The sequence below is a fragment of the Phascolarctos cinereus genome, unplaced genomic scaffold, assembly GCF_003287225.1.
Source record: "Phascolarctos cinereus isolate Bilbo 61053 unplaced genomic scaffold, phaCin_HiC Scaffold_1;HRSCAF=81, whole genome shotgun sequence".
Taxonomy (NCBI): Eukaryota; Metazoa; Chordata; class Mammalia; order Diprotodontia; family Phascolarctidae; genus Phascolarctos; species Phascolarctos cinereus.
In genome coordinates, this window is record NW_027555514.1 from 214,190,511 (window position 1) to 214,262,430 (window position 71,920).

General features: G+C 44.0%; 2 protein-coding genes across 2 annotated transcripts in view; both read left to right on the forward strand.

Annotated features, from left to right (window-relative positions):
- Positions 1 to 6,545: 6,545 nt before the first annotated feature.
- LOC110194017 (uncharacterized) lies at positions 6,546 to 56,738 on the forward strand. The gene is made up of 5 exons (XM_020966131.2): positions 6,546 to 6,594; positions 46,322 to 46,402; positions 46,529 to 46,983; positions 51,017 to 51,139; positions 55,337 to 56,738. Exons 1-4 carry the CDS (start codon positions 6,546 to 6,548, stop codon positions 51,110 to 51,112), a joined length of 681 nt encoding a protein of 226 aa, XP_020821790.1. The 3' UTR covers positions 51,113 to 51,139; positions 55,337 to 56,738.
- Positions 56,739 to 67,764: 11,026 nt separating this feature from the next.
- The window catches only part of NR4A1 (nuclear receptor subfamily 4 group A member 1), a 9,635-nt gene continuing 5,479 nt past the window's right edge, over positions 67,765 to 71,920 (forward strand). The window contains 2 exon segments of the mRNA XM_020966114.2: positions 67,765 to 67,920; positions 71,384 to 71,920. The exon segment at positions 71,384 to 71,920 is cut by the window's right edge and continues 185 nt beyond it. Coding sequence (XP_020821773.1) covers positions 71,386 to 71,920 — 535 coding nt within the window. The 5' untranslated portion in view covers positions 67,765 to 67,920; positions 71,384 to 71,385.

Consider the following 71,920-nt stretch of genomic DNA (forward strand, 5'->3'; position numbering starts at 1 on the left):
TCCCAGGCACTGAAATGAGACCCTGATGTCATCCTCTACCCCTCCCCCCAAATCCTGGTATTGTACCTCTCATAAGACACTCCATATCAGCCCATCCATATCTGTACTCTCTGGGATAGAGATCCAGAGAAGGAGACTCAGGGCTTTGTTCCTGGGAGAACTTTAAGGCAGTGTGAATGATGATAATTAATAATAATAATAATAATAATAATAATAATAAGCAGCATTTGTATAGCATTTTAAGGCACAAAAGGTTTTACAAATATAACCTTATTTAATCCTTACAACTCCAGAATTTAGGTGATATTCTTATTGCTGCTCCTATCTACATTTTACAGATGAGGAAACTGAGGTAGATAAGAGTCTTGCCCAGGGTTACAAAGCTAGTAAGTATCTGAATCTGGATTTGAACTCAGGTCTTCCCAACTTCAGGTCCAGCACTCTATCTACTGCAGTACTTATAGAGGAAATGAAAAAAGCCCTAGATTTAGAGTCAAGATTCCAAAATAGCAGACCTGGCACTCAGAGGTTTCCTTACTCAGAACACTGAGTTCTTTTTGCACTGCCATGGATAATATTGTTTGTTGTTGTTGTGGGCAGGGTAGACTCACCGTTCCCTATGTCCCCCAAGGAGATGGACTTAAACCATAGCAATGGCAGAGGTTAGGCTTCAAGAAGAATTTCTGGACCATCATGCTAGGCTAGGGAAATGAGGGAAGCAGGGGGTGACTCCCCAAGCTCAGAAGAAATAGTTCTGTCTGTTTGGTTTGGGGCAAGGGCTGACCTACAAATTCAGCACCACCAGGACTGATTCAGTGACCTTAGGAGAAGACCTCGTAGTGACTATGAACAGTGCCCACGATCAGGTCAGGGTGCAAGGGAGACCAAAAGGCAGGAGGAGAGCATCTGAGCACCTTGGAATGAGAGTTCAGTATTCTTATAAAGTGGATTAAGGAGAGGGGGCCATGAACTGAATTGTCTCCCGAGATGTTCATTGAGAGCAGGTGTCATCTGCCCCCTGGTGGTGTACATTGGATACTGCTCCTCACAATTCAATCTTGCATGCAGAAAAGTTTGTACTTCCAAACTCATCAAAATTCATAATATTTAGAGCTGGAATGGCCCTTAGAGATGATCTAGTCGGGGGGTGGGGAACCTGTGGCCTCGAGGCCGCATGTGATCCTCTAGGTCCTCAAATGCGGCCCTTTGAATCCAAACTTCCCGGAACAAACACCCTTAATAAAAGGATTCAGTAAGGGCTGTACTTGAGGACCTAGAGGGCCACATGTGGACTCGAGGCTGCAGGTTCCTCACCCCCAATTTAGCAAACCTTCTTATTTTAGGATGAGTAAATTATGACAAAAGAAGGGAAGGTCCTTGCCTAGATTAATACAGGAGAGGGGCTCTTGATAGAAAATGTTATCCACATCCAAAGAAAGAACTATGGAGTTTGAATGCAAATCAAAGCGTACTGTTTGCTATTTTTTTCTTCTATTTTGTTTTCCCTTTCTTGTGGTTCTTCCCATTGGTTCTAATTTTTACTTACAACGTCACTAATGTGAAACTATGTTTAATAGGAATGCATAAAAAAAAATAAACAGAAGAGGGGCATCATAGCATTAGTGACCCTATTCCTTCTTCTCTGTCAGACAGACCCATCTCAGCGCTACCTTCTAATTCTCTTGCCCACACGATCTTCACACCCACAAAGACATTCTCATATGTGATCGTGGGGTTCATATCTGGGTTCAGTCCAGTTTCTGACACATGCTGGCTGTGTAACCTCTCAGTATCCAAGCCAACTGTCCAAGGCTAGGAGAATAATTTGTTGAATCTGTATTGCAAGAGCTTCCTCCCCAAGAGTTACTTATAGCAATGAAATTTCAGGCCTAGACAAAAATAAAAAGGAGTTGGGAAACATAATCCTAAGGAAAATTCAAACTCACCCAGAAAAACATTATAAATGCTATGGCAAGCTGCCTGTGCTTTTGGTGAGAGTTCTGGGTGACACTGGACGTGCCTGAATAGCAGCCCATACCAAGCTTGTTTCTTACTTTATGTAAAAATAAAAGCAGGTTGTCAATTAAGTAATCAATTAAAACCAGCGAGGGAGTGCTGGAAGGTGGTTTTTGGAGCAGAAAGTGGGTCTACGTTCCTAAGTATTTTTTCTCCTTGCGCCTGTTTGCTCTTGGCTTAATTCTTTCTCCAATAGATCCTCTCCTCTTAGCTTGGAGAAATTATCCCCTCCAACTACGTTGCAGCCTGACACATCAGGAAAACGTGCTGATTTGGGAAATTAGCAACTGCCTCTGTGTTAGGACCTGAACCCTTAACACTGTAAGAAGATTCTATTATGGCTTCAATCTGGGATGGAATCAGCGAAGGGTAAGCCTTAAGCTGGTCAACTGGATGTGCCAGCCTTGATCATCAACCGAGGATTTCTCCTCAAAGTAACCGGAGACCATCCATCCGCTAGCTTTCCTTGAGGTGTCCCTACTGCTCACCGTAGAGACACCGACTATTCTTAACCTCTTAATCTATTCCCCACTCCAACTATCCAGGACTCCCATGGCTCTTGGCACGTGAGCACATTGATCTTGATTCAGTTTTGACATAGGGGTCTGGAAAAATAGAATGGAATATCACTCCAAAATATCAAAATTATGGAAATCTTTGTGAGGCTCTTTCCCCATCCCTATTCTCTGGGAGACCTGCTCCATGCTGATAAGCTCTCTTGTATATTCCACAGGCAATCCACACCATGGCCACACATGATCTCTTGTATAGTGTTGCACTCCAAGATCTGGCCCACATAGATGTGCAATGTTAGCAGCAGGAAACTGAGAGCTTTCCCCCACTCCGTTTCTAAGTCTCTGCTTCTCTGCTCCTGGCTGCATGGAAGGAAAGGGAATGGCATAGATTTCTGGCACTACAAAAGGGAAGACTCTTGGGCCAGATAGGTTTTCTGTCTGGCCAGTCACTGGCATTGCCCGGAGGAAGGGTCAACTTGTACATCCACATCCAAAATCAGGCTCCCATGTTATGTGATTTCATCTATTCAACAAGCCCTCCTCGGGTCATTCCCCACTTTCAATGTCAGTTTCCCTTGGGCAACCCTCAAGGTCCCTCAGACTTCCACAGAGATGAAATATGTTGCTGATCCTGCTTTGTCAGGATTAGGTGGGCTTAGTATAACCTAAACCCTAGGGGTTTGTTTAGGGGATAGGGTTAAGAGTGGACAAGTCCTTAAACATTTATTAGCCTTTACACTGTACTAAGAACTGGGGAATACAAAGAAAGGCAAAAACCCAATCTCTGCCCTCAAAGAGCTCACATTCTAATAAATGGTGGAGATAACACATGAAGAGCTAGATATACAGAAAATCTATTATAGGGTGGATGGAAGGTAATCTGAGATGGGTAGATTCTGGAAGGGGAAGTGGGGACCAGGAGGGGAGAATTTGAACTGAGTCCAGAGAAAGGAAGCCAGAGAAACTTAGAAGTGGAGGTGAAGGGTCAGAGCATTCCAGCCATCGGTGGCAGCCAGTACAAAGAATTAAAACAACAAGGACAGTGTATCTGGATTATAGAGTTTGTGGAGGGGAGTAGTATAAGAAAATTGGAAAAGCCAATTGGAAAGGGGCCAAGTTAGGAAAGCTTTAAATGCCAAAGCAAAGACTTTATATTTGACCTGGAGGTAAAGGGAAGTTCACGGAGCAGGGCAGTGACATGGGCAGACCTACAGTTTGAGGGGGAAAAATCATCTTTGCTGCTGTCCAAAGGTTGGGTCAGAGAGGGGAGAGTTTAGTTAGGAAGCTATTGCAATAGTCCCATTGAGAGGGAATAAGGACTTGAAGTAGGGTCGTGGCTGGGTGAGCAATATGTGGAGAGATGTTATGAAGTTAGAAAAGTTAAGGGACCTCTTCCTCCTTCCGTTCTCATAGAAAGGTTAATCCTCCCCTCACCCCCTCCACCCTGCCACACTCCAGGGACACCCTCCCATCCTCCCCTACTTCACTCACACCCACATGGGACATTCTCATATTCTCATACATAGCCACCTACAGTATCGTGCTCCCTACTTTTGTGCTACACCCCCCCCCCGGCACGCAATAAATAGACACTTGCTGCCATCACCATCCCCACATGCATCATTAAAGCCACTCCTCCACAGCAAACTTCTCTGTACCCTTAATCATGCTCCCCCTCACCAACCCTCAGCTTCCATCTCAAGCCTCCTACTAAAGAACTAACTCTTAAGTCTCACTCAATATCCCCTCCCCATTCCCAAATTCCACAGGGATTGGGGAGTAGAGGGGAGCGGGAAACCCAGGAAAGGGGGAAGTTGAGAGTCTTGAGATGAGGGTAAGTACAGAACCGCGAAGTAGCACTGCCCCCTGCTGGAGAGAGCCGTAAATGATCCGCATGCTCCCTTCCCTTCCCAGCTCCTCTCCATTCTGTTCCTCTTGCCCATTCCTGTACTCTGCTCCAGTACAGTCTTGCTCTCCAATCCTCTGCTTTTGCCTTTCTTCTATAGACCCACCATCACTCTTCTGCTTCAAAATCCCAACCCAGGGGCCTAGATGTCTACTCAGGTCTCTCCCAATTCCAAAATTCCACGACCTTTTTAAGTTTTCTTTCAGGATATTCTCTTAAACAGCTCCAAGTCAAGAGTTCTTAACATTGGGGCCATGGATAGATTTGCAAGAGTCTGTGAACTTAGATGGGAAAAAAATTAAACCTTTATTTTCACCAATCTTTTGTTTCCTTTGTAATCTTATATATTTTATTTTATGTATTTAAAAACATTGTTAGGAAAAGGACTCCATAGGCTTCACCAGCCCGCCAAAGGGACACATAACACACAGAAAAGGTTAAGAACCTCCACCCTATGCATTTTCCCCTGGGGACTCACATCTCATAGTCACATTGACTGCTGAGGTAAGAAGTGACCTCAGGGATCTTCTACAGATAAAGTAACTGAAGTCCAAAGATGGGAAGTGATTTGGGCATAATCACAGATTGTATATGGTACAGAAGCTGTACTATAACCCAGAACCTGAGGCACCTAGACATCAGAGTGGATAGAACTAGTACCAGCCCTGGAGTTCAAATACAGCCTCAGATATTTACTAGCTGTCTGACCCTGGGCAAGTCACTTAACCCCAATTGCTTCAAAAAAAAAAAGAATTTAGAACTTACTCTCAGATCATTGATTTTTACAATCCACTATACAAGAATGGGCATTGTAGAGCACACCTGCAGTCCCTGGGGAGGCTGAGGCTGGTGGATTCATTGAGTTGGTGAGTTCTAAGCTGTAGTAGGGCTAAAACCAACTCAGTATCCCCACAAAATATCTCCCCAACATGGGCCTCCAGGAACAGGGGCCTATAAGCCTTAGAACTGCCTTTTTTTTAATATAATGTTGATGAGTTTTGCTGATTTTTTTTCTTTCTCTTTTTCGTTCTTTATTATAATGGCTTTTAAAAATATAAATATTAAGTGGCTATCTGGTAGAGACTGGAAAAGATACAGTGGGGGAAAAGATACAGATGATATAAAATAAAAGACATTAATATAAACTGATGTCTGGACTAGGTAAATACTTCATAGTGATGCTAAAACTATACCCATCTACACCTGACCCATTTGCCTGCCTTCTGTGGTCTACAGAGAAGCAAGCTGTCATGTAATCAATCATTTAGTTAACCAGTTAGAGAAAATAATATTATTTTGGCCACCATGTGGCACTGCTCATGGACTACCATCTCAGTGTCTTAGAGCTGTCCCAGATCAAAAAAATGGAACAAGATAAAGCTTCTACGTCTATCAGTATTGGGATCAGACCCATAAGTGGCTGCAGTCCTTCTAGCCTGGGCAAGACCTAACTCTCCCTCTTCAAAAAAAAAAAAAGAAACTACCTTGCTCCAATCCTGGTTTGGAGGGTTTTAGGATAAATCTAACAGGATTAAAAGATGAAATTCCAAGATAGACAAAGGAGAGATGATGATGAGAATGAAGAAAAGTCAGTACAAAAAGAATGGATAATAACAGAGAGTACACATTCCAGGTGAGGAGGCAGAGTTATTTTTTTAGGAGCCCAGATTCTGTTTGGCGTCCATCTCATCCATATCACTCAAACTTCAGTGTGACCCTTGGTTTGGGGAAAACCCCACAATTTGAAGAATACTTTGAAATAAGCAGCTGGATTTTACAATAGAAAGATCTGGGAGAGACCCACAGTTTTGTCTCCAACCAGCCTCTTATCTAGTCTGTTCTGTGTAAAAATGGTGAAATGAAAAGCATAACTTTCATCTTATTTTATCGTAGAGGGGGATTACCAGGAGTGAGTTCAAGACTGGGATCAGCAGTTTCATGAACACTGATGGCCCTGCCCCAGGACTTTTATTTCATACTTTTACTTAGTGTTTATTCAGTTTCCTGGAGAAGAATGCCCCAGTCCTCCATTCCAGGTGAGTTCCTTTGATGCACCTGGGATCAGAGAGTTTAAATAACACTGGTTTGTTTTTAAAGATTTTGAAAGAATGGGAGCCCTGCAGCTGAAATTCCAAGGCAAGGACAGTACTGGCCAAGGTGAGGACCCAATCAAAGGAGAGAGGCAAGATTAGAACTATTGTGAAGCTCCCAACCTGGTGAGATACCTGGGAGGTATTGCCAACCTCTTGCACTTCCCTGTTTCTCCCAGTGTTTACCAAACCAATCTTGCAAGTTTAGAAACAGCAATCTCTTCTTTGATTCTGTTCCCTATTGGCTGGACATAGTATGGAGGGCAGAAGACTCAAACAAATCTACAGCTTGTTTGCAGTTACTGTCTGGGATTTCCATTAAGAAACATATTATCTAAGTCCCATGAATGAAGTTCATGAATGAAAAAGGGACCATTTAAATACAAGGAAGGAGACTCAGCTTCCTATCTTGGGCAATTTTTAAGCTTGTCTCAGACCATACTCCTGGATCTATTTAGAACCTGGGACCAGCTGTGCTGGCCACAAGCTCCTGAAAATCTCAGGCTGTTTGGAGAGGAGAGTAATCTACTTGTATGTAGTTGGAGAACCCACTGATGAGCAGTAGGAAATATTAAAGGTGTTGAAAAAGCCTACATGAGCACAATGACTATACTCTGATGTGGCCACTGGGATAGTAGCACAAGAGTAGTGCCACATGGTGGCCAAAATAATATTCTAACTGGTTAACTAATTGATTACATGACGGCCTGCTTCTCTGTAGACCACAGAAGGGTCAGGTGTAAATGGGGTGTGGGATACGAAGACCCTTACCAATAAATTGGAGACTCAGAGATATTAGCAAAAAGAATAGTTTGTTAATTGGCTTTCTTGAGAAAGGGCTCCCTCAGAGCATCCAAAAGATGGCGCTGACCAAAGAGAGCAGGGGTGTGTTCAGCCCAGCAGATTATATAGATCCTAACCTCAATCCCCTCCTCCCTAGCCCCCTTCCTCAGGGCTCATTGATGCAAGCTGTGAGAGTACAATCTTATTCTTGGCAAACTACCCCAGCAACAGAGAGCAAAGTTCTCTGTTCACAAACTTGCCTGGAGACAAGAACAGGCGGGAAGTTTTTGCAAGAGTAAGCAGTTCAGGTTGGGGGTAGGGCTATTCTTTCTGCTAAGTACTTAAAAACAGGGTCTGAACTGGAGAGGGTTTTGAAAGCAACAATCAAGAACTATTAACCAGAACTATTGACTCTTTGAGGAGGCTTCACTTCTGAGAGATCATCTCTCACAACGGGTATAGTTTCAGCATCACTATGAAGTATTTACCTAGTCCGTGATACCAGTCACATTTAAAATTATTAAAAATTAAATTTATATTATTATTAATATCAAATTATTGTTAAAATATTAAATTAAAAATTAATTTATATTAATGTCTTTTGTTTTATATCACCTGTATCTTTTTCCCCACTGTATCTTTTCCAGTCTCTACCAGATAGCCATTTAATAATTATATATTTTAATAGCCATCATAATAAAGAATAAAAAGAGAAAGAAAAAAGTCAGCAAAACTCATCAACATTATTTTAAAAACTGACTTTATGTGCAATGTTCCATATTCACAATGTTTCACATGGTCCCCTACCTCTACAAAGAATTGAGGTAGGGGAAGGTGCCTAGTTTCTTTGGTGCCTAGTTTTGTCATTATAGTTTTGTAGCATTCAATTATAATTCTCCCCCCCCCCCATTTACATTGCTGTAGTCAGCATTTATATTGTTTTCCTGGTGCTTTGTCCTTTACTTTGCATTTGTTCGTGTGTCATTCCATGCTTCTCTGTATTTACCACATTCATTGTTTCTTACAGCTCAGTAATATTCAATTACATCCATGTACCACCATTTGATTAACCATTTCTCATTCGATGGGCACGTACTTTGCATTGGGTTCTTTAACACCACAAAAAGTGCTGCAATTTTGATGTATGTAAGACCTTTCTTTTTGTTATTAACCTCCATGGGATAAAATGCCTGGCAGTGGAATCTCTGGATCAAAGGGTATGGACATAGTAGGCAGTCTCTTGGCATGATTCCAAATTGTTTTCAGTAATGGTTGTTCCAATTCATGTCATATCCTTTCCAAAACCTATTTCATAATGATGATTCACATCTTACGACAACTTTGCCATTTTGTTAAGTGTGAGATAGAATTTCAGAGTTGCTTGGATTTGCATTTCTCTTATTATTCATAATTTGTTGAATTCTTTCATGTGGTTGTCAATAGTTTGTAATTTCTTTATCAATTTTTTGTTATAACCTTTGACCATTTACCTAGGAGAGAATGGCTTTGGGATCACATATATTTCTGTTAGATGTCTATATATCTTAGATATTAGATATTTATCAGAGATATGTGATACAAAGACTTTTTCTCTAGCCGATTGCTTCCCTTCTTATTGTAGCTGCATTAATTTTATTCATGGAAAAGCTTTTTAATTTAATGTCATTGAAGTTATTTAATCTTTTGTAATCATCTCGACCCCTTGTTTGGATAAGAATTCACCTCTCTTCATAGATTTGAAAGGTGTGTGATCTGCCTCTTATTTTTAAATGGTATGATCTTTAATATTCAAGTCATATATCCATTTTGAAATTATCAGATATGGCATAAAGATGCCTAATATCTGCCAGACTATTTTCCAGTTTTCCCAGTAATTATTGTCAAATAGGGAGTTCTTTTCTAGTTAGTTTATGTTTTTGGATTTATCTAACACTGGGTTACTAAATTCAACAAAATTTTTTTTTCTCATCTAGTCTATTCCATTGACCTACTTTTCTCCTTTTTAATCCATTATCAAATAGTTGAGGTGATTACCACTTTGTAATATGATTTGTGGTGTAGAAGTGGTATTTCTCTTCATTTCTATCATTTTTCATTATTTATCTTGATATTCTTGATATTTTGTTCCTCCAAATCTATATTCTTACTATAATAATTATTATTTTTGTCTATCCTACTGGTAATTTGGCTAGTGTAACATTAAATCTGTAACTTTGATAGTAGCATCATTTTTATTGTGTTGACATGGCCCAGCCTTGAGTACTCCAGTTATTTAAGTTGTTACTTAACCTCTTCTTTATTTCTTTAAAAAATATTTTGTAATTGTATCCATACAGGTGTTGGATATTCTTTGGTAGATTGATTCCCAGATATTTTATGCATTGTGTAATTATTTTGAATGGGACTTCCCTTTTTCTTATGGCTGCTTAGGTTTTGTTATCACTATATAGAAATGTTATGGATTTTTGTGGACCTAGTCTATAACCTACAACTTTACTGAAACTGTTGTTGATTAGTTTCTTTGCTGATTCCCAATGATTTTTCCAAGTAAAACATCACGTCATCATCCAACAGGGATGGCTCTGTGTGCTCTTTTCCTATTTCTGTGCTCTTAACTACATCTTGTCATATTGCCATTGAGAGCATTTGTAGACCTACATCAAAGAGCAACAGAGTAAAGGGCTTCCTCTTCTAGTATATCTCCATTTTTTGTTTTGTCTTTTAGATAGCTTCTTTTTGTTATATTAAAAAAAAATCCCTCCATGCCAAGTTTTTAAATCTCTTTTCATGCCATGGATCCCGTGTATTTTTGGTACACATTAATTCTCTTTTATCCTCATCACTGCTTCTCCTGTTCTCTCCCTATTTTGTTCCAACCTTCTTCCTCACCCCCACCCCCACTCAAATATAAAAACCCTCCCTTGTAACAAATAAGCAAAGAAATCCGAATACGTTGGCCAGGCTGCTGTACTAAGTTCTGAGGAGATAAAAAAGATTACAAAGAGGATAGTCCCAGACTTTAAAGAGCTTATATTCTGATAGGGGAAGAGCCCCAAAGGTTTTTTCCTTTTCACATTAATAGCTGTTAAGTCAGGTCTCCTTTATTCTGCATTTCTGAGGAAGTTGTAGTTCTTTCTTGACTAAGAGGCAGAACTACACACACATATGCATATATGTATATATGTATATATGTAATATATGTGTATATATAATACATAATACATACACATACATACACATACACATATACATGTATGTACATATATACATATACATACATACATGTGTGTATACAGGTGCATGTGAGTGTGTGTGTGTGTGTGTGTGCATATATATATATATATATATATATATATATATATAATATATATATATATATATATATATATATATATATATATATATCCCTGTTAAATTTCATCCCATTTTTTCCAGCCCATCTCTCTGTATTGTGGATACTTTTGGTTTTGGTCCAAACCTGTGGTTTCATTACTATAGGGAGGGAATTATACTATGGGGATTACTTACCTCATAAGGCTGTTGTGAGGATCAAATGAAATAACATAGGTTCAGCATTTTGCAAACCTTAGAGCAATTTACAAATAGAGGTTATTACTATTGTATTTGTTGTGGTTATTTAATCATGTGGTTGTGTCTGTGATTTAGTTGTCTCTTTGTGACCCCATTTTGGAGTTTTCTTGGCAAAGATACTAGAGTAATTTGCTGTTTCCTTCTCCAGCTCATTTTACAGATGGGGAAACTGAGGCAAACAAGTTAAGTGACTTGCTCCCAAAACTAAATTCACAATGGCTAATAAGTGAAAGTCAGGATTAAGACCCAGGTGTTCTTACTCCTTTGTCCCTTCCACCATATCACACTGCCCCAACCAGCCTCAAATCCACATAGATGGATTATTGTTTTCTGTCTTGAGTATAACAACCCTGCCAAGAGGTTTTGGTAAACGACTGTCCACTAGGTGCCCTGGTTTATTGGTCTAGTGAGCCTGGTAGCTATGTCAGTAATGGCCACAAGAGGGCAGTGCTTCACAAGAGTGTGGGCTGCTATCGGCTTTAAGGATGGGAAGGAGAGGCGTTAATCGTTGGACCAGACCTACTGCTCCTCTCCTTTCATTTCCCTGATCAGCTGAAAGGGATCCCAATTCATCATGGGTAGGTAGCTCAGGTGCCCTTTGAACTTATCTTCTCTTGCATCATCCAACCCTAACAGGACAGAACTAAGACGTGTGGTTCCTCATGCTCAGCCTGGTCCTCTTTTTGGGCCCGTGTTGGGTAGTAGGAGGAGGGGTGTAGGGATGGTGATGACATCCCCTAAAATGAGGAAGTAAACTAATCAATCTGTATTGACTGAGCCCTGTTTATATGCCCAGCATGTACATAGCTAAGTAACATGGAGGACACAAGAGAAGTTGAACCAGCCCTTACCCTCAAGGAGCTTACTATCTAGTTGAGGACACAAGACTCATTCCTGAAACAGAGAAGCCAAGCTGAGTATCACAGAGTACTGAGTGCTCTGGGCTCACAAGGCTTAGAGCTGGAAGGGACCTCAAAGGTCATCTGGTTCATTAAAAACAGGTCCAGAAATAGGAAGGGACTTGTCCAAGGTCACGAAACTAATGGAGCCAGACTTTGAACCCCAATGCTCTTCATCTACATGGAGAAAGGAAACCTCATTGGGAGTCCAAGAAATCCAGGAAGGCAGGAGTTGTGGGGTTTTTTTGGGGGGGGGGTGTTACTGGGAGAATTTTACCTAGGTTGAATTTAGAGAAAGCAAGGGCATTTGAGATTAGGGCTACAGGATGAGAAAAGCTTGGAGATCGTAGAAGTGTGGTATTTGGTGGGCATGATGAAGTGCTAGTCTCAAACTGTAGGTCCCATAGACATCTTAAACTCAACGTGCCCCAAACTGAGCTCATAATCCCACCTGCAACCCGTCCTCACTCCCTAACCTCTCTGTTATTGTTGAAAGCACCACCATCCTCCAAGTCACCCAGGCTCAAAACCTAGGTGTCATTCTCTCCCTTATCCCTCATATCCAATCTGTTGGCAAGTCCTTTCAATTTGACCTTTGGATTCTCTCCTCTGACACTGCCACCACCCTGGTGCAGGTTCCCATCACCTCACACCTGGACCACTGCAACAGCCTGCTGGTTGGTTTCTCTGCCTCCAGTCTCTCCACACTACAGTCTACCCTCCACTCCAATGTTAAGTTTATCTTTTTACAGCACAGATTTGATCACGTCAATCCACCCTACCACCATTCTATAAACTCCAATGCCTTCTCTCTGTTAATTATTTCCTCTTTATCTTGTATATAGCTTGATATATAGATATAGATATAGATATAGATATGTATGTATGTATGTATACATATACACATATATATTTGTTTAATTCTCTCCTCCGTTAGATTCACCTCCTTGAGGACAAGAACTGTGTTCTGTCGATTTCTGTGTCTCTAGTGCTTAGCCTAATTCTTTACACATAGTAGGAGCTTAATAAATGTTTATTGATTGATTGATTGGAGGTACTGATGCTCTAGTCTAGATCTTCAGGAAGGTCAGGAGCCTTTCCTAACTGCAGAAGCACCATGGACAGTGTAATACTCTTAACCTGATGTAGAGTTTTAAACATAAATATCATTTACACATATTATATCAGAAATTGTTGACAAAGTTGGCCCATTATGCCCCCACACCAGAAACTCCAAGAAAATCTCCAAGAAAATCCAGCTTGTATCTTATTTCCGTTATGATTCTTATCTCCTCCCCTACTTAGTATAGCCCAAAAAGAAACCTCACTCACACTACAGTTTAGAATACCTTTACTATAATAATAGTAGCTAATATTTACATAGAACTTTAAGGTTGACAAATATCTCATTGTATCCTTACAACAACCCTGGAAGGTAGGTATTATTATTATCACCCTCATTTTACAGGTGAGGAAACTGAGGCAGACAGCAGTTAAGTGACTTGCCCAGAATCACACAGCTAATAAAGTGTCTGAGGGCAGTTTTGAACTCAGGTCTTCCTGACCTTAGGCACAGTGCTCTATCCACTGAACTACTGAGATACCTATTATGAGAAATCAGAATTAACAGAGCCAGTAACAAAACTCTAAGCAGAGGTGTACCCCTCAGGGAAAGGGCTAGCCATCCATTACTTGCTTTAGAGTTCAGAGTCTAATTTTACCAAGGGAATGAACTATCTCAGAAGGCATTGAAGAGTTATCATTCATTTAGCCTCCCAGCCCCAGAGTAGAAAAATCCACTGTCTCACCACACCCCAAGTGGCTTGTTAAATAGTTCATCATAGGATTCAGGGTCAGGAAATGTCTTATGCTGCTGGTCATCCCTTACCCTAGCTTCTCCACTGGGCACCTTGGTGTCTGGTTTCCACCTTCTCCTCTGGTTGGGCTCACTCTCTGATGTCTTGAGCTTCTGACCACAGAAGCTGAGGGAGCAGAATGAGATGGATGAGACACAAGGAGGGAGCAGAAGAAGGAGAGGAAGGAGAAGGGATCCTCCTCAGCATAGCAATGAATGAAAGAACCATCATTTTATATTTTCTCTCAACCCCCTGTTTCTGGGCTCTGAAGCATATAGTTCCAGATACAAATCAGGGGAATGCAAAGGACAGACATGGTCATATAAGCAAGATCTACACATAGGAGAAAACTGAGACTCAGGAAGGTTAAATCATACAGTTATTAAGAGGTAGAGATAAGAATCCTACTGACTACAGAGTCTTCTGATTCTGGGTTGAATATGCTTCTGAAATAAACTGTCTTACTCCAGCGAGCAAGGGAGTAGAGACAGTGATAGGCACTTAAAATTTTTTATTGTCATTTTTCATTTTTACAATTGCCTAAATTTCTCCCTATACCTCTTCTCTTCTCCCCATCCAGAGAACCATCCTTTATAACAAAGAATTTTTTTAAGTCAAAAAAAGAAAAAATTTTAAAAATCAGCAAAATTGATCAATACACAAAACCCAAATCTGACAATATACACGATATTTCACATCCACAGACCTTGCCCCCTCCTTCCCCCCTCCCCATAATCTCTGCAAAGGAGTGAGGAGAGAAGGACAATTTTTAATATCGCCCTTCGATAGAAACATCTCACTCTCCACACCATGGTGATTTGTTGTTGTTATTGTTGCTAAGTCACACATGACAACTCAGAGTCCCCATTGGATATAACAGGGTAGGGGTGGTGATGACAGAAAGGGATGTAATTTTTAGATGTGTCATCAGGTGCAGCAGTCTTATCTAGGCTCTGGGTCAGAGCATAATCTGGGGTCTTAAAGGCCAGCAAAGAAGTTTAAATGGAGGGGAACAGGGAGTGATACTAGTTCCTGAGAAATGGTTGTGAGCCACAGAATTCCTAGGATAAGAGAATAAATGTGAGCTCCAGAAGGGAGACCTTAGTGGTGACTTGGTCTAATCCCATCACTTTACAGATGCAGAAAAAGAAGCCAGGAGAAGGGACACATCTAGAATCATATGATTGATTTAGTGGTACAACCAAGTTGGCCAGCCACCCCTGGCTGCCCGTTCCTACATGTTAGACCCAGAATGCACTCTGCTGATTTCTTACCCCATGGTTCGTTAGATAGCAATGTGTGGGACAGATGGGAAAGGGGGAAGGAGGTAAATAAACCAGTTAGGAGATTGTTGCAGTGATGATCTAGTGAGGTAATTAGATAAGGGTAACACAAGAGATATTGCAAAAGAAGAATCAACAAAAATTGATGCCATATTGGATATGGTCATTCATTCATTCATTAAACAAAAATAGATTAAATAGCTGTTTTCGTTGGTCCTTCCTTTTCGAAGGGGACCAATGGGGTGAATTGGCTTTAAGTGAGGCAGAACTGCACAGTCATCAGCTTCACCCTCTCTTCCATAGTCATCAGAGGCCAATGGCAAGACAAAGATCTGGCCTTGGCAGCTTCGATGTCTGACCAAGCTCTAAGCACTCCACAGAGCCTGCTTCAGCCACCTTCATGGCCATTGGAACAAATTTGTTCTCATCTGCCCATTCTGCAAGGAGAAATCTTCACATGTTTGGGGCAGACACCTCACTAACTCACAGACAGGTCTGAGGCTCATTGGTTACCCTTAAACTGGTTTAGCCCATCTGCCAAAGTGATTTTCCCAGGTGTGGCCACCGCACATTCTATAGCTTCTTGGAGCCACAGGTAACGGTTGTGGTAGACACCAAAAGTGGGTGAGCAGTCCTGAAAAGGGCACAGCAAGCCCTCGTACCAGATGTGTTAGTTCTTCCTGAATACCCAATAAGTGGCTACTCTAGAAAAACAAGGCATAGTCCTTGTTCTAGGGTAGCTAGGCTGCCCAATGGATAGAGCACTGGCCCTGGTTTTAGGAAGACCTGAGTTCAACTCTTTCCTCAGACACTTATTATCTGTGTGACCTTGGGCAAATCACTTAACCTCCACTATCTCAGTCCCCTCAACTGTAAAATAAAGATAATAATATCACCTACCTCCCAGAGTTGTTGTGAAAATCCAATGAGATAATATTTGTAAAGTGCTTAGCACAGTGCCTGGCACATAGTAGGCATTTAATACCTATTTGTCCCCTCTTCCCCCCTCATCTCCCACTTAGGGAGCTCAGAATCAAGTATGGGAGAAAACTACAAGGCAAGATATAGTCTGAAAGTACAGTTAGAGAGTCTGTGTAGTGATAGACAAAAGAGAGTCAAACATGAGTCATTTCCATCAATTTCTTGGAAGGACAATTAATGCAGCATCATATGACTGAGCTAGGATCCAGGAGATCTCTTCTGGCTACAATGACGGGCCAAATATACTAAGATGAAACAGGATTAGGAATTAATTTGAAGTCATACACCTGGACTTTAAAAATCCTATGACATCAAAAAGTCAAAAATTTCCCTCAAACCCCTATGCTTCTTCCAAACTTTCAGTCACTCAAGTTCAAACCTTGGAGTTACCTTTTATTCCACCCTCCCCCTCAACAACCATATCCAATCGGTTGCCTCTGTGAACACGACCTCTACCTGAGCTTAGGCCCTCATCACAACTCACCAATAGTCTTTGATTGATCTTCTTGTCTCCAGCCTTTTCCTTCTCCAATCCACTTCCCACACAGATGCCAAGTTGATATTCCTGAAGCACATATATGACCATGACATCTCCCTACTAAAAGATCTCCAATGGTTCCCTATTGCCTCTGGGGTAAAATACAACCTCGTCTGCCTGGCACTTAAAATATTGCTCCCCCTTGCCTCCCAAATCTGGTCCTACCCCTCTTTCTAATCTTATTTTATACTGTTCACCTTTATATACTCTACATGCTACTCAAACTTGCATACTACCTATTCCCCATCCATGACATTCTATCTTCCACCTTCATACTTTTATACAATTGTGCACAAAAACCTCTCCCTTCTCACCTCTGCCTTCTAAACTTCTGAAGCATAGGTCAGACGCTACCCCCTGCAGAAGGTCTTTTGTCATCTCCTCCCTCCACCTGACCAGTCATTAGCACTCTCTTCCTCTTGGAATTATTTTGTATATGTAATGAGTGCTCTGGACTTACTTTCTCAACCACCATTTGAAGTCATAGGGCAGGTCCCCAGAGTCTGGCTAGTAGGTCTCCTCAAGGTTCTAAGGTCACCCCTGAGGAGTTAAGATATATCTTTCTATTGCTACAGCTCACAAGCCCTCATAAGTGTGCTTTTCTCCATGATTACCAGTTGATATCAATGAGTCAGCCCGATTTAAATAGCTCTTACAAATGGTTACATTCTGTGGTGGCACAGTGAGTATAAATTTCTCCCCCAAAGCATGTGGCATCCTTTCCAACCAGCACATACAGAGTCCAGAGGAAAATGAGCAGACATTCAGCTGCTGTTGTCCTGAGTACACTGCTAGGATGCTCATGAAAAAGCCCAGATCCTCTGATCCTGCTTTGGTCCTCCTTTGGTCGAAGGAAGGAAGAAACTGAGGCAGTTTTCAGTACTCTTCTCCCCCCCTCCAAATGATTCCTTCCCCAGGGTTTGGCTTTCACCATGAAGCTGCCACACACTCCTCTGGATTCCAAAGTCACTAGCTCATTTTATGTAGCTCTGTGAAGTGTAATCAAGTCTGTCAACCAATCTAAAAAGATTTTCTATTGCACATCTTTGATATATACTGTAGGCACTCACATTACTAAACTGAATGGAATCATCAGCTATACAAGTCTAGGATAAGGAAACCATAATTAAACAACACTTTCTATGAAGAACACCTGATGGCTTACGGAGAGTCAAACTGAATGTGAAGGCATCCAAAAAGCTAGCTTGGTCTTAAGGCATATAATACAAAGCAAGGGAAGTGGCAGCCCTGTTCTATTCTGCACTACCATGGGGGTATTGTGGTAAATGTTTAACAATCAGCTCTTGGGAATTTTTTTTTTCACAACACTTTTGGCTTCCTCTCGATTATTAACATATTCTCCATCATGTTCCTAAATCTAGACAATTAATCAATAAGTTGAGCCCTGATTTGTAGTGCTTGGTGATTTTGGAGGTGGAAATGGTCATTATGGAAATTTAACAATTAGCTCTCAAAAGCTTGTTTGAGCTGGCACCAAGGTACCCTGATATTGTGGTCAGTTCTTTTTTTTTTTATTTAAATTTTTTCATTTTTTCCATATGCTTTTGAATTGAAAATTTTTCTCCCCCTTCTTCCCCCTCCCCCACCCCAAGACGGCACACAATCTGATATAGGCTTTACATTTACATACCCATGAAACATATTTTCACATTAGTGAAGTTGTAAGTAAAAATTAAAACCAATACAAGGAACCATCAGAAAGATGAAACAAAACTCAACAGAAGGTAAAAATAAGTGATAGTGATTCGACTTCCATAGTTCTTTCTTTGGATGTGGACAGCATTATCCATCCCGAGGCCTCTGGAAATGTCTTAGATTCTCATAATGCTGAGAAAGGTTCAGTTTAACAATCTTAGTCATTGCATAACATGGCTGTTATTGTGTACAACAATCTCTTGGTTCTGCTCACTTCACTCAGCATCAGACCATATAAGTCTTTCCAGGTTTTTCTGAAGTCAACCTGTTCATCATTTCTTATAGCACAATAGTTAGTATTCCATTACATTCATATACCACAATTTGCTCAGCCATTCCCCAATTGATGGGCATCCTGTCAATTTCCAGTTCTTTGCCATGTGGTCAGTTCTTGTTGAAGGAATGGGAGATATTTAATCTAAAGATAAGAAAACTTGGAAAGGGGAAGATATCATGAATTTGAAAGGCTGTTGCATGGAAGGAATAGATTTGTCCTGCTTTTCCCCAGAAGGCAAAATTCTGCCAATGGAAGAAATTATAGAGAAATAGATTTTGGTTTCCCAACAAGTAGACCAGGAGTGGGGAACCTTCCACTTCGAGGCCATACGTGGCCCTCTAGGTCCTCAAGTGTGGCCCTTTGACTGAAATCAAACTTCATAGAATAAATCCCCTTAATAATAGGATTTGTTCCAATAAAACTTGGACTCAGTCAAAAGGCTGCGCACAAGGACCTAAAAGGCCACATGGGCCTCGAGGCCGCAGGTTCCCCACCCCTGAAGTAGACCATCCAGGACTGATGACCTTCTCCTCTCCCAATTTCAGTTTGGTCCTTTGTAAGATAAGGAGTTTGGATTGGATGACCTCTAAGGTCCTTTCCAGCCCTCAAGGCTAGGATTTGGCAAGAGGAAAACCATTGGTGACTTTTAAGGGAGGGAGTTTCATCAGATAAGGGAGCTAAATCAGGAAGGGATGAAGGACTGGTGGAGGAAGGCTCTACTGACCCTTCCCAATAATTGGGCAGCAAAAGCAATGAAAGATGAGCTAGGACCTAAACGGGTCAGAGGTTTTTGGTTTCGTTTATGTTTTGTTTTGTTTATTTGTTTGTTTGTTTAGGGTGGCTGAGCCTGGAGTCAGGAAGACCCAAATTCAAATCATGCCTCAGATACTTACTGGCTGCATCACTCTGGGCAAGTCAGTTAGCGGCCATCTGCTTCCAGTTTCTCAATTGTAGAATGGGGATAATAATAACGACTACCTCCCAGAGTTGTTTCGAGAAACAAATGAGATAGTATTTATAAAGCATTTAGCAAAATATCTGGCACATCCCCCCCTCCCCCCAGGTAGAGGAATAAGAAATAATACAATAGGGTAAGAAAGAAGAGGAAGAGATTGAAAGTGCTTGGTATCTCTTGCATATGCAACATCATTGTATTGGGAGCCAGGAGGCCTAGGTTCTAGTCCTGGTTTTTCTTCTAATTTACTGTGTAATCAAATTAGTTCCCTTCTTTGGGTCTCACTTTCCTTATTCTTTTTTTTTTTAATTGGAGGCAGTTGGGATTAAGTGACTTGCCCAGGGTCAAACAGCCAGTGCCTGAGGCTGAATTTGAACTCAAGTCCTTCTGACTCCAGGGCTGATGTTTTATCCACTGTGCCACCTAGCTGCCCCCCTCCTTATTCTTTAAAATGAGGGAATTGAATTATATGCCCTCTAAGGTGACCTCAAGCTCTAAAGTTTCATGACTCGGTGGAGAAAGAAGGGGTAGTTATGGAAGCACATCCCCTAAGGAATTAGGCTCAGAGTTGGGTCTTAGGTAGAAGGTTAACCTTAGAGAAGGGGAGGGTCACTAACTTCTCTTTCTGAAACTGTTTCTAAAGATCAGCCAGCAGATGAGGAAAAAGAGCCAATGGGATGAACACTAGCATTGGGGTTGGGTGGCAGGTTCAAATCCTGTCTGCCATATACTGGCAAACACATCTACCTGGCTGGAGCTCAATTTCCTTATCTGTAAAATGGAGATGATATTTATACCGTCTACTTCACAGTGGTGTCAAAAAAGTTTTTAAACTTAAAACGCTAAGGACATGTGAGTTACTGTTCTAACTCACGTCCCTATATCTATTAAGGATCCTTTCAGTCAGTTAAGTTCAGCACCTTGGCAAGCTCAATCTCCGCTTCTTCCCTATCCTTCACCCTGTATGTCCAACAGTCACCGAATCTCGTTCGTTCTACTTCCACATATTTCTAACACTTTCCCCTCTTCTCACTACTCACCCAGCCGCCACCCTGGTTCCCATCCTCCTTTCCTATCCCCTAGACTATTGTAGAAGCCTCCCAGTTGGTCTCCACAGCTCTCCAAAGTCTCTCCAAGTCTCTTTTCTCTCCAAACTATCCCCCCCACCAGCCAAAGGGAAATCCAAAAAGCAAAGCTTTGATCATTTGAGTACTTGCTCAAGAAGCTTTAATAGCTCCTCGGTGCCTCTAGGGTAAAGGACAATGCCTCTGGGTGGCCCCTCACTGCCTTCTTCTCACTTGTCTTTCTAGATTGATTTCCCCCTTGTCTCCTTCATGTTCTTTGTGTTGCAGCCAAAAAGTCTTCTTTCTGTGCCCTGGCTATGACATTCCGTCTCTTACCTCTAGGCTCATTTGCATAGGCTGTCTGTCCCCCATGCCTGGTACATACTCTCTCCTCACCTTGGCTGCCTTCAAGGCTTCAGGGCCGCATTCTGCACAATATCTTACCTGATCCTTTTCATCTTTAGTGATCTTCCTTTCCCCTCAAAAATTACTTGTATATGTTTTGCAGTGACTTAGATGAGCAAACTTTTTTCCTTCCTAGTAGAATGTAAACTCCCTGAGGGCAGGGACTCTTGCATGTTTCTCTTTGTATCCATAGCATCTAGCAAGCAAGCAGTAGGGACTTAATAAAGGCTTAGTAAATGTTTGAGAGACAAAGCTATATGTACTCTAACGTATAGATGGCAGGGAATGAAGGAGTGCATCTTTAGGGGCTTTAGTTTTCCCCCTATAAAATCAGAGGTGAAGTCTTTGGTTGACTAGGGGACAGAGAGGAAGGATCTGATCAGAAACAGCCCCTAAGCTGACCCAGGGGAGAACACTCTTGACATCTCCCTCTCCTCCCTCTCCTCCCTCTCATCTCTCTCCTCAGGAGAAGCACAGAACTGATAATTGGAAGAGACCTTAGAAACCATCTCCAGGAGCAATTTGGAACTATTCCCAAAGGGCTATAAAAAAGTGCATACCCTTTGACCTAGCAATAGCACTTCTAGGGCTATATCCCAAAGAAATCATACAAATGGGAAAAGGACCCACGTGTACAAAAATATTCATAGCAGCTCTTTTTGTGGTGGCAAAGAATTGGAAATTGAGAGGATGCCCATCAACTGGGGAATGGCTGAACAAGTTGCAGTACATGAATGTAATGGAATACTACTGTGCTATAAGAAATGATGAACAGGCTGACTTCAGAAAAACCTGGAAAGACTTGTATGGACTGATGCTGAGTGAAGTGAGCAGAACCAAGAGAATGTTGTACACAATAACAGCCACGTTGTGTGATGACTAATATTGATAAACTTAACCCTTCCCAGCAATACAAGGATCTAAGACATCTCCAAAGGCCTCATGATGGAAAATGCTATCCATATCCAAAGAAAGAACTATGGAAGTTGAATTGCTATTTTTTTTTCTCTTCTGTTGAGTTTTGTTTCTTCTTTCTGGCAGTTCCTCCTATTGGTTCTTATTTTTATTTACAACATGACTAATGTGAAAATATGTTTAATAGGAATGTATATGTATAGCCTATATCAGATTGTGCAGTCTTGGGAAGGGTGGTGGGAAGGAAGGGGGAGAAAATTTTTAAACTCAAAAGCATATGGAAGTGATTGTTGACAAATCAAAATAAATTAATAAAAAACTTTTTGAAAAAAGAGACCATCTCCAGGAATTCTTAGCCTATGAACTTTAAACAAAAAGTTGTTTTTTCTAAAAACTATTTCAATATAGTTTCATTTACAGTGTTACATATTATATATTTATTTGTGAAATATAATATATATTTAATTTTATGCATTTAAAACATTAGTCTGGGAAGGGGTCTACTGGCTTTCACTTGACTGCCAAAGAGGTCCATGACACATAAAAAGCTAAGAGCTCAGGATCTTGTCCAACTCCATTTTACAAATGAGGAAACTGAGACCCAAAGAGAGGAAGAAATTTATCTAAGGTCACACAGCTAGTAAATAGCTGAGTCAGCAATGGGAGATGAGTTGTCTTACTCCATATTTACTATTCTTTTTATTGCTTCAAATGTTTTCCAGACCAAGAAGCCCAGGGGAGCAGGCTCCCAGAGCCCTTGGCTGGTCTAGGGTAACCAAGGAAAGTTGAAGGGAACCTGGCCTCTCCTAGAAGGGTCCTAACTCTCCACTCCACCCCTCACTCCCCTCCAGGGACCACACCTAGTGCCCTGGGAAGTCAGCCTGTTACATAAGCTGTCCTGTACCCAGGACTTAAAATAGCTCCAGCTGGGATGGGGGCAGGGCACATGATGAATGGTCTCTGGGCAGTATCAGCTGATTGACCAGCCGTTCCCAAGGTGAGGTTGCCCAGCTCAGGTTTCCCTACTCCCCTGGGAGGTGGCATTGCCCAGGCAGTTGGGGGGAGGTAGGAGGGTGTGAGCCTCCTCACTCTCATGTGTTCCAGGAGGGTTCCAAAATGACTTTTCGTCTGGACATTTATGGTCTGAGTTCTCTGCAGCTACTTGTACTCACAAGGACAAGACTAAATGCAGCTGCCTCCTCTTCCCCCCCCCCACCCCACTTCTTCAGGCTCCTCCTGCTTCTCCAAAGGCTTCCCTAGAGGCAGAGAATCAGGGGGAGAGATTAAGGCCATCTCTCATGTTTGGGGATGTATTCAGGTTGAGAGCTAGGAGCCCTGATCTCCTGGGTCTTAGCATCCTAGGACTTAGAGCTTGAAGAGACTTTAGGAACCACTTAGTCCAAGCTCTCCATTTTACTGATATACAGCCAGTGATGTGCAAAGGCACCCCAGCAATGGCCAGGGAGTCAAACAACCCCAGGTCAAATCCCAGACCCACAAGTCAGGATCTGTGTTCAAGCCCTTGGACAAGGCACTTAAACTCTGACCCTCATATAGGACTTATAGCCAATCCTGAAGGATTTTGCATGAAACTATTCCGATTGGTCAAGAGAATGCAAAATGAGGGAGTAGGACCAGATATGTTCTAAGGTCATGTCCTGCTTTAGATCTATAGTTTTGTGTAATAATAATAATAATAATAGCTAGCATTTCTATAATGCTTTAAGGTTCACAAAACATGTTATCTCAGCTACATGTTGTCTCCCCAACAACCCTGTGAGGTAAGTACTATTATTATCCCCATTTTACAGATGGGGAAACTGAAGCAAACAAAGGTTAAGTGATTTAGTCAGGGTGATAAACCCAAGAAGCATCTAAGGCAAGATTTGAAGTTGTCTTTCTGACTCCAAGTTGGACAGGCCCTCGACTGCATCCCCAGACTGCCTCCTAAATGACTTACCCAAGGTCAGGAAGTTGGTAGGGAACAGAGTCAGGACTCAGAACCGAGGTTCCTGACTCCTATTCCTTTAGAATACCTTCTAGTGACAATCAAAGGGTATGTGCACATATATGTATGTGTGTGTATGTGTGTGCAATCTGGGAATAGGAGGCAGGCAGGACTCTGAGGTCCTATCCCTATTTTAGCAGCAGGCACAGTGGGAAGTCCTCTTTGGCTTCTTTCCCCAGCCTTCTGCTGACACCCAGGGCCATAGGAGCCAAAAGGAACACAAGGCATCTGTCTACAAGGACACACACACACACACACACACACACACACACACACACACACACCCCCAAGCCGATTATGAGTGAACACTCATTTCACAGACATTCACTGGCTCACAGACTCACAAAAACGCATGCAGACAGACACATTCAGAGACACCTGTGTACAACACATAACTACTCAAGCCAGGTGGGGGTGCCTGGGGATCTCAAAGAACAGACGATTACCAACCCAGGCAGTCCTGTTTCCACAGATACAGCAGCTAAGGAAGGAGGTCAGAATGCATTTTCAGAAGAAAGAGGAGAGTCCTCAGTGTGGACATGATGGGATAAGGGAAAGAGGAAAATCCTTCCTGCCACATTCCCTTTTTGTAGATGGGTAGGCTGCTCACACAGTGTCTGCTGCTCCCTTCTTGTGATCCCTGCCTCCTTGGGTGTCCACGGGCTGAGGCCCCCATCTGGGTATTGCAGGGTAGCTACCAGTTTGCTAGTCTGTATGGTTGACTGAGCAGACTGGTGAATTGGAGGCTAAACAGGTACTCTGGCCTCAGGCAGCCCAGCTTTGTGTCCATCTTCCATAGGAATCCATTAATTAAAATAAGAACTCACATTCTACAATGCTTTGACATTCTTCACAATAACCAGGTGAAGGTAAAGTATGTAACAGGAGTATTATTACCCACATTTTATAGATTATGAAATTGAGGCTTAAAGGTTAGGTCACTTACTTGGGATTACACAACTAATAAATGTCACATGTGGGACTTGAACCCAGGTCCCCTGACTCTCAATGAATGCAGAGAGGTATCCTCAGGGTTTCCATATTTACAAGGATGAGGAGGATGGTTCTTACAGTTATGCTAGGGGTAGTTCAGAAGAACAGCTGGGGTTGGGGAGGGAGAAGAATCAGATCCCCTAGGATTGGTGCCTGGCAAGGTGCCAAGCTATCTTTGTACCATGCATAATGGCAGTGGAAAGAGGGTTGGATCTGGAATCAGGTGACAAGAGTTTGAATCCTGACTCTGCTCTATACTTACTGCCTATGTGACCTTGGGCAAGTAAGTTCACTTCTTGCTTGTCTGTAAGATAAAGTAGGTTGGACTAGAAGATCTCTAGGGTTCCTTTCAACTCTAAATCTATGCTCCTATGATCTGCTCTAATCAGGTCTGAGTTGAGGGGAGGGGGGCCATGGGTGTGGAACCACTCCCTCCACTGTTCTTTCTCGCCAGGGATCTGGGTCTGGGAACTCCCCTACCCTTGCTCCCTGAAAAAGCATGGGCTCCTTTAGGGCAGGTGGTGCTTTGTAATCGGTAACCAGAACTGGCACCTTCATCAAGAGCATTAGCAGAAGCAACGTTGCCTGGCAACAGCAGTAGGAACACAAGATCCAGTTAATCTGGGCTGCCCCTGTCGACCACGAGAGTTTTTGGAGAAAGAACCCTGCCAGAGGGCATAGGGAGAGAGAAGATGGTCCCCTCACACCAGGACAGCCTGATCTCACAGATAAGACCTACGTAAGACAGGGCCACAGACTTACACGCTCTTCCCCAAACCCCTGCCCGTTTTACACAAGTTGTTGTGAATATCAAGTGAGATATTTGCAAATCACTCAGCACAGTGATTGGCATATAGCAGTCAATTAACAAATGCTGGATTCCTCCTGTTCCCTTCCCCCTCTCTTATTCCCTTTCAGTCCCAAGGTTAGGTGACCTCTCTTCACTCTAATCAGGTGCTTTGCTTGGTTGGCTCAACCTTTCACAAAGGTAGAGAGAACCAAGGGGAAAGAAAGACCTAGTCCGAATTCTAGCCCAGCTGCTTTGTTCTAGCTTCTCTCTGACACTGAAGTTGTTCCTTCTACCTTCTCCCTGACTCCTTCTGTTCACTCTACCTTTCCTCCCCCATCCTCTCTTCTGACCTTCAGTCTGGAATATCCATCTGCCTTTTAGACATCTCCAACTGGATGTCCCACCAACATTTAAATTCAATATGTCGGAAACTGAATTCATTATCTTTCCCCTCCCCCCCATCTCTCTTCTTTGCCTAACTTCCTTATTACTGTGGAGACTCCCAGACTCAAAACCTAAGTGTCATCCTAGACTCCTCACTCACTCTCATTCTCTATATTCAATCAGTGATCGGGTCCTGATGTATCTACCTTTTCTTCTCTGACACAGCCACCATCCTGGTACACGCTCTCCTCACCTCATTCCTGGATGATTGCAATAGACTGCTCATTGATCTCACTACCACAAGCATCTTCCCACTTCTCTCCTCAGTTATCAAGTCGCAAGTATAACCATATCACCCACTGCCCTTTTCAATCAACTCTAGTGACTCCCTATTTCTTCCAGGATCAATTACAAAATTCTCCGTTTGACTTTCAAAGCCCTTGCTAACCTGGCTCCTTCCTACCTTTCCAGTCTTCTTACACCTTACTTGCCTTCATACGCTCTTTGATACAGTGACACTGGCCTCTTAGCTAGCTGTTCCTGGCACATCTCGTGACTCCTATCCTCACTGTCTGCCCCACACCTCGAATTCTCACCCTGCTGATCCCTGCCTCCTTAGCTTCCTTGGTTTCCTCCAAGTATCAGCTAAAATGTCCCATGTCCTGCAGAAGCCTTTCCCAGAGCTCTTCTCAATAGTCGTGCCTTTCCTCTGAAAATTTTCCCCCACCCCATTCATCCTGCATGTAACTTAACCGTTGTTCATATTTTTTCCCCTCTATTAGACTGAGCTCCTTGGACTGACTTTTACCTTTATTTGTATCCCAAGTGCTTAGCACAGTGCCTGGCACATAGTAGGTGCTTAATAAATACTTGCTGACTGACTGACATTCATTATTACTCGAGTTTCCCCATGTGATTTTTTTTCTATCTATTCCCTCTTTTATCTCCCTCTTCTAAGTCCAGACTTCCAGGGGTAGTGGTTTATAACAGATCCAGAGAGCAACAAAGAGAGAGGGGAGAAAATAGGAGCTCTCTTTACCCTTAGATACAGCTCCCCTTCTCCTGGCTCTAGCCAAGCCAATTCCTCGTAATTTTCTTATAAAAAGTATAAATAACCAAAGTGTTGGGGAGACGGTTCTCAGAGCCTATATAACACTCCCTCACTCAGCTTCCCATCTCCCCAACCCTTTGGTTATTTTATTTACATACAATGTGATTAATTAAAGGAAAGCAGTAGAGCAAGTTTTCATTTCATTACTAGCAAGTTATTAGTTGGGAGAACAAACGTTTTAGCTAATGACTTCTAAGGAAATGTAAAATGAAATTCTTTAAAGTTTGTATAGGACTAGCTTAACAGGGTGGGCCATGAGTCTTGAGTGATGTAATGGATTCCTCCTTCTGGGTTATACAATGAACTCCTGATTCTCATGTGATGATGGCTTCCTGGCTGACTTAATGTGGTATAGAGCTGGTATCAGACAACTTCCAGACTTTGCCCCTTCCAGCAGCAGAGGACTAGAAAACATGGAGTGAGAGTGTGTGTCTGGCAGCCTAATATTATCAAGCAGTTTTTGCAAAAAGTTGCCCAGTGGTCCAGATTCATGGCACAGTAGAAAAATTTGGGGAAGTTGGGATCTAGCCCCAGCTTGGTGGCTAAATAGCTGTGTCATTTTGAGAAAAGGATATTGGGTATCTTGATTTCCTCCTCTAATCCCTAGGAACAATGATATTTCATCTGCCTATAATCACCATGCTGTTTATGAGAATCTTGAAAACTACTCATGAGTGAGCTTGAGCTTGACCCTCCAGCAGAATTCTAGAAGAGTCAGAGATGTTCATGAACACTTGAAAAGGGAAGTAGTAATCACTAGGACACAGCAAGGATTCACTATGAACAAGTTCAATCAGTTGAGTTTTTCCATTTTGGGGCAGGATTACTAGACTGGTCACTAAAATCCTATGCTAATCCCTTATTTTTTGTGAAGGTGATTCTGGGTTCTTAAAGACCACTAGAAAAGTATATGTTCTAGAAGGTTCTACCAAGCTAGAAAGGCTTTGAGTAAGGCTCAGAGGTTCTTGGACCAGTCTAACCAAATTTCAAGAGGTTCATTGCCTGACTTACTGCAGCAGGATGGATTTTTCAGCCCTGACAGCTCTCAAGGACCGTCTGCTAAGGTAAAGAGGAACTTCAATGCACTAAGACAGGAAGAGTACCCCTAGTGATGTCCATACAACTTTTGCTACTCAAGGTTCTTATTTTTTATAATCAATAAACTAGGAAAACAAATTATCCTTTTTTGCATCCACCAGCTTCTGCTGCCATTCCAGCACTCTGCTCTGTTATCTTGGGCTGGTCAAAGACCTGAGATTACAGAGACAGGGGAGCAGACCTTAGAAGAGAATAGGGGTATTTTACTCGTCTGCAGCATAGTTTGGGCTGGGAAACAGTGATTTACATTATGGTGTTAGCTGGGCAGCTAGTCACAGCGGTACTGTCCTTCTGAGCTGTACTCAGACCCTTTACGGAGAGGGAGGGATGAAATTCACTTCTTTTGCCAGTCAAAGCTGTGACTGTCAGCTTTGAGCTTATGATCTGCAAGAAGAACTGAAAGTTAAGAAATGGCAGACAATGGGTGTTGCTGGGCTGAGAAGATACAGTTTATGGACTATGTGTACTATTATAAGACAGGGGAATGGAACCCAGAGACAACTCCCTTCTTGCCTAGAAGTGCTATATATATTCCTAAGGCACAAAGTTAACCTACAGAACGTAAACATACTGATGGCCGAGGTACCCTTGCTTCCAACCCAGGTACAGATAAATAATGATCCTGATGACCAGGCCACACTAATTACTGACTCAGGTACAGGAGGAACTAAAGAATTGGATTCCTCAGGCCAGGCACTAGACTAACTTATGATGTTATAGATAAGCCTGCAGAAATAGTTACACACATATCCAATCAAGGATGGAAGGAAGGAAGGAAGGGAGACAGCAAAGAAGAAAAGATACATGAGCAGCGACTATGTGCTAAGTACTGTGCTAAGCATTTGGCAAAAACTACCTCTTTCTATCCTCACAACAACCCTGGGAGATAGGTGCTATTATTATTCCTATTTAACAGATGAAGAAACCGAGTGAATTGCCCAGGGTCACACAGCTAATAAATGCCTAAGATGGGGTTTGAACTCAGGCCTACCAGACTCCAAGCCCAGGGTTCTATCTACCTAATTGTTTCTCAGATATATTTCTAGCTGCCAAATAGATATCATTCTAGCCAGAGAGGACGTGCTGTGGGTATACTTGAGTTCAAATATAGCCTCAGACACTTACTCACTGTCTGACCCTGGGCAAGTCACTTAGCTTCTGTTTTCCTCAGTTTCTTCAATTGTAAAATGAAGATAATAATAATGCCTGTGTCATAAAATCATTATAGGGATCAAATGGGATAATATTTGTAAAGTGCTTAGCACAGGGCTTGGTATATAGCAGGTAATAGATACTTGCTTCTTCCTTCCTTCCTCCCTTCCCTCCTTCTTTCTATCCTTTCTTCCTACCCCTATTCCAGTGCCTCTCTCAGAAAATGGATGAAAGAGCACCTAACCTTATGGGCTTCCAGAGATACAGCCACCTAGCTACAAGCTTAGACATTCCACATGTATCTGCACATCTTTCCTTGAAACACCTTTCAAGCTATAAGAATCCTAAAGAGGATGAGCTCACTTTTACCTGGAGGGTTCTAGAATGGCTTCATGAAACCTGAGGTGAGCATTAGACAGAGGGAAGGATTTTAAGTGGGGGGGGAAGGGGGTCAGGGCCTATAGATTGGATAGTAGTTGTCCAATATAACTTTGTGCAGAGTTCGTTAGGGGGAGTATCAGGAGATGAGACTGGAAAAGTAGTTTGGACACAAATTGTAAAGGACCTTGAATACCAGAATCAGTGTTTATACTTCTAGGCAATAGTGACCCACTGAAGATTTTTTGGTGAAGGAGTGATATGTACAAAGCTGTACATTTGGAGGAGATGTGTAATCTTGGGCAAAAAGATTGAAGAGATCAAGGATTTTTTACCTTTCTATTTCCTCATTCAGAAATCTGCCTCTTGTAGGTTATTCAATCAACATCTGAAGGACATTGCTGATTATGAGATTGGATTAACTTTCTCCTCAATCTTGTTCAGACCCCACCCCAAGTGGGGAAGCCCAGTGTGTTCTTCTCAGGTTTGGGGCGAGGAAGATAAATCTTTTGTCTAGATTGCCCAAGGCTGGGGGTGGTCTGGGAGTAAGAGTGATATAATCAATCACCCGGGTATCGCAACTGCTCGTTAGAATAGCCTACCTCTCATTATAATATTCATTCTCCTCATTAAGTGTTAACCAATCAGAGTTGATTGCCACCTGTCAGGAGCACCCACTCTTCCAAGGGCATATAAGTATCAAGAAGCCACCGTGGTCCATCTTTGGTCCATGAGAGATGGCCAAAATGACCAATCTTATTAATTATTTGCTTGCTATAGTTAATAAAATAATTAATTACCCAGAAATTAGGTCTCTTGAACTTTTTATATGTCACCAAGAGATGAGAGCCTGAACAAGTGATTTCATGGGGAGGAAGATATGGGTAGATGGGAGAATTTGTGGTACTTAAACCAACAGGACTTGGCAATTGACAAATGGGGATACCAAAGCCAGAAACTGAGAGTTAGGATAGATCTTGGAAAGAAGATGATGAATTCAGTCTTGGGCATGTTTAGTTTGGTTTTCCACTGAGATATGCTCTGGGGGGCAGGGGGGAGTTGAGATACAGATGTGAGTGTCAAGAGAGAATGAAAAAAAACCTTATTAAGTGCTTATTATTTGCCACATCACTATGCTAAGCACTGGAGATGTAATAAATAATGGAAATAAATGGAAAAATTAAGACCCAGCTCTTAAGGAATTCACGTTCTTTGGAGGGAGACACATAAAAGATAGTCAATGGCATAACAGATGGGAAGGCCTGGAAATCCTAAGGGTGCCGCAGTAGAGAGGATGAGGAGTTCCAGAGGTCCTTAGGTTATGTAAGTAGATCATATGGCAGTGCCTGAGGTCTACATAGTAGAAAGTTGGGGAAAATGGTAAGGGGTAGAGGACCTTAAGATGCAGAGGTAGAGCAGATGTCAAGGCCTGGCGGTCCTCCATCTCATCAGAAGGAAGGGTATTGTTGATTTCTCCTCTCATCCAAGCCCTGTGAAAAGGGGAATGGCCCAAGTAAAGGGGGCAGGCAAGGTGGGAGGGTGCCCCAGGTGGTGACAGATCTTCTTCAGAAAGGTGATCATTGGAGTCACCACAGAAGTGAGCAAAGAGAGAAAAGAGGGAAAGCCGAGGACAGAACCTTGAGTATTACCCATTTTTAAGAGACAAGAGGAGCAGATGGACTTAGCAAATGAGAGAGAAGTTGGAAGAATGTCACGAGAGTATAGTCATTGAAGTTAAGTGACAAAAAGCAAGTCGAGAAGAAAGGTATGGTTTGTAATGTCAAATGCTGTTGTTGTTTGTCCTTCATTCTCGAAGAGGACCAATGACGTCAGGAAGGTGATGCCTTGACTTGCGAGTGAATTGGATTTAAGTGAGGGAGGGCTGTGCAAAGCCACCAGCCTCCCTCTCTCCTCCCGAGCCATCTGGGTCCAGTGGTAGGATATAGATCAGGATGACTGGAGATGGCCCTGGAGGCAGTGGGAGACCTTGGCCTTTTTAAGCTAAGAATATCAAATGCTACAGAGGTGGAGGATGAGGACAGGGGGAAAAAGGCCATTGGATTAAATGATCATTGGAGAGAGCTATTTCTGTGGAGTGGCTTGGAAGGTTGAGGAGTGAGTGGTGGATAAGGAAATGGAAACTGAACTTTCTACAAGTAGAAGGAAGGAGAGGAATGGGATGACAGCTTGAATAATTGTGCTGGACGATCTTGGCTCCAGAGGAGTAATGAGGAAACATGTCCCTCTTTTTGGTTGAGAGATGGGGGATCACAGGTGTAGAATGTTCTATACAACATCAGTCTATGTCAGTTGATTTTTTGTAAACTGGTTTTCAGTGCCTCAGCAGAGCCAAAGGAAGGTATCGTATTATTTATTTTTAGAATAGATGAGATGTTAGCATGTTTATAGGCTGAGAGGAAGGAGCTACCAGAAAGAAAGAGACTTTATTTAAATTTGAGAGATTTTTAAAAAGTTATTGGTGTATTTTGTCTTTATAAACGTATTTTTTGTCATTCCTGGATAAATTGCCTCCCTTGCCCAATCCCCTCCTCTAATACATACTCTAATAATATAACAAAGGAAAAACAGTTCAGCAAAACCAAAATCAGTCTGATGATGTATGCCACATTCAGTCATGTCCAACTGCTTGTGATCCCATGGACAAGTCCGCAGGCTTTTCTTGGTAAAGACACTGGGGTTGTTTGCTATTTTCTTCTCCAGTGTGAGGAACAGCTGAGGAACTGAGGCAAACAGGATGCCTATTGTCCAGGGTCACTCAGCTAGTAAGGGTCTGAGACTGGATTTGAACTCAGGCCTTCCAAGCCCAGGGCTCTATCCACTGCACCACCTAGCAGTCCCTTAGTCCTCTTTCTCAACTAAAAAGAGGGAGGTGCTTCCACATCTCTCCTCTGGGGCCAAAGTTGTTCAAGTACAGTTATTCAGCATTTCAATTCCTCAGGGCATTATTCCTGCCCCCCCCCCATTACAGTAATCATTGTGTGTATTATATACATCAGTTCACAAAAGACTTAACAGGGATAGCTAGATGGCACAGTGGATAGACTACCAGCCCTGAAGTCAGGAGAACTTGAGTTCAAATCCAGCCTCAGATACTTGACACTAGCTGTGTGACCCTGGGCAAGTCACTTAACCCCAATTGCCTAGCCAAAACAAACAAACAAACAAACGGGTTTCTCTGAATCTGTTATTTGTTAGTTCTTATAATACAATAGTATTCTGTTATGTTCATATACCATCAGTGAGCTGCAATAGATAAGCACTTTGTTTCTAATTCGGTAGTACAAAAAAATGGTGCTGCTATAAATATTTTTATATGTATGGGTCTTTTCCCTCTATCTTTGACATCTTTGGAGGTTATACCTAGTAGTGGTATTACTGCCTCAGAAGACGCATAGAGTTTAGTGACTTTTGAGATACAGTTCCCTGTTGTTTTTCCGAATGGCTGAAACAATTTATTGTTCTACCAGCAATGTGATGAGTGTGCCTGTCCTCCATCAGCTTCTCCAACATCTGCATTTGTTATCTTTGCCAGTCTGATAGCTATGAGGGGGAGCCTCAGAGTTGTTTTCATTTGAATTTATCTTATTAATAGTAACTTATAAAAAACTGCCTGTTCATATGCCTTGGAGAATGCCCATTGTCCTTTCATATATATAAGTGTAATGACTACCATGTCATGGAACATGCATGAGGATAGCCCTATCTGGTGGGCCACTTGTACTCTGGCCCATGGCCAAAAGACAGGCATGACCAGTTCCTATGGGTTACACCTTTAAAAATAGATCCTAGGAAATGCCCTCTTGTGCCGGATAATTGTCAGGCTCAAATTAGATCATGGATGTGAAGCACTTTCCAAACCTTAAAATGCTATATAAATATCAGTCACCATCATCATTACTACCATTATCATTATGGCAGCTAGGCAGGATAGTGGACAGAGTGCTGGACCTGGAATCAAGAAGATCTGAGTTCACATCCAGCCTCAGACACATACTAGCTGCATGACCCTGGACAGGTTACTTAACCTCTGCCTCATTTTCCTAATCTATAAAATGAGCGTAGTAATGGCACCTACCTCCCCAGGTTGTTATGAGGATCAAATGAGATAATAATTGTAAGGCACAGTGCCTGGCACATAGTAAGTACTATATAAATATATAAATAAATATTAGCTGCTGTTATTATTATAAGCACTTCCTTTTTTTTTTTAATTTTTAGGCAATTGGGGTTAACTGACTTCCCCAGGGTCACACAGCTAGTAAGTGTCAAGTGGTTGGTCTGAGGCTGGATTTGAACTCAGGTCCTCCTGACTTCAGGACCAGTGCTCTATATATACACTGCGCTACCTAGCTGCCCCTATTATAAGCGCTTCCAAGCCTTAAAGTGCTATATAAATGCCAGTAGTTATCGTCATTATCATTATCAGTATGGCAGCTAGGTGGCGCAGTGGATACAGTGTTGGACGTAGAGTCAGGGGGACCTGAGTTCAAATTGTCCTCAGACAATTACTAGCTGTATGACCCTGAGCAAGTCACTTAAATCCCTGTTTGCCTCAGTTTCCTCATCTGTAAAATAGAGATAATAATAGCACCTAGCTCCCAGGGTTGTTGTGAGGATCAAACGAGATAATATTTGTAAAATACAGTGTTTGGTACATAGTATATGCTATATAAATGTTGCCTATTTTTATTACTATTATTGTTAACCTACTATCATCAGGCTTCCTGGTGACTTCATTTCCTGAGCCTTCTACTGGACTCCAGTACAGGAGTGTGTTTATGTTTAACAACTAGGTTCTGGGGTAGGGGTGGGGGGTATTTGTACATTAATGCCTTTAAGTTTAATCTAAATTATTAACATTTTCTTAAGTGTAGACCACCAACAGAGCAGTGAAACCAGCTCTGATTTGTAGTGATTGCTGAATTCTAAAATGTAAATGCCCCTCCTGAAAAAGTAACAGTCTCTCACAAGCTGGTTAGAGATGATTCTAGCACACCCGGCTCTTGTGGGTCTGCAGTGTGTGGAGAGAGGAGGGAAAGAGGGAAGCTGGTTCTGGAATAGGCCACCAAGATGCAGAAGATAGAGCGACAATAATGAAAACTGGAGGGGCAGCTAGGTGGCACAGTGGACAGAGCACCGGCCCTGGAGTCAGGAGGACCTGAGTTCAAATCCGGCCTCAGACACATAACACTTACTAGCTGTGTTGACTCTGGGCAAGTCACTTAACCCCAATTGCCCTCAGCAAAATAATAATAATAATAATAATAATAATAATGAAAACTGGACCATGATAGACTGAGGAAGATTTGAAAGGCTGAAGTCTGACAAAAATGCTCAGAGTTGGTTCCAGGACAAAGAGCTAGTGTCCCTAGGAGGAGGATTGGGTTTTGGGAGGACGGAAGGGTCAAGGTGGTATAATTCACACTCTGTACCTCCATTTCCTCCTCTTGTCAGCAATCTCTAGGCCTGGTACAGTTATAGTCCTAAGAAGGGGAAAGCCCATTCCCTCTGTACCTCTCCATGGCAGGGTCTGGAAGTGAGCTTTCTGTTACCCAAAGTAGACTAGTTCCTAATCTCTATCACATTGGGTTCAGGACAGAGTCCCTAACTGAGAGTATAGAACAGGATTTTTGTTTCTTCCTTCCTTGGTTTTCCCTGAAGCACTTAGGACAGGCTTTGTCTTAGTGGTCTCTCAGTCAGAATTATTGGGGGGGGGGTAGGCAAAGATGGCACAGGCATTTATTAAGAACCTACTATGTGCCAGGCCCTGTGCTAAGCACTTTACAAATTATTATCTCATTTGATCCTCACAACAATCCTGGCAGGTAGGTGCTATTATCATCCCTATTTTATAGTTGACGAAACTGAAGCAAACAGAGTATCTTTCTCAGGGTCACACAACTAGTAAATGTCAGAGACAGGATTTGAACTCAAGTCTTCCTGACCCCACGTGCAACATGGAGGGTGCCCTATCTGCTGAGCCACCTAGCTGCCTCATTCTTTCCATGCCCATATTAGCCCAGAGTGAATCTATAAGATAGACTTATTCCAAGAGGGACTCCGTAGACTGGACTAACCAGGAGACCCCTAGGCTTCATGCCTATTCTTTCCCACCCACTATGATCATGTATAAGTCCTTTGCCTCAGTGTTCTCATTTGTAAAATGGGAACTGTGATGGTTTCTGGCATACGTATGGGAAAGCAGATGAGGTTGAGAGGAGGCTCACTCTAGGCATGAAGTGGCAGCATGGTACTGGAGGAAGAAAATAGGATTAGGAGTCAGGAGTTATGAGTTCTTCTCCAGGTTTGGTTGTTAAATGCCTGTGCAAGCTTAGATTTCTTTTGTCTTTATTCACCAAGTGTGAAAGTTGGCTTAGATGAAGCATCCTTCTAGAGCTAACATCTGATGAATCTGTGAACATCTAAAACTCACCTCAGAGATACGCCCTCAGCGGTTTGGTTTCAGGGAGTTCCCCAACCCTCCTTTCCCCACTCCACCCCCATTTCCTCCAACTGATTTCTGCCCTTTCACCGGTCGCTTAGGGCAACCCAACACAGATGTCTTCCCTTGATACCCAAAGGATGTTACAGTAAAGGAGTCGGGGAAAAAATTGCTTTCAGGGTCACCCCTTGTGCTATGCACCCCGGAGTCTGTAATGGTGAGTGTTGGGGAGATGAACACTTAGATAGTGTGCCCCTGAGCCTCTGGACACTCCCATGAGCCAGCTAATGCTCAGGCAAGAAAAAGCCAATGCCTCTGGGAGAGACAGGCACTCTCACGCTCCTCTCTCAACTTCACCCTCCCCGGAAGTGCCCCCTTCATGGCTTCCTCTGACTCCTACTTGTCTGAAAGCCGAGTGTTCTGGGTGTCTGGGGAGCTTGCCCTCTGGGTAGGAGGAGTGAGGGCAGGGAGAAGAGCCACTGGGACACTGTCTTCTCATGTCCTGATTGGAACGTGTGAGGAGGCAGCCTGATGGGGGTTAAAATGAAGTGCTGGCTTTGAAGTCAGGCACCCTGGGTTCTGCTTCCTGCTCTGCCACTTACTGGGGGGGGGGGTGCTGTGTGTCACTGAGTGAGCCATCTGCCTCTTTGAGCCTCAGTTTCCTTCTCTGTAAAATGGGGAGAATAATACTTGCATTGTCTGCCTCGCCGGGGAGGAACAAATGAGTGTGTGTGAGAGACTCTTGTGACTGGAAAATGCTACACAAATGTAAAGTATTCAAAGAAAGGGTGGAAGGTGTGGGTGTGAAAAGAGCTTTCCCTTCTATCAGGAGCTTTCCTTACTTCAGTCCTGTCACGTGGGCAGTACAAGGGTTCTTAGCCTCCTATTACTAATGAGGAAACTGAAGCTCAGGGACGTAGGTGATTTCCCCTCAGCCACATAATAAGTGGTGGAGATGGGACGAGGTCTTCTGACTCCAAGTGCAGGAAAATAGTCTAGTAGAAATAGATAGGTAGAAAGAGATAGAGTATATATATACTTTCATATATAAATATATGTGAAAGTGAATGCATATTTTTAATATGTATAAAAATAAATACTTTATGTATATATCTTATATATGCTTTTGTATATTAATACATGAAAATGAATATATAATTTAAATATATCTTTTATACATACAAAAATGTACTTTCATATTCATATATAAAATATATGAAAGTGAATACATATTTTTCATGTATATGAAAGTGAAAACATAATTTTACGTGTATATATAACACATATACTTTCATATATAAATATATATGAAAGTGAATGTACATGTTTCATATGCATGAAAGTGAATACATAGTTTATATATCTTTGTATATAAATATATGCTTTCATTTAGAGACATGTATAGTTTCATATATAAACATATATGAAAATGAATGCATATTTTCATATATATATGAAAGTGAATACATCATTTATATATCTTTATATCTAAATATATGCTTTCATTTATAAATATATACTTTCACATATACATATATGAAAAGTGAATGCATGCCTTTTTCACATATATATATATGAAAGTGAATACATAATCATACAGATGGGTAGCCAGATAGAACATTAGAGATCTGTGCTCTCACCATGTCCCTGAAAACTTCCCTCTTGGGCCAACTGCTAAACCTTCCTAGCTTGCTGTAAAGGCTATCTTTTGTAAATTTGAGGGGTGATTTAGTTACCCTGTGATGGGAAACATTTTAAGAGTATGATATAGATTTGTTTTTCTTCTCCTTCCTTTGTGGGGAGGTAAGGGGGAAAGAGGTCTTGTTAGCTGAGTGATTGTGGAAGAATGCAAATGTAGCACCAAAAGCCCACCAGAACAAAGAAGGCTTCCAGAGTGGCTGGGAGAGATCTTTAGCTGGGCCCAGGACATCTGGGTGAGCCAGCTAGACTTGGAGTCAGGAAGACAAGGGTTTGAATCCTACTTCTGCCACTCACTAGCTGCGTCATCCTGGGTAAGTCACTTGACTGCTCTGCGCCTTTGTAAAATAGCAATAATAATAACATCTATCTCATAGGGTTGTTGTGAGGATTAAATGAGAAAACACGTAAATAAAGCTTTTTGAAAATCTTAAATTGCTTATATACAAAAATCAATGCTTAATAGCTACTGCTGCTGCTGCTGCTACTACTACTACTACTACTACTACTACTACTACTACTACTACTACTGTTGGTTAGTTGCTTTCAGTTGTATCTGCTTCTTTGTGACCCCATTTGGGATCTTCTTAATAGCACCTTTTTTTTTTTGCGAGGCTATTGGGGTTAAGTGACTTGCCCAGGGTCACACAGCTAGTAAGTGTCAAGTGTCTGGTCTGAGACCAGATTTGAATTCAGGTCCTCCTGACTCCAGGGCTGGTGCCCTATCCACTGCAGCACCTACCTGCCCCCCTCCCCCATTTGGGATTTTCTTGGCAGAGATACTGGAGTCACTTGTCATTTCCTTCTCCAGCTCATTTTACAGATGAGGAAATTGAGGCAAACGGGGTTAAGTCACTTGCCCAGGGTCACACAGCTAGGAATTGTCTGAGGCCAGATTTCAACTCAGGAAAATGAGTCTTCCTGCTTCCAGACCCAGCACTCTATCCACTGCACCACCTAGCTGCCCTACTACTACTACTAACTACTACTACTACTGCCAGATGAGCTTGGAGGTTTTCTTAGACACAAAACACCATTCTCAAAGGGGAGGTAGGGTACCACTACGTCAATTCTTCTGCCTTGGGCTCTAGCCTGGAAAGGTAATCCTGGTAGCTCCAGTTTTGGCCAGGACAGTTTTAGCATTCTAGGCTAGCTACCAAGCTGAACACCAGACCAGCTAGATTTCTATACTTCTTTTATATACACTTACAATTATCTCACCATAGAGTATTCTTTCTTTCTTTTTTTTTTTCCTACTTTTTAGGCATTTGGGGTTAAGTGACTTGCCCAGGGTCACACAGCTAGTTTGATGTGAGGCTAAATTTGAATTCAGGTCCTCCTGACTCCAGGGCTGGTGCTCTATCCACTTCGCCACCTAGCTGCCCCTAGAATATTATTTCTAAATCGATATTTGATTCTTTCTTTTCTGGAAAATAGATATTATTGCTTAACCCCTGACTGTGGTAACATAAAAAGAATGCAATGAAAGGGGTTATCTTAGATGAATGTTGATGGTGACCCATGCATTAGAATGAATAATTCTGGTTTTTAGGTGATGAGAACATTCTATACCTGTTTCTTTATCTTTCCTTTGATGGGAGAAGGGGAGGTTAAATATCAAGATGTTAAATGGTATCATAGGATTTAAATACAGAAGAAATTTTAAAGATTAGCTAATCCAGTCACTCCTCCTCAATTTACAGATGAAGAAACTGAAGCCCAAAGAGGGAAGTGGGAATTTAATTTTTTAAAAATTTATCATTTATTAATTTTTATACAAAACAATGCTAGAACCCTTCTCTTCCATCTTACCACCATATGTCTGTGAACTCATGGCAACCCTGTTTCTTCTGTCTCTGTTGTATTTGCTCTTTTAGGGTCTTAGGTGAATTGGATATTTACCTCCTTACTTTTTAGAGAAAGCTTCTAGTCTTTCACCATTGCAAATAATAATAGCTTTCTTTATTAAAATGCACATTTTTTAAAAAATCATATTACAAAGCAGTCCTTCTATGCCCATACTTTTGTAGGTTGTGTGTGTGTGTGTGTGCATGCACACATAAATGGGTTGTACTTTATAAAAGACTTCTCCACATCTATTAATATGAGTTGAAGTATTTTTATTATTAGTCATGCTGTTTTCCTAACACTGAGTTATCTTTGTATCCCTGGGATAAATCCAACTTGATCATAGTGAACAATTTTTTATTATATTTTTGTAGTATTTTTGCTAGAATTTTATTTAAATTATTTAAATGAATATTCATTAGTGACAGTTTGGAAGTGTTTCCTTTTTTTTAAAAAAAAAGCTCTATATTTTATTATAAACTTGACAAACATCTTCAAACATCAACATTTCTTTTTACACAAAGACCAGAAAAAGAGGGTTATACATGACACTGTGAATTTCTGTTATGTATAGCTTGTTTTCTAAGTGTGATGGAGGACTGGCCCATGCCAGTGTGGCATATAGAAAAGACTGGGCAGCCTGCTTCTGGGAGAGTTGTAATGAAGTGTAACAGAAATACATACCTTAAAGAGACTTTGGAGCATAGACATTCTATAAGAGAGTGAGCAGCCCAGCATCAATGCCCCAAGGAGCAAGGAGTGATCTTTGGGACCCAGGCTGGGGGTAGCTGAGACAAAGCTTTAACTAGTAATGACACTATGATTGGATATGAACTTGGTGGGATCAATTCTATGTAGACACTGACCTAAATCTGAGCTCACTTTGCCCAGAGACAAAAGTGGTATAGGTGAGAATGTACTCTGAGCTGGGGTGTGTGTGTGTGTGAGAATGTTTGTACTTTGTTACTACTGTATCTTCAAAGCAAAAATGTCTTTGTGAAAGCTAATGTTAAGTGCTTGAATGGAACTGGGATGCTAGTAGCTCACTGGTACTATCAGTAGGGGGAACGTAACTGGTGGGAACTCAAGCTGATGACATTGTAGGAAAGACACTGGTAACCCCTTGGGGTTCCCCTCATACTGTGAGGGGGATTCTGGGAGAGTGAACTAGGATAGACTCAATTCATAATTATATATTCAATATAACTTGGTAGTTCCAACCCTGCCCTGCTTATCCCCTTCTGAACTTCCTTCTGGTCTTTTCTATGTATTTTAAAATATATATATTTTATTAAGTCTCCTCTTGTTCATTTCTTTTTCTTTTTCTGTATCACTAGAAGTTTTTTCATCCTCCCCCGCCCAAAAAAAGCCCTCCCATATAACAAATAAAGATAGTAAAGCAAAAGAAATTCACACATTAAACGTGTCTCATTCTGCATTTTGAGTTTGTCACCTCTCTGTCAGAGAGCTTGTGTAATCATAAGGCCTCTGGAGTAGTAATTGGTCATTTCACTGATCACAATTATTAAGTCTCTCACAGGTTAGTCATTGTTCTCCTGATCCTCCTCACTTCACAGCTAGTGCTTTCCTTCTCAATTTTTGAGAATAATTTTAATTGGAAGGCACCCAGGAGGCCTGCGGAACCTGAAGTCCTGCTTCAGTCAACTTTCTGGTTCTATGATCCTGGTCAAATCACTTAATCACTACCTGCCTCAGTTTCCTCATCTGTAAAATGAAGATAACAGTAGTCCCTACTTCCCAGAGTTGTGAAGATAAAATAAGATATTTGTAAAGTGTTTTGCAAAGCTTAAAGTGTTATATAAATTCCAGCTATGATGATTATTCTTTAAATATTTGGTATTTTTATACCAGCTACCAATTTTATGCCAATAATTGGTATAATTGCCAATTAAAACAACACTGAGGTTTTTACCTCATACCCAGACATTTGGCAAAGATGAGAAAAGATGGAGGAAATAAATATTAGCGGGCTCTGGAAAGACAGACATACCAATATACTGTTGATCCATTCTAGAAAGCAACTTAGAATTATGATAAGAATGTAGCCAAAATGTCCATCTCTCACTACTGGGCATTTGTTAAGGACAGGAAGAAAAATGTTTTATACAAACACACACACACACACACACACACACACACACACACAAAATTCATAGCAGCCCTTTTTGTGGTAGCAAAAAATTGGAAATAGAGTAGATGCATGTTGATTGGGGAAAACCTAAATAAATTATGGTATATGAATGTAATGGAGTGTTACTGTGGCATAAGAAACAATGAATATTAAGAATTCAGAGAAATCTGGGAGTGTTTAGATGAACTGAAGCGAATTAATTAAACAGAAGCAGGAAAAGAATATGCATCGTGATTACAACAGTGCAAATGGAAAAAACAACAACAAAAAAACCCTCTGAAAATCGCGTAATTATAACAACCAAACTTACTTCCTGAGAAGAGCTGAGAAAATGTGCCTCCCTCCCTTCTTTGCACAGATGGGAGACCATGAGTGTAGAATATTGCATGTACTGCCAGACTCAGTTCATGTGCTAGGTGGGTAGGCTGAAATACTTTTTTTCTCTTTTAAAAATTGTTATTACAAATACTAGTTTTCTGGGTAGGGGATAGGGAAGAGATATATTCTGAAATAAAGATGATATGAAAATATGTATAAATAAAATATGAAAATTTATCAAAAGTAATGAAATAAAAATCAAAAGAGAAGACAAATTGGTTCTTATGAAATTTCAACAAAGAATTAAATTCTGTGAGAAGGCTAAAAAAAAAGTATTGATTGAATCAGGCAGCATCCTGTCATAGGTGCTGTGGGGGAGATCCAGAGGAAGGAGGAAATAAGGTTCCTGCCCTTTGAGATTCCAGAGAAAATCCTGATGAGCCAAGCTAGGCTTGCAGAACTGACTAGCTCAGTAAGATAATTAAGAATTCAAGTGTCATTCATTAATATAATGGGATTCTATAATGCAATTAAGACTGTAGGAGGTATACTGAGAAACCTGAAAAGATCTATTTGAAATAGCAGGGATATTGAACTTGGTGGGACCAATGTTGGGGAGAGATAGGGGCTGTACCTATGATTTAATTAGTTTAGGGAACTCCACTATAACACAAAGTTAAAAAAGAGGAGACCCTGAAGGATGTGGCATGCGTATACTCTAACTACAAGCATATGAAGAGAAAAGGGAATGAGGATGATTAGTCAAAGAGTACTGATAGGAATGAACAAAAAATTATGATACTTTATGCATTAAAATTAGTTAATTTGAATGCAAATAGTTGCTAAGCATCTCAGTTAGTTGTATTGAGGTTCTTTTTATCTTATTTTTATTGTCATGTTTTGGTTTTATGCTGCCTTTATTGTTTTTTTTTCTTTTTTTAAATTTTATTAATTTATTTTGATTTATCAACAATCACTTTCATATGCTTTTGAGTTGAAAATTTTTCTCCCCCTTCCTCCCCCCCCCTCCCCAAGACGGCACACAATCTGATATTGGCTTTACATTTACATACCCATTAAACATATTTTCACATTAGTGAAGTTGTAAGTAAAAATTAAAACCAATACGAGGAACCATCAGAAAGATGAAACAAAACTCAACAGAAGGTAAAAATCAGTGATAGCGATTCGACTTCCATAGTTCTTTCTTTGGATGTGGACAGCATTTTCCATCCTGAGGCCTCTGGAGATGTCTTAGATCCTTGTAATGCTGAGAAGGGTTCAGTTTAACAATATCAGTCACTGCATAACGTGGCTGTTATTGTGTACAAAGTCCTCTTGGTTCTGCTCACTTCACTCAGTATCAGACCATATACGTCTCTCCAGGTTTTTCCTGAATTCAGCCTGTTCATCATTTCTTATAGCACAATAGTATTCCATTACATTCATATACCACAACTTGCTCAGCCATTCCCCAATGGATGGGCATCCTCTCAATTTCCAATTCTTTGCCACCACAAAAAGAGCTGCTATGAATATTTTTGTACATGTGGGTCCTTTTCCCATTTGTTTGATCTCTTTGGGTGCTGCCTTTATTTTGGATGGCAATCTTTGACTAAAACATCTTTTAAAAGAACTAAAAAGTACCATCTGGTCTGGAACTGATAGGTCTCTTACTTGACCTTCTTCCTCATTACCTAATCCTGGTCTATTATTTCTTCTTTTGCATATGCTCTTTTCTCTGCAAGTAAATCCTAGAAAAGAACTCGTGTTTTGGAGTGTTTGGAAGTGGGGGCTAATAAGGGAAAGGGAGCAGATGCCAGGCAAGTCCATCTAATTACAAAGGGATGGCAAGAGAAAAGCAAGTAATTAATTATAGGTTTGGTGAAGTGGATTTCTGAATCTATGGGGTCCAGTGGATTTAGGAGCTAGGAAGTTTCAAGAGGTTCATTGGTCTGGAAAAGGTTTAGGAAAAAAATGAAAGGTGAAAGCCATGGGTCCATCCCTGGTTTGGGAAGGCCTTTTCTGGTGGACAAATGGAATCAACTTGGGATATCTGGTTTGAATTTCGTTCTTCTGCTTAGTAACTGTGTGACCCTTCAAAAGGCATTTAACTCATCTGGTCTTTGGTTTCTTCAACTGCAAAATAAGGGGGTTAGGTGAAGTGATATCTAAGCTGTCTTCTAGCTCTAACATTTCAGTGACTTTTCTGTAAACTCATCAGCTTTATTCGGTGCAACAAGTGTTAAGATTGATTCGAGAATCATTAAATTAGAGATGATAATTGAATCCCTGGGAGCTCATGAGATCACCAAGTAAAACAGTATAGAGCCTAGACTGGTAAACTACGACCATGGACCAAATCCAGCCTTCTACCTATTTTTGTGCAGCTCAGGACCATGGGCCATAATTTGCTAAGCCCTGGGATGGAGTGAGAAGAGAAGAGAAGGTGACTCAGCCCAGAGCCCTGGGGACTCCAATGCTTACCAGTCCTGAACCAGACTGAAGAGGAAGCAAAAAAAAGGACTGAGAAGGAGTGGTCAAATAGGTAGGAGGAGAACCAGGAGTGAGGAGTGTCATGGAAACCTGGAGAGAAGAGACATGCAAGGAGAAGAGGATGGTTAATGGTGTCAAATGCTATGGAGAGGTCAAGAAAGGATGAGGACTGAGAAAAGGCAGTGAATTTGGCAATTAAGAGACTGGTAGTAACTTTGGAGAAAGCAGTTTCAGTGGAACGATGGGGTTAGAAGCCAGACTATAGAGAATTAAGAAGAAAGTGAAAAGAAAGGAAATGGAGGCACCTAGTGTAGACAGCCTTCTTGAGTAGTTTAGCCACAAAGGGGGGGGAGGGGCGGCAGCAGGCGGAAGAGGGAGGAGGGGGAAAGAGGGGAGTGGGGGAGGGGGAGGGCATGTGTTTAGGGACCGGGTACATTAGATCCCTGAATCCAGAGATTCAACCAGGCACAGGGAGCAGATCCATGTCTATCTATTGGATAGATGTTAGATAAGGTTAGAAATCAGTAAAGGTTTAGAAAGTAGAAAAGTGAATAAGAAATTAATCAAGGAGTATTTCTAAGGGAGTATCATGCACTAGTGTGCATGGTACATTGTGCTAGGTACTGAAAACCAAGATGGGAATGGTCCCTGACTTAGAGGAACTTACATTCTAGTGGGAGAGCCAACATGTAGACACACACACACACACACACACACACACACACACACACAGGGGAGAGAGGGAGGGAGGGAGCGAGAGAGACAGAGACACAGAGACAGAGACAGAGAGAAACACTACAGGGAGCCTCAGTCTCCTTATCTGCAAAATGGGGGTAATGATACTTGACTCCCTACCTCAGGATCAAGATAAATGCAATGGAGGGTGGTGGGGAATGTCCATCTGGTCTCGGGATTTCATTGGTGTAGAAATTTCATCCACTAATGCAGATCCTCAACTTATGTATAATTATTTGGTCTTAGAAAAATTACCTGAGAGGCATAAGGTCATGCAAAACTACAAGAGCTAGTATTTATACACTTAAGGTCTGCAAAACACTTGACACACGCAGAAGAGATAGGTCTACCTCATTTCATCCTCACAACAACCCTGGGAGGTAGGTGTTATTATCTCCATTTTATATGTGAGGAAACTGAGGTAGAAAGAAGTGAAGTGGGGGCAGCTAGGTGGCGCAGTGGATAGAGCACCGGCCCTGAAGTCAGGAGGACCTGAGTTCAAATTCGGTCTCAGACCAAACACTTGACACTAATTGTGTGACCCTGGGCAAGTCACTTAACCCAATTGCCTAAAAATTAAAAAAAAAATTAAGTGGCTTGCCCGGGGTCAGAGAGCTAATAAAGTGTTTGACACAGCACTAGCTGCCTTACTATGTGTCCTTAAATCAAGGTGTTCCTAAATCCTTTACGTGCTACCACCTTTCCTAGCTGTGTGACCCTGGGTAAATCAGTTATACTGTCGTCTTCAGTTTCCACAACTGTAAAACGGAGGTATTATCACCCTACGTGGCAGTGTTGTTGTGAGGATAAAATGGGTTAATATTTGGAAAGCACTTTGCCAACCTGCTCGCTATTATTAATTAGTTAATTAATTGCATTACTCCCCGGTGCGGCTCTTAATTTCCAGGCCTTCCGAAGGTGGGAGGCGGGACGGTGGAGCCGCTACCCTCGCCCGGCCCCAAGGTCTGCCACCTGCATGGGCGCGGAGGTGGGGAGCCTAGGGTGCCGCGCGGCGGGGGGTAGCCCGGGTGGGGCGGGCGGGGCGGCGGGCGCACGGGGCTATTCCGCCCGGGAGCGGCTATTTTTAGCCCCATTGAGGCGGGCGATGCTCCAGCGGCAGGCAAGCAGCCGCCACCGCCGCCGCCGCCGCCGCCGGGATTCCGGAGACGTCAATGGGCGCGCGCGTCACTCCTCCCCCGCCTGCCTACGGTGGGAGGCGCACCGGCTGCCGGAACAGCCGCTCGCGCCGAGCTCGAGCTGGGGAGCGGGGGGAGGGGCGGATGCGAGGCCCGGGAACAGCCGGGCCGGGGGCTCCTTTGGCTCGCTGGCTGGCGGATGGAGGAGAAGGTGGGGGCCGAAGGCGACTGTGGGGCGCAAGGCTGGGGGCGATCCCTGCTGGAGGAGAATGAACAGGAGGAAGGAGCGGACCTCCCATCCTCACTCCGCCCCCCGCCTTCTCCCCCCTTTGCCCGGGGTGGGGGGGCCGGTGTCTGCAGAATGAAATGCATACCTCCAGGGCAGGGCTTAGCAACCCGCAGAGCCCAGGCTCGGGGAGCCCCAGCAGGCCAGGTGAGGGGGGGAAGTCACGGACTGGGGAAGCCGGGCTGGAAAATGGGGGTGGAGCAAACAGTGGAATGGCCCTAATGACCGGACGGGGGGGGCGGGGGGCGGGGCACATGGTGGGTTGCAGCTGAATGGGCAGGAACTTTCCTTCGGAGGGAGCGGGGGAGGGAGAGATGATTGCAGCTGTCTGGGAGTTTTTTAGGACACAAATCTGCTTGTGTTTATTATTATTATTGACAATATGTAGCATTTATATATTGTTTTCAGGTTTGCAAAGCGTTTTTTACATATACTATCTCGTTGGGTCGTGTTGTGCAGTAAGTGCCATTATCCCCATTTATAGATGAGTTAAACTAAGGCTGAGATCGGAGTTAAGTGATTTGCCTAGGGTCACACAGTAAGTATCTGAGGCGAGATTTTATCTCCTGACTCCAAGTCCAGCCCTTTATCCATTTTACCACCTAGTTGGAGGGGAAGGGAAAAAGGAGATTATACCCTGTTGGGAAACTTGGCAGTGCCCAAGGCACATTTCCTGGTTAAGTGACAAAAAGGATGGCTTCTGAACCTCCATTCCCTGGACCTCAGTTTCCTCACGTATAAAATGAAGACAATCATACTCACACCTACAGGAAAGAGTGTCCTGGGTGATCCCTGAAACCTGCTTGTATTTTGGGGTCTGCATGGTAGTGAAGTTAGGAGACAGAAGCAGAGACAGACGATAACTTGGATAGGTCCCTGCCTAGATTCTCTCTTCCCACGGTCTGGAGGAGGGGGAGGGAGGAAGGCACCTCTGCTTCCACCCCAGGTGAAGCTATAGGCTGCCAACCTTCTCTGCCACCTTTGGACTTAAAAGATTTTCCTAGAGCATTGAGAGATGGTGAGTTGCCCAGCCAGTATAGGGCAGAGGCTAGGTTTGAACCTGGACAGGCCTTCCTGATTCCAAGGCGGGCTACTCCAGTCTGCCTATCCAAATGAATGAAAGTGTACTTTTTAGCGCTTTTTGTGTGCAGTGCACACACACACACAGAACTATATACTGAGTAGGCAAATACAAAAAGAAATTACAGTTTTTGCCATCAAGGATCTTGTGTCCTAATAGTGGGAGACAATACACATAGCATTGTGTTTGCTGGGAAAGAGTTTTCAGCAGAGGAGTGACATGTTGATGGGAGTCCCAGAGGCGATTGATTGACACATTTTTTTGAGGAATGGTAGCGTGGATTTAATTGCTCCTCTGAGAGTTAGAAAGTTGGGATGGAAAGAAGTGCCATTTTGATGGCATGTAGATGGATGGAAAGTAGCCTGGTGGGCCAACTGGAAGCCTAGGGTCCTAGGCTGAGAGCTTGAGATCTAGGTCAGAGGTGGAAGCTGGAACATGATGGTGATGATGATACATGACATCTAGAAGAAGACAGGTGGAAGGGGCCTTCTAGTCCAGCCCATGTATGAAAGGAATCCCTCCTTCAAGACCTTCAAGACCCAGTCCTTAATGAGTCAGTCTCTTCCCTTCTGGACAGTTCTAATTGTTAAGAAGTTTGCCCTGATGTTGAGCCTAAATTAGTCTTTTTGCAAGTTGTAACTTCTCTGTGTTGCCATTGGCCCCACTCTGTGGAGCCAAGCAAGATTGCCCTTCACACACTTCAAGACTGCTATCATGAACCCATCCCCAGCTCGCTCCTCCCCCACCCTAGTCTTCTCTTCTCCAGGTTAAACATGGCAGTCCCTTTCCCTGATCCTTACATGCCATGACCTTACATGACATCTTTACATGCCACGGACTCAAGGCCCTCCACTATCCTTGACCGGGCAGAGTAAAATGGTATCATCATCTCCCTGTTCCTAGAAGCTATGCTCTTTTTAATGCAGCCCAAGATTGTTTTAGCTTTTTTGACAGTCTGTCACACTGCTGACTCGTCTTGAGCTTGGAGTGCCCTGAACTTTGTTTAGACGACTACTGTACATCCTTGCCTCCCTCATGTTTTACTTGTGAAGCTTATTTGGTACCTAAGTGAAAGACTTTACATTTATCTCTAGGGCCTTTCACTTGTTCAATTCAGCCCAGTGCTGTAGCCTGGCAACATCAGTTTTTTTTTTCTGTTTGTTTTTTGTTTTGGTTTTTTTTATTTTTTTGTCAAGGCAGTTGGGGTTAAATGACTTGCCCAGGTTCACACAGTTAGTAAGTGTCAAGTGTCTGGTCTGAACTCATGTCCTCCTGACTTCAAGGCTAGAGCTCTATACACTTTGCCTCCCAGCTGCCCCTGGCAACATCCTTTTGGATCCTGATTCTTGTCATCAGCTGTGTAGCTCTTTTCAGTTTTGTGTCATCTGCAAATCTGGGGAAGATAATATCTGTTCTTTTATCCAAGTCATTGATAAAATTGTTAAGAGGCATCGATCCTTGGAGCACTCCACTGGAGACCTCCTCTCACTTTGACATTTAGCACCTAAAAACAACTCTGCAGTCTGGCTGTCCAAAGTGTTCTAGAATCCATCCACTTTGATACCAACCATAGAGCTCCATCTTCTTTGCAAGAACCGTATGAAATAGTTTATCAGAAAGTTTTCAAAAAATCTAGGTAGATTGGGGCAGCTAGGTGGCGCAGTGGATAGAGCACCAGCCCTGGAGTCAGGAGGACCTGAGTTCAAATCCAAACTCAAACACATAACACTCACTAGCTGTGTGACTCTGAATAAGTCACTTAACCCCAATTGCCTCACCCCTGCCCCCCCCCCAAATGACTGAGGAATGTTTCTCTTGTCATTGGAGCCCTGGGTCTTTCCAGTTAAGAGAGGGCTGGGATCCTTTACCCCTCAGGTAGCTAATAGAGCCCAGCTGCTTCTCACTCTAGCCCTAGGACCCTGGCATGTGCCTCATTGCCCTACAGCTCCCCATTTATTCCCCCCTCCTCGTCATGGAAATATCTGAATATCTGTTTCCCTTTCTCCAGCCCAGATCCCAGGTCTGGGAAAGAAAAGCAGGCAAGATAACTGGCCATAGCCAGACTTTTGGCTGCTGTCCATCCCCCACCCACAAGCTCAGGCCTAGAGAGAAGAGGACTGGCTTGGAATGGGGAGGATTGGTTATAAAAATGGGGATAGTCTAGGACGCATTGGGTTGAAGCAAACAATTGAGCAGTTTTCTGCTGCATTCTCCCTCCTAATTCCTGCCAGTCCTCCCCCATCTCCAGCCCTGGCCACATCTTGGCAGGGTTCAGGACAGAAGGGAATGGCCCGGTTGCCTGATTAATAAAGAGAGAAGGATACTACCTTCTAAGGATCAGTCTCCTCTCAGGGGCTGGGAATGGGAGTCAGGGACTTTGAGGTCTTCTCTGCTCCTTCTCCTGCTTTGACCTGGAGCCTCTCTCTAATCTGGGCCTCCATTCTTGGCAAAAATCAGCTTCTTGGAGGTGGAAAGCTGCTTTCTGTCTGTTGGGGATGGATCAGGGAGGGACAAAAGATTTCTGGAACCATGCTTGGTCTTTGGGAGAAAAGAGGCCTTTCACAGTTGCCCTCAGCCCAGCTCCCACGACTCTTCTTCCAAACCTCTGGAGGTTAAGATCTGGATCCCTGCCCCATTTTTCATCCATACCCCCTCCTCAAACACCCCTCCCCACCCTCACTCCAGCTCTGGTCGCTTGAGCTGCTGTGCAGAAGGAGGGTTCTGGCTCCTAGCCCAGAGCACCCCTGGGAGAGTCCTTGAAGTGGTCACAAGAGCCTGAGTTAGGACTGAACCCCTTCTTGGGTCTACTTTGTTTCATTTTGTTGTTGTTGAGTTTACCATGTGGGCCTCTAAGGAGTTTGGGGTTCCAGCAGCATGATCTATGTGGGTGCTAACACACGGTCCAGGGAGGCCCCTGTGTGCTGACCTCAACCCTTCCCTCCTTTCTCCCGCCCGCCCACTGTCCCCCCACTATTGGGCTCCTACGTCTGTTCCTGCTGTTTGCCAAGCTCCCACTCATGCCTGTTTCCTGGCTGGGCCTCTGGTGATTGCAACCAGCTGGATCTCTGTCTGTCTTCTCACTCTTGTCCTTCTCCACAGGCTGCCATGGTGGCCCCAGGCCAGGGCCCCCACCCCAAGTCTCCTGGCCTCTCTGTCCCTCTTTGCCAGGCCTGGAATGCTTCAAGAATGTCCTGAATATAACCTAATCTGCAGAGCTGTGGGGTAAGTTCCCATTTGTGGTTCTGCCCATCTTTCTCTCTCCTCCCCTCTACCCTCTCCAGTCTCAAGACTGCCTCTGCTTGTGAGTGGAACCCATCCCCAGGTAGGGGCATCAGGGGCATCTATGGGCCCTCGTACTGGGTTCGGGGGGGGGGGGCAGTAGGCTGTGCAGAGGGAACCACCAGCACCTTTTGGCTCTTATACCAAAGGTGGGTATTGGAGACCTGAGCCACACCATGGTGTGGATGTGATTTGGAGACTGGAAGAAGAAAACCCTATCAGGAAATTCTGATAACCTCAGTGGAAAAAAGACAGACTCCCAGTGGGAGAGGGAGAATGAGGGTGGGGGGTGGGGAGGTGGCCCAGGGTAAACTGGGGAAAGGAGTCAGGACAGAGTGGGGAATTAGGAGTTCCTAGCTCTGGGGTAGGGCAGAGTGAGAAGGGGTGGCAACAGCTGTTATCCCATGGTGGCACGTGCCTGGGGTGAGGAGTAGGCCAGCAGGGAATACTTGTCACAAGGGCCAAGGACTCCGGGGGCGTCAGGAGCTTTAAGCTTGTGGAGATAAGGAACACAGCCTTGTCTCTGGAAGGGAGGAAAGAGAGAAGGCAGCTCTTTCAGAGCTGGTTCAAGGGTCAGGACCCTTCACCTCCCCGCCATCCCCATCTACAATATCCTTCAGTCACTTGGGAAAAATCATAGAATCTTAACAGTGGAAGGGACTTCAGGCATTATTTAGTCTAAGTCTCTCATTTTACAAATGAGGAAACAGAGACCCAGAAAGGTGAATCAATTTACCCCAATTTACCCTGTAAATTTAACCATTTTACCCATGCAGCTGGTTAGTAGCAGAGGTAGAAAGTCAAACCCGAGTCATAAATCATAGGGTTGAGTGGGAAAAGTCCTGGGTCTGCAGTCAGAGGATCTGGGTGCAAATTCCAGCTTGGCCACTTTACTGCCTATGTGATCTTAGGCAAGGCAAGTCACTTTCCTGGGCCTCAGTTTCATCATCTGTAAAATGGGTGTGGGTGGTAGGCTGGAGGAGGCCTGAGGTCTTTTCCTGGGCTCAACTGATGATCTTGCAAAAGTGTACATCATTGGAACCTCCAGATAAACATCCATCCTATGTCATCTTGACTCCCAGTCCAGGGCTGGGGTTTCTAGGGAAGGAGACACTTGGTTGCTGGGTTTCCCTAGGCTTATAATACTCTAGGGCCCCCAGGGTAAGATACAGTTTGGCCTAGGGAGTAGAGCTGTCAGGGCCAAAACAGGCAGGCAAGCCTATCCAGGTCTCATCAATTCAGATAATGAGTCAGAGGTTAGGGAATAGCCACACAGCCAGGCGTCATCCTCCCTGGGGTGCACACAGATAGCCCCCTGGAGCTTCTTTTCCCATCCAAGGTGGCTTATCTTGTGCCTCTAGGACACCTCTGGTTCCAGAGCTGGGGGAGGGGAGAGTTGGGGGAGGGTCCCTTCTCCCCAACCCATTCTCCTGGGTTATCACCTCCTGCATATTTCTGGACTGCTGACCAGCTTCATTCAAGGAGGTATACATTGTATAGAGTGAGAAGCTCTGGGGAGGGTGAAAAGGCTAGGCTGTTTTCAGTTCCAGGGAGATGGGGAAAAGATCCTTACCATGTGGGGCTTCCCAGTTTGGGGAGGTGACTCTGGGAAGGATGTCCCCTTGGCTTCAGGCAGCAGGTTCTGCTCTGTCAGCCCACTTGAATGTACTTCATGTTCTGGCAAGGGTCAAGGGAAGGGGGATTACAGTCATCAGGAGGGGGCAGGTGGCTGCAGGCTGGGGGGCCTGGCCTAGAGCAGCGCCCAAGAGAACACGTGAGGATGAGGTTGCCACTGTGTTACCTCTTTACCCCTAGTTCTCCCACCTTTCCCTCCCTCTACCTTCTTCCCAGGCCGTATACCACACTTTTCCAGCTGGTCCACTATTTGGGGACAAAAAGGCGAGTTCTACAGATCTGTCTTTATCCTGTTGGCTGAGCAGTAGTGGTGTGGAATACCCCTTCCCTCCCTCCTTTCCTCCCCCCATCTCCAGGGACTAAGGGAGTGCCAAGGCCACCCTGCTGAGCCTGCCAACCCTAGGCCCCGTGAGTCCCCAGAGCTGCTGGTCTTGTGACGTGGGCACCTGTCTGTTAGGGACTGGGCCCTGGCCCAAGCTCCTGCTCACACAAGGGCCACCCAGCTACCCTGTCAACTGAGTATTTTGGGCTCTTGCTGACCTGAGCCAAATTCAAACTCTTAACCAAGAGAGACCCTAGGTTGGCTCCTCTCCTCACTCCTCCCCTCCTCCCCTTCCCTGGAGAACTCTAGCTCAGGTTTCTGCTATATAAACAGACCAGGGCACTCTGGCTTAGAAATAGCCCCAGGATCCAGACCTCTTCACATCCCAGGCACCGCCATTCACCTGCCATGGGCTGGAGGACCAGCTGAAGGCAGCCACTCTGCTTCCCTCTAGCCTCTCACCTGCCTCTCTCAGAGATCAGGGAGGCACGCACTCCCCTCCCTCTGCCCCTTGCCCCCAATCCCTTGTTGACTGAGGATCTCTAAGCCAGAAGCAGACCATTAGGAGGAGGCTGGTGAGTTGTGGGGACAGGGAAATGAAAGCGCAGGATTTGTAATTCCTTTCCATGATCTCTGCTGTAGCCATGAGCATATAAGTAAGAGAGGAGGGGACAAAGGGGAGGGAGTGATTACTGGGATGCAGTACTTGTGACTTTTCACTGAGGACCAAATGAGAATGAATGAGTATACTGGCACCATAACAGGAGGGATGCAGGTTAGGCCTCTGCACGAACTTCCCACATTTAGAGCTGGAAAATGCTGAAGCTCTGAGGACAATCCCTTAGAGTTTCAACCAGTAGATAAGCTCTTTCCCCTATTCCTCTTCTGCCTAGGCTACATAAAGGACAGTTTTGTCTAAAAAGCAAGGGAGAAGACGTTTGGGAAATCTCGGTGTTTTATTTAACAAGTCAACCTTAGGTCTCTAAGTCCCCTGGGCTTTTGGGGGTCTGTTAGAGTTTTCAGCCTTCTGATGTACTCTTTTCCCCAACCTGGGTCTTCTAGCTGATTCCTGCATCTGCCTTTTTCCCTTGGTTCCTTGTGCCCTTGGAGTAAAAACTGAAAGAATGCCAGACTCCTCACCACAAAATACATTCCCTGGAGTAGCAGTGGGGCTGGGAGCTGGGCCAGGGGTTCAGCTCTGACATGGAATTAACTAGAGTTCTTTACGTATGCACTTCTCTTTCTCTCTCACCCTCTCTCCCTCTCCCTCTCTCTGTCTCTCTCCCCTTTTTTTCCCCTTCTGAACGTGAGTCTCTAAACAAATCCAGAGCCTGGGTCTAAAAATACTTTAACAATAGGAAAATGCCTCAGTCTTTCCGGCTGTGTCTTGCTATCAGAAGGTTTTTATTTTGGGAATTGAAATCTTGTCTACCTCCTCTGGGTGGTGGCCTTGGTGAGGGGGCAGAGGGAAAGACTGGAATTTGGCATGGGGTCTGCAAGGTGGCGTGAGACCCTGGCTTGAGGGAGAGGACAAGAGTTGTTCCAGGAGCCAAGCCAAATTTCTGGCCAGACAGATGGGGAATAAGGTGGGGTTAGTGTGGATTGAGAGACAGAATTCTCAACCTTTAAGGTATATAGGGAAGGAGAGACCCAAAAGCCCTGTGTTTACTGGCTTTCCACTCTTTAAGTTCTTACTGAAGTCTAGCCTAAAGCTAGAAATATTTATAGGTACTGCCTATTTCTTATCCCCAGCTCTAAGGGTGGGAAAGGAGGTAGCTTTATTAATTTCTAGTTCTGATAGAAAGTGGAGTCAAATATAATGATGATGATGACAGTGGCCATGATAATATTTACATAGTGCTTCTAGAGTTGCAAAATGTTTTGCATGTATGTCATTTGATATACCCCAAGAAGTTCAAAGACAGAGGGAAGGACCCCATATATACTTTTTTTTAAAGTTTTGAGTTCCAAATTCTATCTCTCACTCCCCTGCCCTTTCCCTGAGATGGGAAACAATCTGACACAGGTTATACATGCACAATCATGTAAAACGTAACCCAAAATATACAGAAATGTATGTGCAGGCGCTTTTTGTAGTAGTAAAGATCTGGAAACAAAGTGGGTGCCCATCAATTGGGAAATGTCTGATAAAAACATATTGTGAATTATTTTTGTTCCATAAGAAACAACTGGCATGAAGAATTCAGATACAGAACAGAGTCAGAATTTGGAGGACAACATACCCAGTGGCCACAATGAAGTTAAGGACAGCAACTCTGAAAGACTTCAGTACTTTGCCCAATTGCAGTGATCAATTGTGACTTCAGAGGACTGATGGGAAAGTGTGATTCCTGTCTCTTGGCAGAGAGGCAACAATGTAGAGGTGGGGAACAAGATACCCATTTGCAGACATGGCCAGTGCCTAGATTTTTTTTTGCTCATGTATATAGATTTGTGACCAGGGAGATTTCTGTGAGGTCAAAGAGTCAGTGTGAAATGACCAATAATCTGAAAAAGAGAAATACAAATTAAAAAATTGAAAGGAGAAAAAAAAAAAGGATATGGGTCTAGAGGGGTTTCAAGGCCTGGGAGTGAGCTGAGGACACACCTGTCTCTGTTCCTAGCCTGAGATCCCCACTCCTGCTGTCTCTGTTTCCTACTGTCAGCCAGCCAGACCAGTCAGCCAGAGTTAATAGGACCTCTCTTCGGTATGGGATTTTTTTGAACTTGTTCATGCCTTTGATTCTTATAGCAGCACTGTGAAAATGCTCACTAGGGCCCTAGTCTTCATTTCAAAGATGAGGAAGCCAAAGCCCAAGGTCTCTCAGCAAGCTACAGGCAGAGCTGGCTGGGACAAAACCTCAGGTCTCTTGAGTTATGTTCTTAATAGAATCTTAACTGTCATAGAGTCAGAAGGAAGTCTTCCTAATCCACTCTAACAACAACAACAACAACATCTTCTTCTTCTTCTCCTTCTTCTTCTCCTCCTTCTCCTCTTCCTTCTCCTTATCCTCTTCCTCTTTCATCCTCCTCCTCCTTCTCCACCTCCTTCTCCTTTTCTTTCTTCTCCTTCTCTTTCTCTTCCTCCTTCTCCATCCTTCTCCTCCTCCTCCTTCTCCTCCTCCTCTTCTTTCATCCTCCTCCTCCTCCATCCTTCTCCTTCTCCTCCATCTTCCTCCTCCCCCATCTTCCTTCTCCTCCTTTTTTTCCTTCTCCTTCTTCTCTTCCTCTTCCTCCTTCATCCTCCTCCTTTTCTTCCTTCTCCTCTTCCTCTTCCTCCTTCATCCTCCTCTTCCATCCTTCTCCTCCTTCTCCTTCTTCTCCTCCTCCTTTTCCTCCTTCTTCCCAGAGAGTTTCACTGATTTGCTCAAAGATACACAGTTAGTAGTTAGGGCTAAAAGTTAGATTTCATAACTTCATATGTGGGGTTCTTTTTAGGAACTTATGGTCTAGTTCAGAAGACTAGACAAACGTGGAGTGATGCCCCTGCTCTCAATTTCTGCCTGCTAAATTTCTCCCATTCGCTTTCATAAACCAATTCAAACACAACCTCCCATGGAAAGCCTTCTTGGACAATACTCTACTTCCTCCCCTACTTGGTAATGATCTTTCTTTTCCATATTATTACACATAATATTATAAAACATTAATGTATTATATTTTCATATAATGTTCACATATAATAATATTTATTACAGTTATTTGTTCTGGGGACATTTATCTCTATTAGACTGTAGGGTCCATGAGGGCAGGATCTGTGTTGTATCTCAATGTTGCATCTCTCTAGTGCCTAGCTCAGTACTCTGCACACAGCTGATGCTTAACCAGAGTTTGTTGACTTAAATTGAATTGGAAAAGTTTAACAAATAAAAGTAAAGGATCTAAATAATTATCCTACTAAGACCTTAGCAAAAGAGATGTTATTGCAAGGTGGTATTGCAAGGTATTCAAGGGCTGTGAGAAGAACGGTTTGTCTGAGACTGAAGCAGTACTGAGGGACCAGACTGTGGGAGGCCTTGGATACTAGGTTTTATTTGTGAGGGTGAATTTCTTGATTTTTTTCTTGTGAACTTACCATGGATTATTTGGCACTATAGTTATTTGAATATTATACTCCCTTCTTCGGCTGTAAGCCTCCTGAGGGTCATGATGAACTCAAAGAACTTTATAACCCTCTCGCTCTCTACCACAGTGCCTTTTATACAGTGGGCGCTTAATAACTGTTCATTGAATTGAATTGACAGTTAGGGAATCTCAAAGCACTTTCCCCAGAGATTGACAAAGTAACAATTAAGTAAAATCATCTGTGACTGGATCTGAAAGTTTATACCACACTCTGACCTTTTAGTTCCCTGCCTCCCTACTGTGAGTAGAGAAATAGGTTTAATTCTCTGTTCTCTGGGAGCAGAGAATTGGTTTTTCTTTCACTCAAAGTTTGACTTTCTCTATGTTCATTTTCATTGCTGTAGTCAGTGTGTCTAGTTGTTGTCTCAGTTCTGCCTGTTTTTCTCTGCATTGGTTCCTACAAACCTGCCTACGCTTCTCTGAATCCCTCATATGCGTCATTTCTTACAATATTCCTCTATATCCATATGCCATCTTTTTTTTCCTCCAGTCTTTCGCTGGTTGATGGGCATCTGCTTTTTTCCCCCTTCTAGTTTTTTGTTATCATAAAGGAGTGTTGCTATGACTGTTCTGCAGCATAAAATTCTACTGGGAAGTTAGCCTGTGAGAGATAGGAAGCTGTTAATGAAGTGCAATAATTATGATGTGGGAAAGGGCAGATTGTCTAAGGAGATCGATTTGGATGCATGAGGAGCTGTCCAGCGGACTTCTATTTTTAAAAGATAGGTGCAGAGTAGATGGACAAGGGAAAGATGAATACAAAAGAGTGACAGGCAATTGGAGAGAATAGTGTCAGGAACACTAAGTGAAGACAATAAAAAGAGGGTTATTTTGTCTTTAAAATAAATAACGTCAAAGAGAAAGGATTAGACTGTTGGTAGGAGTGGATAGGATAATGATAATAAATGACAGAGAGAAAGTAGAGCTGTTTACCTCACCTTGCTCCCATTTTCTCTGTTCAAGGAGAGTGACTGGAATGGACAAAACAAAAATGGTGAATTTGGGATTGAGACCAAAGATGAATAGAGAGTGTGTAGGAGCACCCAGCTGTCTTTGAACTTAAATCATCATGTCCAAATGACCCCCATCCCAGGGAACCCTGGAAGAAATGGGGTCTGTGATTGATAAGCCTCTGCCAGACATTCTTTTTTTATTTAATATATTTTTTATTTATTTCATTAAATATTTCCCAATTACAAGTAAAAAATATTTTTAACAATAATTTTTTTAAATTTTGAGTTCCGAATCTTTCACTCCTGCCCCTCCTTGAGAATGTAAGCAATTTGATAATGATTGTACATGTACAGTCTTTTAAAACATATTTCCATATAAGGCATGTTGCAAAAGAAAACAGACCAAAATCTAAAACAACAAAAATTTAAAAAGCAAAAAAGAAATCTGCTTTGATTTGCCCTCAGAGTTCATCAGTCCTTTCTCTGGAACTGGAGAGTATTTTTCATCTTGCATCCTTTGGAATCGTGTCAGACATCTTGCAATCATTCAGTCAATTAGCAAACATTTATTTAGTGCTAGGCACTGTGTTAGGTGCTGGGGATACAAAGCCAAGAGAAAAACAGTCCCTGCCCTCAAGGAGCTTATATTCTGTCAGGGAAGGTAAGATGGGAATATGTAGGTATATTTGAAATAGATTTTATGGGAGGACTGTAGCAGCCAGGGGGATGAGGGTGTAAGGTTTCATGGATAAGGTGGAAACTGAGCTGATGCTTAAAGGAAACTAAGGATTCTGTGAGGTAGATGTGAGGGATGGCAGTCCAGGAAGGAGAGACTGCCAGAGGCAGAGGCACATAGATGGAAAATAGAGTAATACATGTGAAAAATAGTAAGAAGGAGAGTGTGTGAAGAGGAGTAATGTAAGGCCAGACAGGTAAGTTTGAGGTTGTAAAAAGCCAAACAGAAGAGGTTCTATTTCCTCCTAGTCATAAGGAGCTGCTGCATTTTGAGCAGGAGAGTAAAATGGTCAGCCCCGAACTTTGTTACATTGGCAGCTATGAAGGATGAATTGAAAGGGGGAGAGTCATGAAGCAAGGAGACGGATCAGAAGGCTGCTTCCAGATGAGAGGATACTGTCCAAACCAAAGTGGTGACTGTGCCAGTAGTGAGAAGGGGACAGAGTCCAGAGATATTGTGGAGGTAGAAACAAGACTGAGCAATTCATTGGATATGGGGATAGGGGTGATGGTATGGAAGTGAGAAATGGAGGGTGACACTGAGGTTACAAACCTGAGGGACGTGTGTGTGTGTGTGTGTGTATGTGTGTGTGTGTAGAGAGAAAGAGAGAGATCTGGGAGTCTGATGTATAAATGATAATTAGACTTAAAAGAGCTGATAAGTTCCAAGCTAGGTACTGAAGTGGCTACAGCGTAGGACTTGGAGTCAGGAAGACCAGAGTTCAAATCCAGCTTTAGACACCTAATGACTATATGACCCTGGATAAGTCACTTAACCTCTGTTTGCCACAGTTTCCTCATATGTAAAGGGAGGATAACTATCATCTGCTTTATAGGATTATTGTGAGGATAAAATGAGTTAATATTTGTAAAGCCATTTGCAGACTTTAAAGGGCTTTAGAAATGCTCGTTATTATAATTCAAGACGGCTAGGTGGTGCTGGACTTAGAATCAGGAAGATCTGAGACTGAGAGACAAAGTCTGGGTGTGAGCGCCAGCCTTGACCTAGCTGTGCCACCTTGGGCAGGTCTTATTCCTGGCAGGGATCTCTCACTGGCCTTCTGTATGTGGCAACAGTATTCTATAGCTGGGCTGAAAAATGAAATGCGTCCTACTTTTTAACAGTGTGACCCTGGGCATGTCACTTAACCTCTGTTTCCTCAACTATAACATGGGGATAATATAATGACCCCCACCTCCCAGGGCAGGTGGGTGCTACCCAGCTACCTTCAGAAAAAAAGGATAAGTTGACATGACTTCATTAGGAACAGGTCGTGACAAACAAACCTCCCCCCACCTTTTCTTTTTTTGCAGTTACCAGACAGGTGGTAGATCAGGAAGGGTACTGTCAGGATCGTTTACCTAAATCTTAACTGATTCTTGTAGATATGATGGAAAGATGTAGGATAGACAAGTAGATCAGGAACTAGGCACCTAGGTGGCTCAGTGGATATGCTGGGGCCTGGAGTCAGGAAGACCTGAGTTCGAACCCAGCCTCAGACACTTAGTAGCTGTGTGACCCTGGGTAAATCACTTAACCTCTGTTTGCTTTAATCCGCTGGAGAAGGAAGTAGCAAATCCCTCCAGTATCTTTGCCAAGAAAACCCCACAGACCATAACGGGGGTGTGCTGTGGTCCTCGGGATCACAGAGAGTCGGACATGACTGAACGACAACAGGATTGGGAACTAGTTGGACAGTTGGATGCAAAGAGTGGTGCTTAGTTATCCCCTTGGGAGAAGGTCACTCGGGGAGTCTGCTAGGCCTCTGCTCTTACCCCTGGGAAGTTTAACATGTTTATCAGTGACTTGGATAGAAGAATAAATGACATGTTTATCAGGTTTGCAGACTGAAAAGGATAACAAACTCCAGGTGAAAGTCGGGATCCAGTAAGGTCTTGACAAGCTAGAACAGGGGTGGGGAATCTGCGGCCTCGAGGCCGTGTGTGGCCCTCTAGGTCCTCAAGTGCGGCCCTTTGACAGAATCCAAACCTCACGTTCCACATGTGGCCCTCTAGGTCCTCAAGTGTGTCCCTTAATTTGGATTCAGTCAGTTGAGGACCTTAGAGGGCCACATGTGGCCCTGAGGCGATGAGTTCCCCACCTCTGGGCTAGAACATCCCACGGAATCTATTAAAGGAAAGGGGAAGTGATTAGGCATTTAAAAAGCACCTGCTATGTGCCAGGCACTGTGCTAAGCACTTTTACAAATGGTTCATTTGATCGTCACTACAACCCTGGGAGATAGATGCTATTATTCCTCCCATTTTATAGTTAAGGAAACTGAGACAGACAGAGGTTTTAAGTGACATGCCTAGGGTCACTGGTAAGTGTCGTAGGTGGGATTTGAACTCAGATCTTCCTATCCCAGGTCCAGCACTCTATCCACTGCACCCTTGATGTTATAGTAGAGGGCTGCCTCTTTAATATAATTTCATCCAATGTGATGAAATTCAGTGGATAAGAATGTAAAGTCCTAAATGTCATTTCAAAAAATCAACTTCACAAGTACAAGATCGGAGAGAGGTAGGTGAAAGTGATGGGAGGGGGGTGGTTTAGTAGATTTTGAGCTCAAGATGAATGGACAGTGTGATGTGGCCATCAGAACAGCCATGGGAACTTTTGAGTCCATTTAGAGGGGGGTGGTGTCCAAGACTAGGGAGGCACCACTTCTAAAATATTCTATTTTGGTCAGACCATATTTGGAGTACTGTGTTTGGTTCTGGCTGCCACATTTTGTGGAGGATACATATTAATTAAGGAAGGATATTAAGAAGTCAGAATGAATCCAAAGAGGGGGTGACCAAGATGGTGGATGCATCCCAAGAGCATGCCATATGGAGATTGGTTGAAAGAACTAAGGATGTTTAGCCTAAAAAAAGAAGAGACTTGGGAGGGAACATGATTAGTTTCTTCAACTATTTGAAGGGCTGCCATGTAGAAAGGGAATTGGACTTTTTTTTTCTGGCTTAGAATCAGAAGACAGTAGTGGTTGGAAGTTGTGAAATAGCAGATTTAGGCTTGGTATAAGGGAACATTTCTCGACAATTAGAACTCTCCAAAATGAAATGGGCCACTTAGGGTAATAGCAGATTCCCTCTCACTAGTCTACATTCCAAGGTTAGAGGAATACCATTCTGGGATATGGGTAAAGGGAATTTGGAAAGTTGAGGCACAAGTTGGACTGAGGTCTCTGAGGTCCCTTCTAACTGTAAGAGAATTGATGATTATGCCTCCTGGACAAACTGCAAAATGAGATTAGGCTAGATTTAAATTTTATTTTAGAAGGTAGGATTCAAAAATCCTTAAGGTCCCTTCCAGCTAGAAATCCTGTGATTCTTGAGTCTGGATGCCTGGGGATGCATGGCTTGGCTGTGCTACCAGCTGGCCAGGGGTGACGGGATAGTCATGAGGCCCTCTGAAGGATTCTGATTCTCCAGCCTTTCCCCATGTGGTAGAACTGGATGAATAAATCTATAGACCGTTCTTGGATCTTAGAGGGTTCTGAGAGGTTGAGGGACTAGCTGGGCCCCTCTGCTTGGACTAATGGGAATATTTCCAGCGTACAGTTCTCCCTTCCACATCAAGGAGGTTAGGGGCGAGGTGCCCTTGAAATCTGGAAAATCTACATAAAATTTTTTGGCCCTCCCTTTATGCCAGCGAAGGAGTCTGAATTTTTTCTTTTTCTTTTATGGAGTGTTAATATTATACAGTACTATGGATATATTTTATACATTTCTGAGTTTCTAAATTTTTTCTGTGTTGTCTGCTGGCCTTCAAGTATCATCTGCAGAGTCTGCAAAACTCCCCCAAAATTCCCATGTAATTTCTTGTGCCAACCTGCGATATGTGGAAACCTCAGTGGTGATAGTCGTGATCTGGAAGGAATAATTGTACAAGTTGTTGGTCCATGACCTAGGGGGCTAAGTGCCTCTCTGCCTAGATATCTCATAGCTATCTCAAAAACCAAATTTTCTGCAAAACTTCCTTATTTCTATTGAGGGTACCATCATCTTTCCAGGCACCCAGGTCCACAACCTCCCCTCCTTCTCCCATCTGACACATTTCCTAATTAGTTGTTAAGTCTTCTTCCATCCATCCCCTTCTCTCTAGCACACAGCCGTTATATTCATTTAGGCCCTTATCCCCTCTTGCTGGGACTACTCCAGTTAATTACTCAATAAACATTTATTAAGTGAGCTACTATCCCTTTAAAAAGCTCTGGGAATACAGATGCAAGTAGGAAGAAAGCTCTCAAGGAGCTTACATTCCAGGGAGGGAAGACAATCCATAAAAGGAGAGCCAAAAAAGTGGGGAGAGGGAGTAAAAGGTGTTTTAAAAAAAACCTCCTAGTTGGTCTTCTCGATTCCAGTCTCTTCCCTCCTCAATCCATCCTCCACCAAGCTGCCAAAATCATTTCCCCAAAGCGAAGGTCGGTGTCAGTCCCTTACTCAAAAAAACTTCTGTGATTCTCTATGGCTTATAATAGGATGACATACAAACCTCTTGGCCTGTTAATAGCTAACGTTTATTTAACACTTTATGGTTTGAAAAGTGCTTTCTGTGTATTTATTATCTTTTGATTCTCACAACAATTCTGGGAGGTAGATGCTATTATTATACCCATTTTACAGAAAAGGAAACAGGTGGCTAAATAATTTATCCTGTTTTGAAGCCGGGGCCTTCTTGCCTTCCAGGTCCAGTTCATTATTCAGTACAACACTTAGCTGCCTGTTATTTGAGGTCCTCTACATGCCTTTTCAGACTTATTCCCATTCTATCAACCCTTTCCATCTACTCCAGATTCCAGCCACACTGTCTTCCTGGCTGTTCTCCACAACTGAAACTCCTTCTGTCTTCCATGCTTTCTCACAAGCCCTTCTTCATTGCCGAAATGCACTGGTTCTTTATGTCTGTGTCTCAGAATCTTCATTTTTCCTCAGTGCTCAGTTCAGACACTGCCTCTTCCTACAGGAAGCCTCTCTTGATTTCCCAGGTATCAGTGTTCTATCCCTCTTCAAATTATCCTGTATGTATCTCTTTCTGTATGTGGTTTTTTCTTTTAGTACAGGGCTTCTTAGACTTTTTCCACTCACTTCTTAAACTGTGGGTCGGAGGCCTCAGACTCTAAGTTCCTTGAGGGCAGGGGCTGTTTTTGTTTTGTATTTTATTGCCAGCATATAGGGAGGGAGGAAGGTCCAGACTTGTGCTTTCATTGATGGAGGGAGATCTCACAAGGAATTCCTACCCTGCCAGTGTAGATGGACAGAGATACTCTGCTTGTTATTAAGTTGGTTTAGTTGTGCCTGACCGTTTGTGACCCCATTTGGGGTTTTCTTGGCGAAGATACTGGAGTAATTTACCATTTCCTTCTCTAGCTCATTTTACAGGTGAGGAAACTGAGGCAAACAGGTTAAGTGACTTGCCCAGGGTCACACAGCTAGTATGTTTCTGAGGCCAGATTTGAACTCAGGAAGATGAGTCTTCCTGACTCCAAGCCTGCACTCCAGCCGCCTAGTAACTGCCTGGGACTGGTATAGAAGGAGTGAGTGACTTGTCTGAGGTCACACAGGCTGGACTTTATCCCTGGGGTTGTAACTACAGGGCCATCCCTCTCTTCACTACTCCATGCTGGCCCTAGCCCCCTAGTCTTGTGCGTAAGAAGTGCTCAGTTGGTGTTTGTTGGAAATTGGAAATTGGAGGGTGTGATTGCCCCAGAATTCCCTTCATCACTCTGAGACACTTCAACCTTGCCACCAATTCTGTATGCTGTGCTGATGAAGGGGGAGCTTGATTGTTATCCGTAACCAGAAGCAGGAGCATTTACAAATTATTTTTACTTGGTTTGGCAATCTGTCTTGTGCTGATTGGGATGGAGAGATGTCAAAGACTGACCTTCCTTTTTTATTTGCAGTTTTGTTCCAACATTAAAATGAGTTTCTATTTTCTGAAGATGTGTTGTGGAATGGAAAGCCCAGGAGTGCTGGGGGCAGGGTGGGGAGAGTTCTGTCTAGGACTGGATTCTTATGCATCAACATTTAGTCCACTGGGGAGATGTGGATGCATTTATGATCTGTGTTTAGGGGCTCTCTCCTTCCCCCACCTTGTTCAGGGGATTAGTTTCCAGGGCTTTATAGGAACTGGGTTGGGACTTGAAGTGAAAAATGGGGAAAGGGCATATTCAGCTTCATTCCACACTATTTCCAAGCATTCAGTGGGGCCTATTGCAGTCAGGAAATAAGAAGGGAAAATCCACTAGGGCAGCACATTATAATGGAAAAAACTTTTGAAACAAATCCAATGACTTGGGTTCTTGCCATTTGCCATCTGAGTGACTTTGGACCAGTCATTTTCTCTCTCTTGAGACCAATAAGTGGGGTAATGATACTCAACTATCTCTGAGCTCCCTGCAGTATCATTCTAAGACTCTCTAATGGGGTGAGGATAAGAATAGGCTCCTCATCAATGAAATGGTGAAAATAGTGTTTTAAGGAAGGCTTTTAGTTAGGATGGATTAATGGCGGCTGTGAATGTATAGGCCTGCCTGGAGTGGTAGCAATGAGGGGCAGGAGCTAGGCTGAGTCTGAGAACGCTCTGCAAAGAAAGAAGTGACAGAATTTGGGGATAGATTGTTACTGAACCGTGTTCTCCCCAAGAGGACTTCAGAGTTTCTTGCTTGTAATTGTTGGGGGGAGGGTGGATGAGTTTGAAGGTTAGGTGTTGGTATCATCCAAGTAGAGGTATAATAACTGAGGAGAGATCCCTGGGCTGGAGTTGTAGATTTGTAAGGATTCAGGAGTCTGAGTTTCTGACTATATTGATAGAAATTAATTGGGGGTGAGGGTAGGGGTGTATAAGGAAGAAATGAATATTAGTGAACTTGAAAGTGGTTTGAAAAGTTAACAGTAAGTGATCAACCATGGGACGTGTCTATGTGTATGAGTGTGTGTGTGTGTGTGTGTGTGTGTGTGTGTGTGTGTGTGTGTGTGTGCGTGTGAGAGAGAGAGAGAGACAATAGCTCTGACTTCTTGCTCTGGCCAGTTTTTTTTTCCCTGCTCTTTCTAAATAAATGGGTTTAATGGGAGGGTTCCTTCCTGTTCTACTTCCCTAATTGTTTCCTCTGGCACCCGGTTCTCCATACTGGGCAGACTGTAGCTTGGGGCCTGGTCATTCTGGAGCCCTGGCTGTCTAGCTTGGTTCTGGTGTGTCTTCATAACCCTCCCTCCTTTCTTTTCCCTCCCTCAATACACCTGAACTCAGCCTTTTGGGATCTGATGAGAGAACAGCCTGTGTGTACCCCACTGTTAAGGTTAGACACGGCATCCCAATGAGGCCCAAACTTCTAAGCAGTTTCTTATCAGGATTGCGGTTTCTTACTTGCCAAAGTGTAAGTTGTTCCAGTGTGGTGTAATGGAAAGCTGAACCTGAAGTCTGGAGAGGTCTGGGTTCAAATAGTTTTAATACTCCCTACCCCCTCGACTTTAAGCAAAGGATTTTAACCTCTCTGAGCCTCAGTTTCCCCATTTGTAAAATGAGGAGGCTCAAATGAGAACATATAGGGGGTGTCTCTGTATGTATGTAAAGCATTTTGCAAATCTTAAAGCCCATATAAATGTGAACTATTTTTGTTCTCACTCCTCCTATCTCATCCCTCTGGCCATTGACCACAGCTCTGACTTAGAACTAGAATATCACTGGGGTTAAAGGGAGGCTATTAGTGAAGTTGAGGAGAGGAAGGTGGCCAGAGACATGCCCTGGAGAAATGCCTGGGTGGGGGGTTTCTACTTGCACACATTGGGAGTGAGATGAATATAGTGTGGGGAGCCCGGTATAGCTGCCAGGAGCAGTCACTGAGGGGGCTCGATCGAACTCTGGCACTAGTTTCTGTATAATGAGGGGGTACTCGAACTAGATATAGATAGTCTCTGGCCTCCTTTCCGCACTAACACCGATCTTATTTGGCCCGAGGGTAGGATGATAAGTCCAGGAGAAAGTTGGCGGGGGAGGGAGTGGTGGTGCCCGGGAATACCCGAGGAGCCCTTGGGAGGGCGGGTCTGTCCCACCCCTGAAGTTCCTAGGGGCGGCCTCTTATAGCCAGGCTGCCCCTAACCGGCCTCACAGTTCTGCGCAGCGCTGCCCACTTCTCCCCTTCCCTCCCGGGTCAAGTGTAAGAAAGCAGCGGAGGTTGGAGCTGAGCCGGAAGGCGCGGGGTCTCCCCGCCAGCCGGGGTACATGCTTTCCAAAGCACCGGGCTGCGAGCACGGGTGGGTCCGGTCTGTGGCTACGAGCGCGACCGCAGCGGTCTCTGCAGACCCGCCTCTACCTTCCTTCCACCTTCGGACCTGGCTGGCCAAGTTCAAAGGCAAGGGGGCACCACCAGGGCAACCCCCAGGAACGGAGCATCCCCGAGAAGGTGGGGATTCTGGGCTTAGGGGAGCCCTTTTGCCCTGGTCCGCCCCTCCCCTCCGGACCCCTCTCTAGCTCGGCAGGGGAGCTGGGGGGGGAGCCGGGCCGAGGCTATTTTTAGCCTGCCTGGCGGGCGAGCGGAGGCTATTTATAGATCAAACAATCCCCGCTCCTTGCGTCAATGGAACCCCGAGTGCGTCACGCGCGCAGACATTCCAGGCCCGCGCGCCCCGCCCATTCGGGCTCCCCCTCCCCGCGCTCCCCCGTCCTTCCCTTTCGCCGGAACCGCGCCGCCCCCCGCGCCCTTGTATGGCCAGGAGTGCTCCCGGCCCGCGTGCGTCAGTGGCGCCCCCGCCCCTCTCCGTGCGTCACGGAGTCCTTAAGAGAAGGCTCTGGGTCGCTTGGAGAGCTCCAGTGGCGGAGGCTGCGGAGTTTTGGGGGGGAAGCACTGGGGCTGCGGGACCCAGGCTGCAAACCCGGGCTCTTGCCCTGGCCCCAGCTGGCAGCCTTGGGCTGCGGAAGGAGCAGCTGCAGGACGGAAGTCCCCTGGGTAGGTAACTAACTCAAGAAGTCTGCGGGATGGAGCGCTTTGAAGATGTGTGTGAGTGTGTTTGGGGGGGGTTTGCTTGGGGATGCAGGGGGTGGGATGTTTGGCAGTGGACCAGGAGAGGGGTGCATGATGCTGGTGCTGAAAGGCTGAGGACTGTGGTCGGTCTAGGTTTTCATGGGGACAAGAATGCTACTAAGGAGGGATGAGATGGGAACGGGTCACGCTGGATGAAGCAGGATCGGAACTTGGGTTTGGCGAGGTGTGTCTTGTGCAAAGGTGGAACAGCTGGAGAATGGATGTTATTGACTTGGAAGCAACCGCGGGGTGATGAAACATTCCCCGACTGGAAGCTGGCTTTGACCCTCGAGGTCCTCAGCCCTCGGGAAACAGCAAGAAGGACTTTGCTTATTAAGTTGAAACCTCTTCACGTCCCCGGGTTTGGGGCATTGGGGACTCTCTGGGGTAACCAGTAACCCTTCCTCTGGTAAGCAGGGTGTGGGACCAGCGTCGTTTGCGGGTTGCTGCCACCGCCGTTACAGAGTTTCATGTTGCTTGGTCGGTCTTTAGGAAGCTGTGTGCCCGGGGCTTTCTCCTCACTACGGCCCCTCCCCTCTAGTGACCCTTGTAGCTTTCTTGAACCTGCAGTTTCGGTCTGGTTTAATTTTGCAGCTGGGTAGGTAGGAGATTCTTTTCTTCTGTATCCACACTGCAGTAGCCGAGACCTCAGCATAGAGGGAGGAAGCAAGTTGCAGACAGTTGTACTGGTGGTTCTGGGGGGGGGGAGAGGGAAGAGAGGTCGGGGAACTGGGGCAGACGGGCTGAATTGCAGACTCCTTGGTTTTTTGAAAGGCAAGGCACCCTCATCACTTGGGGTTATTGGGTTGAGGGGAAAAGGGAGGAGGGAGGCAAAGCCGGTGTCTTTAGTCTGTGTGTACTTTCTCCGGAGACAAAAGCTCCGGAGTGTGGCTGGTAGAGCTGGAAAGGGTTTGCCCCTAGTGCACGCCCACACTTACAAGCTTTGCCCTGGTGGGTGGTGGTGGGGTTTTCTGAGTTTGTATTTACATAAAATACCCAGACTTTGGCGCAGTGTGGACTCCCTGAGGATGCTCCTCCTCCTAGGTAGCCCTCATTTCCCTCTCCTCCCCGCCCCCCCTTCAGGAGGCCGGATCTCACAGGTGGGGTGCAGCTTGGGGCTGGTTTGGAGGAACAGGTGCAGCCTGCACTGTTGCCAGCACCTGCTTTAAGCCGGATTCTTTCCAGCCTTCCCCTTCCTCCACCCTTGCCCCTCCTCTCCTGTCTTTCCCCTCTCCTATTTTTTGGTGTTTGCATCCTGTCTGGGGGGAACTGTGAGTGGAGTGTTTGGGAGTGGTGGCATCATCTGTCAGCTATCTTATGTTATTAAGTGATCGAGTCCCTCCTGGTCTGGGGAGCCAGAGGCAATTAGGAAGTTGTAATAATGATTGGGGGCAGTTTGGAGGCACTGGTTGGAAGGCCGGGTTATTGATCGGGATGTGGAACTTTGGAACAACATTCAGTGCTCTCTGCTAGCTCTGCCACATACACTTCCCCTCGCCTTTCCTACCCTTCCATATAGACTCCCTTCAGGCTTACTTTTTTGGGGAGGAGAGAGGAGAATGCAATCCTGGCCCTCCCAGGCTCACTTTGCAATGGGGGAGGACATGCAGTCCTCCCTCCCAATCTCATTTTCAGAGGGGAGATGTGACCCTAGCCTCACTGGGGTGGGGGAGAGGGAGAGGAAGTCCATTTCCTTTGCTTGAATCACCTCCCTTCCCCCCCACCCCCAACACTCCCCAGTGCTACTTAAAACTTCAGTGGTATCCAGAAGGGACCAGGCGAAGATTTAAAAGGGGCTTGTTGTCCTTGGATTGTGTGAATGACTTCAGGCGGGGACAGGGCCACTCCCAGCAACCCCTGTTCCCACCCCATTAATCCTACTCTTTGTGCTATGTGCCCACCAAGATAATGGATGGGGCGGAGCAGGAGGGTTCCTTGTTCCCTTGGCTGGTGACGGGGTGGGTGGCTTACCACCCCCCCCCCCCCCCCCCCCCGGCACAAGGGCATCCTCATCTGAAGGTATTTCTCTGTCTGGGGGTAGAGAGCCCTATGTCTCTGAATTATTCAGGTCATGTTTCTTACTGCAGTTATACCCTACTCCCTCATGTCCCTAATGAAGGCTAGCCCCCACCCCATTTTACAGATGAAGAAAATGGAGCCCAGAGAGGTAGTACATTGACTTACCCAAGCAAGGTCACATATCAAGTTGGTAGAACAGCAGGAGAGTTTGAATCTGAGCCTTCATCCTATTTTGCTCCTCCCCCTCTATTTCAGGTCCCTATTACTTCGCAATCCCAGTCATCCATGATCTGTACGTAGGCTTTAAGACTTCTTCTGGATTTCTTTCTGCTGTCCCTTCAGGGCTTCCTGAGTTTCAGGTGAAGAAAAGATAAAATGAGCCTTTCCCTGTCCCCTCTCCTATGGGATTCTTGGGCCAGACACTGATTTAGAGTGAAATCTGAGAGCCAAAAGGGCTCATTGGCCCGGGCCCAGAATCTTCTTCCCTGTCCTCCCTCCCTTATCCCCCCCCAAGGTACCCTCAGCACCCTGCTGGCTTTGGAAATGACACTTAAAAAAATAACAAGGAAAAATGTCTTTGGAGGCAGCCTTGGACTCCCTCCCAAGAACTGTCTCTTCTCCTTCTTGGGATCCCTTTGCTGTCTTCCTCTACTCGGCTTTCCAGTCTGAGCGAGCTGTCTTCCAGCAGTCCTCCGACCTTTAAAGGTCTTTGAGCCATGTTACCTGATCAGTTTGCTCTCTCCCGGGGCTGGGGCTTGGGGCCTGGGGCCTAAGAATGACCTGACTCTTCAGGGAACCCAACATTGAGGGGTCCCGTTAGAGGTTGGGAGCCCACTACTTTACCTTTTCCTGCTTAGATTGGGTATTGCTCCAAGCCCCAGGATGATTGGTGGTAGTGGTAGTGTTGGGGAAGAAAGGGAGGTTATTTGTGTCTGTATAGGCTAGGGCAGGGGTCGGGCAGGTTTCTTTCAGCCACAAGGCAGGGGAAGGGAGTTACTGTTTGACTGAAAGCCCAGTTCCTTCCTTTATTGCTTATTGGTTAGATCAATCCCCACTCCTCCAGAAGAAAAGTGTTTTATGTGGTGCTGGTCTTTAGGGCCTTTTCACCTCTCAACCAGACTAGGGTGTGGGCTGGGCTTTTCCTGACCAAGTTCAACCCCCACCTCATCCTTGCCCTGGCTGCATGGGAGTATTTACAGTTCTCATCTTTCCACACCTAGAAATGAACTACAAGACGCTAGGGAGTTAGGAGTTCTGGGTAGCAAATGTCTTGTTTCCCCATCCTCAGGAAGCTAGACCTCTGAGAGGTTGGGTGAGGAGGGATGTAGGAAATGAGGATCTCTTCCTCTTTCTCCTTTCCCTGCTACAGAGATGCCCTGTATCCCAGCCCAGTATGGAACATCAGCTCAGAGTCCAGGACCCCGTGACCATTTTGCCATTGACCCCCTGACCCAATCTGGCTTCACCAAGATCACCATGGACCTGGCTGGCCCGGAAGTGCCTCCCACAGCTCCCACTGCTCTGCCCAGTTTCAGCACCTTCATGGATAGCTACACAGGCGAGTTTGACACCTTCCTCTACCAGCTGCCAGGGGCCACCCAACCTGCCTCCTCCTCCTCCTCCTCTTCTACATCCTCATCTTCCTCCACGTCGTCATCCTCAGCCACCTCCCCGGCCTCCTCTTCGTTCAAGTTTGAGGACTTTCAAATCTATGGCTGCTACCCCGGCTCCTTCAGCAATCAGCTGGATGAGACCCTCTCATCCAGCGGCTCAGACTACTATGGCAGTCCCTGCTCGGCCCCATCCCCATCCACCCCCGGTTTCCAGCCCCCGCAGCTCTCCCCTTGGGATGGGAGCTCCTTTGGCCCTTTCTCCCCCAACCAGACTTATGACAGTCTTCGTGCAT

Coding starts and splice junctions, on each gene's coding strand:
- LOC110194017 (XM_020966131.2), top strand. CDS start 6,546: ATGGGAGCCCTGCAGCTGAAATTCCAAGGCAAGGACAGTACTGGCCAA. Junction 6,595..46,321: donor CAAGGACAGTACTGGCCAAG/GTGAGGACCCAA, acceptor CTTAATTTCCAG/GCCTTCCGAAGGTGGGAGGC. Junction 46,984..51,016: donor GGGGAGCCCCAGCAGGCCAG/GTGAGGGGGGGA, acceptor CCTTCTCCACAG/GCTGCCATGGTGGCCCCAGG.